General features: G+C 42.5%; 1 protein-coding gene and 1 long non-coding RNA gene across 2 annotated transcripts in view; both read right to left on the reverse strand.

The window, feature by feature from the left end:
• Positions 1–7665, reverse strand: part of LOC124005475 (zinc finger protein ZFPM2-like) — a 239896-nt gene extending 232231 nt beyond the window's left edge. The window contains exon 1 of the mRNA XM_046314776.1: positions 7364–7665. Coding sequence (XP_046170732.1) covers positions 7364–7403 — 40 coding nt within the window. The 5' untranslated portion in view covers positions 7404–7665. The remainder of the gene's footprint in view (positions 1–7363) is intronic.
• A 19153-nt stretch (positions 7666–26818) lies between these two features.
• On the reverse strand, positions 26819–60681 carry LOC124005244. Its single transcript, XR_006833592.1, has 3 exons — positions 60565–60681; positions 27668–27774; positions 26819–27177 (listed from the first exon to the last, which is right to left on the reverse strand). It is a non-coding gene; the product is annotated as an uncharacterized LOC124005244 (long non-coding RNA).
• Between the last annotated feature and the right edge of the window lie 9962 nt (positions 60682–70643).

The raw sequence follows: 70643 nt of genomic DNA on the forward strand, positions 1-70643 counted from the left end.
TGGAACCAGATCCGGCTCCTGATAGCTGTGATTAATTAATACACATATTGATCCGTACAAACTAGAGACAAGGCTATTAACTCAAACGGCTGAAAGTCAATTGTTACCTGGGGCTCAAAAGGCATCACTTGATATCAAATCTAAATAAACTGAGGAACAAATTATTAGGATTAGGTTGGGGCACAATTACCTATTCTTCTATTTTATTTACAACAGCATGTAAATGAAAAGGGACGAATAGAAAAATAGATAGAAATTCTTTGAAAGGGACTGAGCGGTCTACGTAGCCAGCAGAGTAGCACTAAAACTGAAAAATGATGTGATCAGATCCTGAAAAACAATCCCAGTACAACAATCCATGTTGAATAAATCCATTGACAACTATGAAGGAGCAGATAATGACTTGCAACAGTGAAGAGTCACTGGGATAATGGTGGTGGAATTACAGGAAAGAGGAAGACAAAGTGGAAACAGGAAATGACCTCCACCTTTTGAAACCAGCGACCCAGCGACCAATGCCCACATCTCACTGTGCTGTTCAAGCTGCACTGCAGCACCACTGTAACACACACACACACACTTACTCACACACTCACTCACTCACTCACTCACACACCAGCCATGCCAACTTCAGCTCAGCCTCCACTTCAGCTGGCAGTGTTTTCAACAAAGGAAACACACATCCATCCACACTCTACATTCCATTTCATAGTTGCTACGGTAATGTTATATCTGAAATATGGTCTGTATAACAGGGGCTTAACGTCAATGTAACATACAATCACAACAACAATACTTGAACGTATATAAATGTTAACTAAAATAGCCAGAAATCATGTGAAGACTGGAAACAGCCTGCTATTTGCATACATTGGTGGTGCAACATCAGTGCTTGAGAAAGAGAGTGAAGGCGAACCAGGATCCTTCCGCCGAGACGACGAGGCAGCAACACAACACAAGCTGTTATTGGCAGAGAGCAGATGTTTGAGGGAAAGTTGGCATTCAACAACCATTCTTCATATGACAGAAATCTATGAGGAGCACAAGAGAGGCAGCGTGATTGTCAGGCGAATGAAAAAGAAACCCTTAAATACGAGAGGCTGGCATCCGAACACAGATATGATGATTTCCCCCCGAAACATCAGACTGCTTGAGTTGGTTTACAAGTCGATTCAGCTGTGACAGAGGTCAAATAGAAGACAACACTTCTACTAGGCAGATTACCTTTCATGACAGAGCACAAGCCTAAAGTTGACCACAATCCCCAGTCTCACACACACTCACGTACGAACAAACACACACACACACACACACACATGTATACATTCACAGACAAGCAACCCCCCCCCACACACACACACAGAATGTTGGTCACCAATTCAGTAAACACTCCCCTTATCCCATACAAACCACTGTGAGTTGACTGTGACAAATACTGCTCAAAGATATACATGTATAGATGCCATCTGATAAACTGTATGCTGATATAAGATCAAGTCTTTCTGAGCAGTCAAAAAGATCTACACCCTTAAATATAATACAGTAGTTATCCTTCTAGAATGAACATATACATAATCACAGTGTAGTTTCATTTCTGCACAGTACAAGTTCTGCACCCCACTGAATGGTTTAACAGCAGAGAGGAGCAGTCCTGTATCTGGTTTAACAGCAGAGAGGAGCAGTCCTGTATCTGGTTTAACAGCAGAGAGGAGCAGTCCTGTATCTGGTTTAACAGCAGAGAGGAGCAGTCCTGTATCCAGCAGAGAGGAGCAGTCCTGTATCTGGTTTAACAGCAGAGAGGAGCAGTCCTGTATCTGGTTTAACAGCAGAGAGGAGCAGTCCTGTATCTGGTTTAACAGCAGAGAGGAGCAGTCCTGTATCTGGTTTAACAGCAGAGAGGAGCAGTCCTGTATCTGGTTTAACAGAGTCCTGTAGGAGCAGTCCTGTAGGAGCAGTCCTGTATCTGGTTTAACAGCAGAGAGGAGCCTGTATCTGGTTTAACCTGTATCCTGTGGTTTAACAGCAGAGAGGAGCAGTCCTGTATCTGGTTTAACAGCAGAGAGGAGCAGTCCTGTATCTGGTTTAACAGCAGAGAGGAGCAGTCCTGTATCTGGTTTAACAGCAGAGAGGAGCAGTCCTGTATCTGGTAAAGGACTAGTTAACGCTTACAACAGGAATTCATGAAGTCACAGGCAGCACCATGTACTGTAGTGAAGACAACAGTTAGTCCAGGGAAGAGTGCTAAGTCAATTTAATAAGCACATCTGACATTGGATGTCTCCATAAACAACACTGGGGGAAGAGGCTCCCTGCATCATCTCGGCTCATCTACACGCCAACAAACTTTGGGAGCAATTTTACAGAAAAATGACTCTGAGGGGAGGCGTTTTCCATTCAGCTCTGTTCATATCTCTGCCTTCCTATTAAGAATCAAAATGTACCCCTCAGTGGGAGAGGTATGGACACACCACACCATAACAATAGGAGCCACAGAGAGGTGGGAGGGGGAGGGAAGGAGGGAGCCTTGAAGGAATTCACATATTCTCCTCTAATCACAATCCGCTGAGCATCAGCCATATTTCCATCATTTCAGTCAAATTTAGCTGATCTACTTTGGAGCGGCTAGCTGGCAATCTGGGCAATTTATTGGCATATTGGCACGGGGTGATAAGGCTAGAAACAACAGCAGCTAGCAGCTGGCTCACAGAGATGGGCTGATAATATTGATATGTGCTCCCATACAAAACACCTCCACTATCTCCCCTTTCTATCAAACTCTTATTACAATAAAAGTGTATGGGTTTTTATCCCATTCTTGGGAGTGGAAGAGAGAAGAGGAGGGGGGATACAGGGACGACCCAGAAATATAGAGGGAAAAAATCAGATGTAACGTTTCAGAGGAAAAAAACAAGGGGGAAATACATAATTTATCACAGTATTATCGGGATATCCAGGCAGCCTAATCAAGGAGCACTGAGTGACTATTTTTTGCCTTATCATCCAAAGTGGTGGAAACGGAGAGGGAATTATCAGCCGGCTGCAGATTGCTGGGTTGGAATTTTAATGGTAATAATCGGGTTTCTGATGGTATATCTTCCCTGCTTATCTTTTCCATTATCTGTCCTTATCTCCCCAGTCATCGGAGCAAATTAATGGTGCTCTTTCAGCTTCGCCTTTTTATCACCGCTCAGAGAGCACCCAAGGGGAAAGAATAAGCAAAATATTAAAATACTGCATAAATCACAATTTTAGATAACGGCCCAATGTATGCAGGATGGGGGGGGGAAACTACGTCCAACAACCTTTTTGTCCTTTAGAATGACTGTCTGCGCTGACTTTCTGTGCATTGCCTGGTTCCTGATCCTCAGGCCTTTCCCTAGCTCCTAGTTCCTCATCCTTAGGCCTTTCCCTAGCTCCTATAGTTCCTGGTCCTCAGGTTTTCCCTAGATCCTAGTTCCTGGTCCTCAGGTTTTTCCCTAGATCCTAGTTCCTGGTCCTCAGGTTTTTCCCCAGCTCCTAGTTCCTGGTCCTCAGGTTTTTCCCCAGCTCCTAGTTCCTGGTCCTCAGGCCTTTCCCCAGCTCCTAGTTCCTGGTCCTCAGGCCTTTCCCTAGCTCCTAGTTCCTGGTCCTCAGGCCTTTCCCTAGCTCCTAGTTCCTGGTCCTCAGGCCTTTCCCTAGCTCCTAGTTCCTGGTCCTCAGGCCTTTCCCTAGCTCCTAGTTCCTGGTCCTCAGGCCTTTCCCTAGCTCCTAGTTCCTGGTCCTCAGGCCTTTCCCTAGCTCCTACTTCCTGTTCCTCAGGCCTTTCCCTAGCTCCTAGTTCCTGTTCCTCAGGCCTTTCCCTAGCTCCTAGTTCCTGGTCCTCAGGCCTTTCCCTAGCTCCTAGTCCCTGGTCCTCAGGCCTTTCCCTAGCTCCTAGTTCCTGGTCCTCAGGCCTTTCCCTAGCTCCTAGTTCCTGGTCCTCAGGCCTTTCTCTAGCTCCTAGTTCCTGGTCCTCAGGTTTTTCCCTAACTCCTAGTTCCTGGTCCTCAGGCCTTTCCCTAGCTCCTAGTTCCTGGTCCTCAGGTTTTTCCCTGGCTCCTAGTTCCTGGTCCTCAGGTTTTTCCCTGGCTCCTAGTTCCTGGTCCTCAGGCCTTTCCCTAGCTCCTAGTTCCTGGTCCTCAGGCCTTTCCCTAGCTCCAAGTCCCTGGGGTAGGACACATCGAGGCATCCTCTGACCTTTCTGTTTTTAACTAGGACTTTAGGTCTTTCAACACTGTGTCCTCACTCCTCACCTCTCATTAACAATATCTTACACACGACATAGTAAATCTGACACACCTGGTCACAGTGGATATGAGTTTGCTCATATCAAGGCAGTATTCTCTTTGCTTGACAACAAAATTCAGAGGCATCCTCCTTGTGATTGGTTCTTACGCAAGTAGATTTAGCACATCATGCTAGGCTATAGTACACAGGTTTGTGCGTATTCCTCATAGATCAGCAATGCTTTCTCTGCTCAAAATATTCCTGAATAGCAACACATGCATACCAATTACACCATAATTATACAGAACAGAATTATTTTTATTTTTTCTTCGTATTATTATTAAATTACAACAAACATAATTTCAATAGTTCCGTCTATATCAAAAGAGTCTTGGAGCGTTTGCATTTAATCTATAACCGGTAGGTTCATAATTCAGAACCATGATACCCACTTACAATAAGTAATCAGAACTAATTTTCAAAGTGTTCTTTGAAAATATATTCATAGGTATTGAAAATATATTTCCGACTATAAACTCCTTAACTTGCCTAAAATGCTAAAATGTCTGAACGTATGTTCAGTCTGTAAATTCCCTAAACAAGCTGTGACAGTGAGTGACAAGCGGATAAAGATCTTTTAGAAAATATAGACATTTGCAGTAATGTATTGCCATTTTGCTGATACTGCAAAATAAATACAACTGTTTCAAAATCTTCATTGAATATATAAATACATTTTGTTGACAGCCATATACAGTGCAATCAATTACTGACTAATCGTAACCACTATTAAGTCAATTCCTCGTGTAAAAACAGAATCATAATTTACACACACACAGACCCTGTATAAATAAAGTCTCTATTTCTTCATCTTGCTGTATCCACATTACCAATCACACTATTACTGGAATAAATATTTCATATATTGAAACAAAACATTATTTTAGATTTATCTAAAATAACTTGAGAGTGGACAGTACTCATTATTTTTTTCTCATCGTGTCTATAAGTCTGACAACAATGAGAAATCTCAAAGGAGTCTCCTCCTACCTGCTCTTCAAATAAACCCAAGTCGTAGGACAAGGGATTCCCAGTGAATCAGCCCGACACAAATGACAGGGTCAATATAGAATAACCACATAGACAGTCATACAGCTAAATGACAGGGTCAATATAGAATAACCACATAGACAGTCATACAGCTAAATGACAGGGTCATATAGAATAACCACATAGACAGTCATACAGCTAAATGACATGGTCAATATAGAATAACCACATAGACAGTCATACAGCTAAATGACATGGTCAATATAGAATAACCACATAGACAGTCATACAGCTAAATGATATGGTCAATATAGAATAACCACATAGACAGTCATACAGCTAAATGATATGGTCAATATAGAATAACCACATAGACAGTCATACAGCTAAATGACATGGTCAATATAGAATAACCACATAGACAGTCATACAGCTAAATGATATGGTCAATATAGAATAACCACATAGACAGTCATACAGCTAAATGATATGGTCAATATAGAATAACCACATAGACAGTCATACAGCTAAATGACAGGGTCAATATAGAATAACCACATAGGACTGTATTGTACAATAAGTGTATAGGTGGCTGTTGCAAATGCTCTTCAACACCACAATTCACTACACTGCTTATAACAAGAAAAGTATGATGAATACAATGAATCTTTGCCAATACAAAATGAAAAAAGGCACAATAAAAAGTCAGCGTTGTTTTCAAGTCTCTAAAAAGCAGACCTAAAATGCAACGTTGCTATGACCACTGTTAGTATGATACATTTCCACTGGGAAGCCTGCTTGGCGAGCCATTTCAATTCCACATTTGGAATTACATAAACACATTTCATAACTAGTTTAAAATCACAGGAAATAAAATCCATATAGATCAATTCTGTCTCATGTCACATGGTATTTCACTCAAAGCGTTGGTATTTGAAGTGATTGAAATAACGCAAAAATTATCAGAGATCCAGAGGCACATACTTTGCTGAAATGGGGATGAAACTAACAACAAGTACATGTAGTACTATTAAAAACACTGTCCACTGTACTTTACATATATATTTTAGTTATTATATTACCATGAACACTTTTCAGTATTTTTCAATGTATTTAACCTGTCCAGTTAGAAATATGTATAACCAAGTATATATTTAGACAGTGACACAATCACTACCTATTTTTTTTTTCACCTTTATTTAACCAGGTAGAACAAGTTCTCATTTACAATTGTGACCTGGCCAAGATAAAGCAAAGCATTGTGACACATACAACAACGCAGAGTTACACATAAATCTGCAGAATGATTAGGGTTCATGCTATTAATGTAAAAGTTTTCATTTAGGTTTAATTTATCAATACAGTGTGTGTGTGTGTGTGTGTGTGTGTGTGTGTGTGTGTGTGTGTGTGTGTGTGTGTGTGTGTGTGTGTGTGTGTGTGTGTGTGTGTGTGTGTGTGTGTGTGTGTGTGTGTGTGTGTGTGTGTGTGTGTGTGTGTGTGTGTGAAGGGGGACATTACCTATTTGGTGTAGGTTATTCAGTACATCTGACATGTTTCCTTCATTAGTATTACTACATGTTGATTTATTGCTTTAAGAGGTTTAAGATGTAATACTTCATTTGTTTAATTGGAAACAGAATTCCAAAAAGACAGTTTGCAAAGGATAAGCACTCTTTAGCTTATGGTGTGTAATGTCTGTAGAGCATATCAGCACATTATAATAAATCACAATAATAGAATCCTGATTTGCTTGACATAAATAATATGTCAAATATTATAAAGTAACCTATCCACTTTTTAGCAAACACCAAGCAAACTCCTACATCTGTAAAAACATCATTTGAAAAGTCAGAAGATGGAACGCCTTTCTCAGCAATAACTTATGACAGAATATGATTGATCAAAACCATAACTATTTTATCAATGAACGAATCTACATCAACAATATCAATTAAGTCTGGGATTGCCAATTGACATCGGTGCCGAAGTGACTAGTCCCTCACTAACCTAATTTAACTTCTCCAACAAGCTTTGGTAGATAACAGGACAGCGAGGCTGTAAAACTCACGTTTAATTTGCCTGGGGTTGCTCTGCTTCCTTCGGGACATGCCTGCTCGGAGCTGGTCAGGAGATCCAAGTGTAGCACTGACTGATCGATAGGTTTTGGTTCATCCAAGCACCAGTAGGGTTTGTGATGGAAATTGAGAAAGAAAGGGTGACGAATTATGGACACTTTTTTTCATAGAGTATGTCGCTCTGTCTCTTTCCTTTCTCTTCCTCTGATCTGCTCTATTTCTCTCTAGCTCGCTCTCTCTCTTTCACTCACTCTTTCTCAATGGCGTTCTCCGAGATGAGGCTGCACTGAGTTGCGATCCGCACGGACTGACTGGGGAGGTGAAAGCGTTTCGCGCTTTTGTTTGAAGATAAGGTTTGTGCCTCCACGGGTACCGTAGACACCGCTTCTTTAAACTTGACTTTTAGCGTGTGCTACCCGAATTGTGATATCATAATTGTTAATTACTAGTGGAATGTCACATTGTGTGGGGTTAGCCAAATAATACTCAAGACATTTTGAACCACCAATATTTGGCGCGGGGTTTGGATATGCGTTTCTGTCGGTTCATTCCAATTCCCACCATGTCAAACTTGACAAATGTCTGTTTTAGTTTTTAGATTAAAAAAAAAAGTTAGACACTACTATATTAGTATGCATTTTTTGTTATCTTAATGATATTGTATTTGTCCATTTATGAAACCAAACTGAACACAACTCAATGTTATAGGCCGACTGACAGCATTCACAGCTGTACCATTTTGCACACACAGACTCTTCTACAGACACGATAGCCTTGTAATTGCCAGACAAGCTCGCGAGATCAGGCGGCTTGCGAAGCTACACATGCACCCCTTACCGTGTTCTGGACTCTGGCCAATCCGAACTATCCAAATATAACACTATAAAAGCCTCAAATCATTGTGTTGTAGGAAAAGAGAAGCACATTTCATATATATGTTGGATTATTAAAATTGCTTTGTAGACCTACTTTACAATGCAAAATGTGTTGACCCTCCAGTAATACTGCTGCTGTAGCCTACCACCTTGAGGACGTTTTTACCCCCCCCCCCCCCCCACACACACACACACACACACACACACAAAAAACAGATGTTATTGTCATCACTGACTTTAAGTAGCATTTCTTAAACATTCACAGAAACTAGAAATGTATTTCTTCAATTAGCCAGTTGAACTGTCAAGTAAGGCAAGCAAGTCGCCTGTGAAATGACCCAATCCTAGACTTTGAAATTGGGGTCTGAGACTAGGCTATAATTGAAAGGGTTAGCTAGTCAACTATGCTTCATCCTAAAGGGATACTTCAGGATTTTGGCAATGAAGCCCTTTATATACATCCCCAGAGTCAGATGAACTTATGGATACCATTCCTATGTCTCTGCGTGCAGTTTGAAGGAAGTTGCTAACTAGCATTAGTGCAATGACTGTAAGTCTATGGTAACTGCTAGCATGCTTGAATATACCATAGACTTCCAGTCATTGCGCTAATGCTAGTTAGCATTGGCTTGCGAAACTACCTCAAACTTCCTGCATACTGGATGCAGAGACATACAAATGGTATCCATAAATTCATCTGACTCTGGGGATGTATATAAAGGGCTTCATTGCCAAAACCCAGAAGTATCCCTTTAAGGATGGAAGCATTTATCTGCTCTATTTCAGTTGGCCCCTGCCACTGCCTTCACTTTCCAAATCACAGTGACCAACAGTGGCAACCAAACACAAATCAACATCCCTAATTATCATTACATTTTAAATCAACCAGAGCTCGAAACCCTAGCCCTATCGTACTGTCTATTTTTAGTGTAATTCTAGGTTGAATTCAGACAATAGCTGTTGATGACTTTGAAAATGCTATATAGGCCTAATTAACATCATTGATGATGTTAGGCCTAATTAACATCATTGATGATGTTAGGCCTAATTAACATCATTGATGATGTTAGGCCTAATTAACATCATTGATGATCGATAAAGTATGGTCACATTTCATTTGCTCTCTTAAACCTACCGTTTGTTATGACTTCAATAGCAACAGTGAATCTACAGTATTTCATTTTTATGTGGAGATCTCTCAACAATTGTTCTCACAATAGCACATTGGCAATAGTCAGTGACAAATATCATAGGTAAGCAGGGCTGGGCTTGGTTAAAACCCTGGATGGGAGACTAAAGGGTAGCTGTAAATTGATCAATTCTCCAGTAGATGCTGCCAAGCCTAATTTTGTTTACGTTAGTGGATATTATGTTGAAAATCTGACATTGCTTTAAAGGTACAAAATCAACATATTTTATATTCTATTCTGAAATTTGGTTACCATGATGACATAATCCTGTGGTTGAAATTTCACCCTCAAAACAACATTGAAGACTTTGTTGAAATCCAATGTATTTTCCACATAGATTCCACGTCACAATACGTTTCCAAATTACATTGAAACAATGTTGATTTAACCAGTTTGTGCCCAGTGGGATGTGACTTATAGTGAGAGAAAAAGATTCCTGTTAACATGTCCTGCTACAAGCAGATAGCAAGTTATGGACGAAACAGAAATGTGACATACCTGTTTGATAATAACCCTGAATGATGCATGTGTCGTCTACAGTATCTTCTCAACATTTTGGCGAACCACTTTGGAACATTCTAATCTTTAAGGACATCTACAGTCATTTTTAAGACAGAACAGGTTAAATCAAAGTATTGTGAGATGGTTTACAGGACGGTGTACCCATGGCGATAGGGGAACAAGAGACAGACTAAGTGCAAGGGCAGGGCAGCCACCTAAACTGAAGGCAAACAGTGAATCTGAGAAAAATGTCTTGTTCTCCAGCCAAATCTGTTGTAGGTAGATACGTGATCATGTAATGAATTATTATCATAATGTTTTTGTTTTTCAATCACTTTTGCAAAATGTTCAGATGTAAGTGGTATATTTTCTAAACTCTAAGTACACAACTCTAAACTGATAACACGTATAATGACCCCTATCTTATGTTCAGATGTAAGTGGTATATTTTCTAAACTCTAAGTACACAACTCTAAACTGATAACACGTATAATGACCCCTATCTTATGTTCAGATGTAAGTGGTATATTTTCTAAACTCTAAGTACACAACTCTAAACTGATAACACGTATAATGACCCCTATCTTATGTTCAGATGTAAGTGGTATATTTTCTAAACTCTAAGTACACAACTCTAAACTGATAACACGTATAATGACCCCTATCTTATGTTCAGATGTAAGTGGTATATTTTCTAAACTCTAAGTACACAACTCTAAACTGATAACACGTATAATGACCCCTATCTTATGTTCAGATGTAAGTGGTATATTTTCTAAACTCTAAGTACACAACTCTAAACTGATAACACGTATAATGACCCCTATCTTATGTTCAGATGTAAGTGGTATATTTTCTAAACTCTAAGTACACAACTCTAAACTGATAACACGTATAATGACCCCTATCTTATGTTCAGATGTAAGTGGTATATTTTCTAAACTCTAAGTACACAACTCTAAACTGATAACACGTATAATGACCCCTATCTTATGTTCAGATGTAAGTGGTATATTTTCTAAACTCTAAGTACACAACTCTAAACTGATAACACGTATAATGACCCCTATCTTATGTTCAGATGTAAGTGGTATATTTTCTAAACTCTAAGTACACAACTCTAAACTGATAACACGTATAATGACCCCTATCTTATGTTCAGATGTAAGTGGTATATTTTCTAAACTCTAAGTACACAACTCTAAACTGATAACACGTATAATGACCCCTATCTTATGTTCAGAACCTTTGATTATGCATTCATTGTGGTTTCACACATCTGTCCCCAATGAGTCATTCATGCAAAATCAACATTTCCGTGAAATACCATGAGAACATTTAGTTTAGTCACCAATACATCAGATAATGACAGGCTCAGCATTGAGTCATTTTAACTACCATGTAATCCAATAGCAAAAAGTACAAGATACACATTTTAGAAATAGGGGTATTGTAAAGCAGTTGGCTACTGTAAAAATACAGAATGGTGTTGTTTTCCATTTCTGTCCCATGCAACATTGTGCAAGATCACTTTCTTTTTTTTACGTGACTTGTCAACTGTTACAGTATCGCCTGTCTCTCTGCTTGAAATGATGCAGCTTACAGTGTAAATTCAGACACTGAGTGGAATACACTGTTATATAAAACCCAGCTATTTCAGCAGTGCATTGTACACTACACTAGCATTTCAAATGGAAGCACATAGAGTGACTCTTTCCACTTTGACATTGTGAAGCACATTGGCTGATGGAGAATGATGATGAAGTATTTAAAGCCAAACACATTTATGATTTACCTTCCAACATAAATGGATGTCAAATTGATAGAAATGTACACTGTTCAGATACGTTAACTAGGGCACTACATAATTTTGGTACAGTAGTTATCAGTTTTCAGCAGTTTGATTAAGTGATAGTTAACTGTATTGGTAACAGAATACAAGAAAATCATATCAAAAGTAAAGTAAATATTGCATTTTGAAAAGCAGATACTTAGATTGAATATATATACAAATTGAAAGACTGATATGGTGCAGTGAACAAGTGACTGTTCATTTGTTTGTTGTACTCAGTCAATTTAAAATGTGCTTAGAGTTTTGAAACATGAGCAATTTAGATGATCTGTTTCGATATTTGTGCTGTTATGTACAACAACTGTATTATTATATTATTTTTAGATATTTACACTACCGTTCAAAAGTTTGGGGTAACTTAGAAATGTCCTAGTTTTTTAAAGAAAAGCAATTGTTTTGTCCATTAAAATAACATCAAATAGATCAGAAATGCAGTGTAGACATTGTTAATGTTGTAAATGACTATTGTAGCTGGACTATTGTAGCTGGAAACGGCCGATCTTCTCTGGAATATCTACATAGGCGTACAGAGGCCCATTATCAGCAACCATCACTCCTGTGTTCCAATGGCACGTTGTGTTAGCTAATCCAAGTTGATCATTTTAAAAGGCTAATTGATCATTAGAAAACCCTTTTTCAATTATGGTATTACAGCTGAAATCTGTTGTTCGGATTAGAGAAGCAATAAAACTGGCCTTTAGACTAGCTGAGTATCTGGAGCATCAGCATTTGTGGGTTTGATTACAGGCTCAGAATAACCAGAAACAAAGCACTTTCTTCTGAAACTCGTCAGTCTATTCTTGTTCTGAGAAGAGAAAGGCTATTCCATGCGAGAAATTGCCAAGAATCTGAAGATTTCGTACAACACTGTGTACTACTCCCTTCACAGAACAGGGCAAACTGGCTTTAGCCAGAATAGAAAGAGGAGTGGGAGGCCCCAATGCACAACTGAGCAAGAGGACAAGTACATTAGAGTGTCTAGTTTGAGAAACAGACACATCACAAGTCCTCAACTGGCAGCTTCATTAAATAGTACCCGCAAAACACCAGTCTTAACGTCAACAGTGAAGAGGCGACTCCGGGATGCTGGCCTTCTAGGCAGAAAAAAGTGCTTTTCTTTCAAAAACAAGGATATTTCTAAGTGACCCCAAACTTTTGAACGGTAGTGTATAAACCATGACCACTGATCCTGACCTACAATGACAGATATTTCACAGAGTTGGCTCGGGATTCAAACGAGAGACCTTTCAGTTACTGGCCCAACACTCTTAACCGCTAGGCTACCTGCCGCTATTATCGCATGAAAAATATATGAGATGATGATATAAGATCATTTAAAATAAAAACATTGAATGGCAAAGCTGTAAAACATTATCCTAAATATAAACCATCAACTTCGTGAATACCATTGGTGTTTAATATGAGGGTTTCAGAATCAAATATCCTTTTTTTAATTTTATTTTTACAAACGTACTACAATATGTATTTGTTGTCAATCTTTTGGGTGTCAAACTGGTGACAGTTGTGGAAAAAATCTATAGTTTAAAGAGTTACATAGAGTTGCATATGCCATTGTTGATTCAATGTTTTTCATCATTAATTAGTCTATTTTCTGTTGAACTATATAGTCTATCTACTAGGAACTCATGGACAATATGGACACAGATATAATAAATGAATACTATATATGAATAATTAGAAAATTATTCAAGCATAAATTACCAAAGTTACAATAGTTTGCCATATAGTTTCTCTTAATTACCAAACTTACTGAAGATTACAGTAACTTTGGTAAATTACCGGTAGATTTGCAACCCTAGTTTTGAAACAACTGCCATGTTGATGATCTGTTTAGTTTTGTACTAAGCGTTGTGGAAATGTACCACATACTTCTGAAAACCAAAGCGAGCGATTGTTATGTACAACACAACAATATAAAGTGATCATTTTGAACGTCAGGGTAAATGCAGCATGCCAGCGTGTTATTGTCTCATTTGACTGAAAACAACTTCATCTTCACTGAATACAATCAATTACATTTCACTGAAGGGAACACATACTGTGAAGAAATGAGTCTGTCTTTATAGAAACACCACAAATAAATATCCATGCAGCAAAAGGGTTCCCAGTGTGAACCAACCAAGCACCAAAATCCATAGTGATTTGTGGTATAGCAGGTGCGAGCAACAGTATTGTGAGAGACGGAGAGTCAAATTGCCAGCTGAAGATGAATCTGCACACAACTCCTAGATCCCCTGAGACTGAAGCTACAGTAGCGTTAGTGATCTCTGCTGCTCTGCTCTTCCTAAGCCCTGGTGACTTGTTTGAAGACAGAGGGTTGACTGACTGACAGCTACAAATCTGTGAGAGACAGGCAGAGGAAGCTTTTTCACTGTCTGGACCAGATGGTTGTGATAATTAACATGATAGTGTTTCCATCACTGGGGAAATCAATGACACAAGGTTGATCATATTAATAAGTGAAGGTATACAGTGTACAGACACAGTACAGTGAACTCATAATCTGATTACAGGGAGAGGGTTGATACGATCCAATGCTAAATCATTTGATTAGAACTATCCAGTCACATTTGAGTATTGTCATTCACAATCACAGCACAGAAGGGTGTGTGTCAGGTGAGTTGGTTGCTTGCGTTCTTGTTTTAACTGTGTCTGTATGGCTCAGTACTATGCCTGAAAAGAAAAATACAGTATGACATATCTTCTAGTGGCGGCTGCTGCGGCAGTTAGGGATTGGCCAGAGAAGGTGAGGTATGCATGGGAGTGTGTGCGTAGATGGGTACGTGTGCGCGTAGATGGGTACGTGTGTGTGAGTGTGAGTGTGTGTGTATACGTGTGTAGGTAGTGGAGACAGCTGGAGGGTTTCAGTGCCAACCACGCCTGTCCTTCTGGCCTCAAATAAGAACGCAAGGACTATTTTGGTGAAAATATTTGGTACGGTACCAATGTTCAGGAGGGTGTAGATGTTTTATATGAATGTTTTTTCACGAATCCAAAATGCCCTCTGAAATAAGAGCTTATCTATGTGGCCAGTTGTGGTACCAAATTTTGTCACATTATACATGAACATTTTCTTCATCTTGTCATAGGGCATATATCTTGGACACTGCATTCCGCTCTCAACAACAAGCACTGTTGTCATTTAAAACCACACAATGAGGTATATACCCTATCAATATGTCCATTTCTGCAAAAGTCCATTTTCAACCGAAGGTTAGGGTAGGTGATGGTGGTGGTTGTTGTGCCGGCTGAGTGCTCCCCCCAGCCAGAAGTCCCAGCAGCAGTGTGCAAACAGATGTCTGAGAGTGTGCCCACTCCACTGTCCCCACTGCCAACAGCACCTCGGGCCCTGGAGAAGTACACAACACAGCAGCCAGATCTGTCTCTCTCTCCCCAGAGATGCACCACTTCTTCCTTCCTCTGCTCTGCACCCACATCCAGATACTGTCTGTTTACTAGGGAAGACACTCAATGACGGGGTCTTGTGGTTATCATTGGGTTTGTGACAACAAAACACAACAACAGCATAAAAAATATGGACGAGAAAAATCTAAATGCCGCACATTTTAGATTAGGCTAAAATGGGGTTTAGGGAAGTGCTGAAAGAAAAGAGAGGGGGCAGATGAACGCACTATGCCTCTCCCATCGGGAGTGATGTGTAAACCTGGAAATAAAACTTTGTTGTTGTTAGAAAGGAGGAAGAGAGCAACATGGGACACTGTTGTCCCTTAGCATATTCTTATTGGTAATCTGGATGTCTTTTTAAATGGTCAAAAGTTGGAGATTGTGACATCATTTGGGATTTACATGACTTACATCCTTTTTAAGACTTTAATGTTTAAATGTAGAAATAATCACTAAAGTCTCTTGTAGACCTAATGTGTCTTTGCTTTGCAATAGTGATATTTTGGAGTAAAGAGAAGGTAATGTCATATGTTGTGTGGGGGAAATTGCAGAGTGTAAAATACATAATCAAAAGGGTTGAAATAACTAGTGCCTATGATCTCCTGTCATTAGTACCTTGTGACAGACCGGAAATGTTAATCGTAGTTGCTAGCTAAACTGTGATTTGGTCCTAGGCTATGAGATTATCCTGATTTTACCCTCTGGTACAATTAAACATGAGTTTACCTTGGTCAGTGTTATCACAATTACAGTGATTTCCCCATTTGCAGAGAGTTCAGAAAGTATTCACACCCCTTGACTTTTTCCACATTTTGTTGTGTTACAGCCTGCAATTAAATTGGATTAAATAGAGATTTTTTTGGTCACCGGCCTACACACGATATCCCTTAATGTCAAACTGGAATGATGTTTTTGGACATTTTGACCAATTAATTAAAAATGAAAAGCTGAAAAGTCTCAAGTCAATAAGTATTCAACCCCTTTGTTACGGCAAGCCTAGCGGTTTCCTTCCTCTCCGGCGTCCTTCCTAACTCAGTTGCCAGAGAGGAAGGAAACCGCTCAGGGATTTCACCATGAGGCTAAGTGTGACTTTAAAACAGTTACAGAGTGTAATGGTGGTGATAGGAGAAAACTGAGGATGGATCAACATCATTGTAGTTACTCCACAATACTAACCTAATTAACAGAGTGAAAAGAAGGAAGCCTGTACAGAATACAAATATTCCAAAACATGCATCCTGTTTGCAACAAGGCACTAAAGTAATACTGCAGAAAAATGTGGCAACCAATTAACTTTTTGTCCTGATAGTGTTATGTTTGGGACAAATTCAAGTACCACTGTCTATATATTCTAGCATAGTGGTACAGTGGCTGTATCATGTTATGGTTATGTTTGTAATCGATAAGGACTGGGGAGTTTTTCAGGACAAATATATTTATGGAATGGAGCTAAGCACAGGAAAACCTGATTCAGTCTGCTTTCCACCAGACACTGTGAGATGAATTCACCTTTCAGCAGCACAATAGCCTAAAACACAAGGTCAAATATACACGGAAGTTGCTTACCAAGGAAACCGTGAATGTTCCAGAGTGTTTTTCCAGTTTTGACTTAATCTACTTGAAAATCTATGGCAATACCTTAAAATGGCTGTCTAGCAATGATCAACTACCAACTTGACAGAGCTTGAAGAATTTTAAAAAGTATAATGTGCAAATATGGTTCAATCCAGGTGTGCAAAGCTCTTAGAGACACCCGGGAAGACTCACAGCTGTAATCACTGCCAAACGTGATTATATAATGTACAGTATTGACTCAGGGGTGTGAAGAGTTATGTAAATGAGATATTTATATATTTAACTTTCAATATATTTGCAAGAATTTCTAAAAACATGTTTTCACTTTTTCATTGTGGGGCATTGTGTGTAGATGGTGATACTATTTATTTATTACATCCATTTTGAATTCAGGCTGTAACACAACAACAATGTGGAATAAGTCAAGGTGTATGAATACTTTCTGAAGGCACTTTATTTCTTCACATATTTCTTAATAAGTACAAAAAGTATATACTTGCCCACTGCCTGTTTCCTTTAAAAGGGGGTAGGGTACATGTTTTTTTAATCAAAGTGTCATGCTGTTGTCTTGAAATAGTTTCGATGGCTTTACGTTGGAAGAGGTAACCATTTGGATTCCACCTCATTCCACAACTTAAAGAGTCACATTATAAAACCCTTAATTGTATCCGTGTTGGGCACACCACTATTCATTAGCTCATGTACACAACATTCAGAGGTTTGTTTCAGCAGTGTGTCTTCGTAGGAATCCTGTATGATCAGCATCATAGGGAAATACCATGCCAGGCTGCAATAGGGAAAACTATTGGCATAACATTTGGATGCTAAATGCATAGCTAATGTGGTGTCCCTACTCTCTATAATGTGGTGTCCCTACTCTCTATAATGTGGTGTCCCTACTCTATAATGTGGTGTCCCTACTCTCTATTATATTCTGTAATTCCCCAGAATTACAGCTGTATTAAATTGGGGCAACATCTTAACTGGAACTACTGCCAAGAAAATATACTGAAGATTGTAATGTAATACTCATAGATTAATCACTCAAAGTCAATGCTAAAGTTGGTTTTAGTCTATATTTTCAATAAGTACTGTAACTCCTACACATATTAAATTATTATTTCTAATAATATAAATCTTAAAATGTATTTATGTGCTTAATTTCGTTTTTGAAATCTGTGCAATGGCAATAACAGAGCTGCTTGTAAAAAGCAGTATGATACCGCTGTCAGTTGGTTGATTTTATAACAGTGTGTGTGCTAGTTTATTACATATGCAGAGGCACCAGTGCACAGCAAAATGGGAAAATGCATCAATATATTCAGGGAAAGGCAGAGCGTAGACAGCTCAGAAAATAAATCTACATCTGCCAGGCTCCATGCAAAATAGCTGCGCCATCCTTAATGGTGAAACCATCGATGAAAACAGATAAAAATATTAAATATTCAGACATTCCTTTCAGCCAGTATCAAAAGCCTCCAGATGTGTGGAAGCTGAAGTTGTTATCATCCAGCCAAACGACAGGCATTGAAAGAAATTCCTCTGAATTTTCAACCATTTAACAGTATTTTATAGGATGCAAATGAATGGAAATTTTTTACTATGGAGAAAGAAAAAAACATGCCAATAAACCCTATCATTTTAGGACTAAAACTCCACAAACAGGAGACACTTTCAATTGGTTTTGCCTGTCTTCATGCGTTAGATGCCTGCGATTGCCGCGAAATTAATCCATTTAACAATCTGTGGTTTAAATTTGAAGGATTTCCAGTTTTTTTATTGTTGAATATCAATAAGTTCCAATTGAAGAGAGGATTCTTTTGCAATTCAGGCATGTGCAGGCGATAACGGCAGAGTTGGCATGAAGAGAGGCAAAGATGGATTAATTATGCAGAGAACATGGAAATTCTGCTTATCATCGCTTAGCAAAGGAGCCCAGCTCACATAATCAGAATACCAGGATGAAAAAAAATAACAATGCAATGGTACCTTCCAGCCCATCATCTTACAAGTTAGATTTTTCCTGTAATTAAAAAGTAACATATGCAGACTATGAGTGGGTGTATATTAAATCATTGCATTGGGATATAAGGCTGGAGCTAAATAAAATAACATATAAAGAAAGAGAAAATGTATAAAAATCTGGTTTCACTGGGGTTTACAGTAGTTCCCCAGGGTTGGATTCAACTACTTACCAGCCAAAAAACTTAAATGATCTCTTCACAGCAAACAAAGACAAGGTTGAGGAGAGAATACAGAAACTATATTTACTTGTAGTATGAACTTTTTTTGCAATATGCTTGTGCACATTTAACAAATTAGAGTAGTATTGTCCATGGGCAGCCTTAGTATATCCCCTGGGAGAATATATGATACTGCCAGATATAAAACGTAGTATATCCCCTGGGAGAATATATGATACTGCCAGATATAAAACATAGTATATCCCCTGGGAGAATATATGATACTGCCAGATATACAACTTAGTATATCCTCTGGGAGAATATATGATACTGCCAGATATGCAACTTAGTATATCCCCTGGGAGAATATATGATACTGCCAGATATAAAACGTAGTATATCCCCTGGGAGAATATATGATACTGCCAGATATAAAACGTAGTATATCCCCTGGGAGAATATATGATACTGCCAGATATAAAACGTAGTATATCCCCTGGGAGAATATATGATACTGCCAGATATAAAACGTAGTATATCCCCTGGGAGAATATATGATACTGCCAGATATAAAACATAGTATATCCCCTGGGAGAATATATGATACTGCCAGATATAAAACTTAGTATATCCCCTGGGAGAATATATGATACTGCCAGATATAAAACGTAGTATATCCCCTGGGAGAATATATGATACTGTCAGATATACACTACAGCATTTTGTTTCCCCACTGAATTTAGCTTCAAATGTAACCATCAGAAAGACTAAAGGATATTTGAGTATATAGTACAGTTGCATTTTAACTGCCAGTTTTGTGAACCTTGCAACAGCCACTATTGCTTTGTTAATTCCCATTTTGCCTCCTTATGACATGTATGAAAAGTATATTCTGGTATAGTCATTTGTTTCAAAGGCCTCTTGAAGGGGGAAGATGTTGTTTTCCAGTTACTTTTTCCATGGTCCAAGAAATGACTCAATTAAATCAACTCAAACAGTAAAGTAAGATATTTTGGGGACATTGTCTGTGAGCCACTATGCACAATGCATCACAGGTACATTTCTCATGCTGAATGGCACACATATAGAGCCCTATAACCCTATCATAGAGCCCTACAGCTGTAGCCTTCAACAGTTCAATAGGCCATTTCCAATCCATCAGATCAACTGTGCAGTACATTTTTATTAGTAAGTAATGCATAGAAAACATCTAGAAAATAAATCCAATCATCATCAACAGGCTTCTTCTTAACAGAAATCACAATATTCTACACAACACAGAGATCACTTCCATACAACCAACCGTACTGTCCACATTCACAACAACATACCCCTCACTGCTTTCCCTGATCAAAGAAACAATACGACGAACAACGCTAAGCCAGAGGTTAACCTACTGTAAAATAACCTTACATTAGCACAAACACATAGATTTCAGAGAACAGCTAAATAAACAGGGAGTTTGTCATTCCTGGCTCATCTCAACCTTACGCCTGCCTGAGTCTCTACAGTCACACACAGAAGAAGTAGCCTACAGCCTTTGAAGAATGGTAGATTGTGTTATATTGTACTTTATTTCACCTCCCTGACCTGACCTTGATACTTCCTGTTGACCCTATGTCTGTTAATGCTCCCCTTCCTCCTGCAGCATCTCAGATCTGCTTTCTCTCGCCTGAAAAGCTTTCAGGTCCACTTGCAGATTCCAGCAGCAGCTTTTCAGAGAGTGCACCTGTTGCTTGGCTTTGGTCTTGATTTCGTTTTTTGATCAGGAGGCCCCTTTTCTTTGACAAAGAAGAAAAAGAAGAAGAGGACGAAGAAGAGGGAGAGAGAGAGAGAGAGAGAGAGGCGAGAAGAAAAGATCCTTATCGAAATGCTCTCCACCGGACAATGAATTTTCTCCAACCATTTAAATCTATCTTGCAGAATGCTTGAGTGATTCATTACAGCAGATTCTGAAGTGTGACAAAGGGCCTCAGAAATGAGGGATGGTATCTTCTTCCTGATGTCATTTCCCTGATCCTCCTTATCCCCTGGCCTGTGTACCTCTATTAATTAGAAAGCAGGGATTTCCACTCATCAACTGATGGGTTTCATGCTCTGCTCTGTCACAAATCTCCTGCCCGCACTATCTCCCTTACAAACCCATGGTCGCCTCAGCTCAGACCCTGGAATGTATTTAGGTGGAGCTTCCATTCTAGCTGCTGCAAGACGGTGGGTGGGGGTAGCTTTGGCGATTCATATATATTTATAAACCGATTAAGAAAGAAAAATAATTGTTATAAAACAGTGGTTGGTTAACCTTGAACAATGACGAAGGATCAGGTCCTCAGGAGGGGAAAGTATTTAAATGCATCAGCTCCCTCTTTACCACATTTGGCTGTTCGTCGCATATGCACCTGTTATATAAACGTTCTCCTCTCATTATGGAAGAGGTGAGAGAGAGTAACATGTTATTTTGGACAGATATTTACTCATGTTAAAACATGCAGCAGAGAGGAGCCGCGCTTGGTTCATTTGTTAGGTAGGCTGTTTTATTTTATAATGTAGTCTTATACTGTAAACATCTTGTAACATGACCTTTTATTTAAGATATTGTTGACTAGCCAAATACATTTGCACATCAGGCTTTAAATACAAGGAAAATCCTAATTTGAAGGAAAGGACAGTGTGCCGAGTTCACAACATGTCTTGGTATGGTTTTTGGGAGTTCTCCAAAAAACGGCTGTTTTAAAAGTGTCGTTATTTATTAACGCCACATCACTAAAACGACCAATTTCACTTGTTGTCTTTATGACTGGTAGTGTGCTGGAGGGCCAAGACCTGCAATTAGCAGTTTTATGTGGGCGGCCATTCTAGACAACATCAAGCCTTGTTAGTGCCATGACTGTACTAAGAGTGGAGACGAGAACCGCTAGCCTAATTATGCCACCCTGATTCACTAACTATGAAGACATTAACGTTGATTAGTCTTTCTAATTAAGTTATGCTTTTTGATACCATTTATGGTTTTGCTTACGGCATTTATGGACGTATATTGGGTTTTCTCTCTACTTCTTTTTACACGTGTTCAAAATGCTAAGTGTTTTCCTACACATCTACATCAACAACATGTCTTTTGTGACAATCTTGAAAATAAATTAGGTTTTATTTTCAATGGAAGTGATTTAGTAAATAATCATGGATAATTGTAAGAGATTTTGTCTTGACATACATAAGTAGCTACTACTGTACATGTACAGTGCCTTCAGAAAGTATTAACACCCCTTGACTTTCTCCACATTTTGTCGTAGAGGTGTGGACTCGAGTCCACAGAGGTGTGGACTACTGTGGACTCGAGTCCACAGAGGTGTGGACTACTGTGGACTTGAGTCCACAGAGGTGTGGACTTGCAACTCGACTTTGACTTTAACGCCAATGACTCGCGACTTGACCTTGAACCTTATGACTCGGCCTGACTTGATACCCTCCCAAAGCCCAAATATGTAAAATTATGCTGTTTAAAAAAGTGTGCAGCACATCAACTCTTCATTTAATGGATTACAGTTAGAATCGGACAGCAGCCAATCAAATTGTACCAGGTGAGAAAAGGTTGTGCGTGGCAGTGCAGAGAAACGTCGGCAAGTGAATTCACAACAATTTCTAACTTTGTTCGACAGTTGAAGTAGCACAAGAAACGGTAAGTCGTGGCTAATATAGCCGACGGCTATATATTTTATTACCTTACTAGTGTAGCATGTAGGCTAACGTAACGTTAAATCAATGAGCCTCCACACAGTCAGTCAGAGCAGGAATGTGATCATTGCAACCAAGATTGAGGTACAACTGGCTAGGCAGTTAGTAGCCTAAATCCTGCCTGATGTTACTGTTGTTCCTAAAACCATTGACATACGTTAGCCTACTGTAGCCACACAGAGAGAGTGTGTGTGGGTGTTAAGGTCGGGTGATTGTGTACAAGCCTACATCGCCCGATTGTGCCATAGCGATCATCAATAGTTGATCACCATCGGGGGGGGTGGGGGGGGTGTACCTAATGGCTACCCATGTAATTCCATGGAAATACAACATTTATTTGAAAGTAATAAATATATAGATTTTTTCTAAAGCATTCATGATTTGCGTAAATGTAGTATACTAACTATTACTCTTGTTAAAAATATGAAATGGTATTACATTTGATGAAGAGCACATTATGACTTGTTTGGGACTCGAAAGTCAAAGAACTTGAGACTTGAATTGAGACTTGACGGTCTTGACATGAGATTTCACTCGGACTTGCCTGTCTTGACTTGAGACTTGACTTGGGACTTGAGTGCTAAGACTTGAGACTTACTTGTGACTTGTGAAACAATGACTTGATCCCACCTCTGTTTTGTTGTGTTACAGCCTGAATTTATTGGCCTACACACAATAACCCATAATGTCAAAGTGTAATTATGTTTTTAGAAATGTGTACAAATGATTTACAAATGAAAAGCTTGAGTCTGTCACACCCTGATCTGTTTCATCTGTCTTTGTGCTTGTCACCACCCCTTTCCAGGTGGTGCCCATCTTCCCCATGATCCTCTATGTATTTATACCTGTCTTCTCTGTTTGTTGCCATTTTGTTTTGTCCGTGAAACCTACCAGTGTTTGTTCCCCTGCTCCTGTCTGTTCTTGCTCCTGTTTTCTAGTCCTTCCCGGCTTTGACCGTTCTGCCTGTCCTGACCGTGAGACTGCCTGCCAATCTATACCTTGCCCCACCTCACTGGATTACTGACCACTGCCTGCCCTGACCCTGACCCTGCCTGCCCTGACCCTGAGACTGCCCTGACTCTGAGACTGCCTGCCCTGACCCTGAGCCTGCCTGCCTTGACCCTGAGACTGCCTGCCCTGACCCTGAGACTGCCTACCCTGACCCTGAGACTGCCTGCCCTGACCCTGAGACTGCCTGCCCTGACCCTGAGACTGCCTGCCCTGACCCTGAGACTGCCTGCCCTGACCCTGAGACTGCCTGCCCTGACCCTGACCCTGAGACTGCCTGCCCTGACCCTGAGACTGCCTGCCCTGACTATGAGACTGCCTGCCCTGACTATGAGACTGCCTGCCCTGACCCTGAGACTGCCTGCCCTGACCCTGAGACTGCCTGCCCTGACCCTGAGACTGCCTGCCTTGACCCTGAGACTGCCTGCCCTGACCCTGAGACTGCCTGCCTTGACCCTGAGACTGCCTGCCCTGACCCTCAGACTGCCTGCCCTGACCCTCAGACTGCCTGCCCTGACCCTGAGACTGCCTGCCCTGACCCTGAGACTGCCTGCCCTGACCCTCAGACTGCCTGCCCTGACCCTGAGACTGCCTGCCCTGACCCTCAGACTGCCTGCCCTGACCCTCAGACTGCCTGCCCTGACTATGAGACTGCCTGCCCTGACCCTCAGACTGCCTGCCCTGACCCTGAGACTGCCTGCCCTGACCCTCAGACTGCCTGCCCTGACTATGAGACTGCCTGCCCTGACCCTGAGACTGCCTGCCCTGACCCTCAGACTGCCTGCCCTGACTATGAGACTGCCTGCCCTGACCCTGAGACTGCCTGCCCTGACCCTGAGACTGCCTGCCCTGACCCTCAGACTGCCTGCCCTGACCCTGAGACTGCCTGCCCTGACCCTGAGACTGCCTGCCCTGACCCTGAGACTGCCTGCCCTGACCCTCAGACTGCCTGCCCTGACCCTCAGACTGCCTGCCCTGACTATGAGACTGCCTGCCCTGACCCTGAGACTGCCTGCCCTGACCCTCAGACTGCCTGCCCTGACCCTCAGACTGCCTGCCCTGACCCTGAGACTGCCTGCCCTGACCCTCAGACTGCCTGCCCTGACCCTGAGACTGCCTGCCCTGACCCTCAGACTGCCTGCCCTGACTATGAGACTGCCTGCCCTGACCCTGAGACTGCCTGCCCTGACCCTGAGACTGCCTGCCCTGACCCTCAGACTGCCTGCCCTGACCCTCAGACTGCCTGCCCTGACCCTGAGACTGCCTGCCCTGACCCTCAGACTGCCTGCCTTTCTGGACCTTTTGCATCCTCTCTGGATTACAGACCTCTGCCTGACTTTGATTTGTCGTTTGCCTGCCCCTCCATTAGAAGTACACTTTTGTTTCTTCTACACTGTCTGCATCTGGGTCGTACCTGAAACCTGATAGAGTCAATAAGTATTCAACCACTTTGTTATGACAAGCCTAAATAAGTTCAGGAATAAAAACGTGCTAAACAAGTCACATAATAAGTTGCATGGATTCACTCTGTGTGTAATAATAGTGTTTAACATTATTTTTGAAAGACTACCTCATCTCTGTATCCTACACATACAATTATCTGTAAGGTCCCTCAGTTGAGCAGTGAATTTCAAACACAGATTTAAGCACAGAGAACAAGGATGTTTTCCAATGCCTCGCAAAGAAGGGCACCTATTGGTAGATGGGTACAAATAAAATAAAAAGCAGACAATGAATATCCCTTTGAGCATGGTGAAGTTATTAATTACACTTTGGATGGTGTATCAATACACCCAAATCACTACAAAGATATAGGCGTCCTTCCTAACTCAGTTGCCGGAGAGGAAGGAACCCGCTCAGGGATTTCACCATGAGTTACAGAGTTTAACGAATGTGATAGGAGAAAACTGAGGATGGATCAACAACATTGTAGTTACTCCACAATACTAACCTAATTGACAGAGTGAAAATAAGAAAGACTGTACATAAAAAATATATATTGCAAAACATGCATTAAAGGCACTAAAGTGCTACTGCAAAATAATGTATCAAAGCAATTTACTTTTTGTTCTGTGTACAAAATGTTATGTTTGGATCAAATCCAATACAACACATCACTGAATACCAATCTTCATATTTCCAAGCATAGTGGTGGCTGCATCATGGTATGGGTGTATTTGCAATCGTTAAGGACTGGGGAGTTTTTCAGGATAAAAAAAAAAACTAAATGAATCTAAGCACAGGCAAAAACCAGGAGAACCTGGTTCAGTCTGCTTTCCACCAGACACTGGGAGATGAATTCCCCTTTCATCAGGACAATAATGTAAAATACAAGACCTAATCTACACTGGAGTTGCTTACCAAAAAGACAGGGAATGTTCCTGGGGGGCCATGTTGCCATTTTAACTTTAATCTACTTGAAAATCTATGGCAAGACCTGAAAATGGTTGTCTTGCAATGATCAACTACCAATTTAACAGAGCTTGAATCATTTTAAAAGATAATAATGGTTAAATGTTGCACAATCCAGGTGTGGAAAGCTCTTACAGACTTACCCAGAAATCACTGGGTGTAATCACTGCCAAATGTACTTCTACAAAGTATTGACTTAGGGGTGTGAATAGTTACGTAAATGAGAGATTTCTGTATTTCATTTTCAATAAATGTGCAACATTTTCTGAAAACATGTTTTCACTTTGTCATTATGGGGTATTGTGTGTAGATGGGTAAGACATTTTCATTTAATCCATTTTGAATTCAGGCTGTAACACAACAACATGTGGAATAAGTCTGAATACTTTCTGAAGGCACTGTACATCCCCTCCACTGTCCTTGAACAACTACATGAAATTCTTGGAGTACTTGAAATACCTCAGCATGTGAAACAGTATTGTATTACCCTGAAACAAAACGAACAGTAAGTTGAGTTGTTCATGTATTCAATTTAAACAGGAATGAAACCACAGGACCCACTTAACCCAAGATGCTGTTTCGAATAACAGGCAGATCTGATATATCATCCCCTCCTTTGCAAATGCACACAAGGACATGACTGGGCAGAAAAAGGACTCCTCATCTGAAAGATTAGGTTTGGCAACTCAATCCCTTCTCTCCTCTCTCCACTCCCCGGCCGGCATGGTTGTCAGATCGGTTGGACTGAATTATATTGAGATCCTCTCAGAGATGACAGATGAAATCTGTCTCTTTGGGCTTGACGTTGAACTGCAGGTGATACATGATACGCGATAAGACAGGCGGGGGCCCACGGAGCCTTTGGGCCTGGCCTCTACAGCGGTGATGTCACGGCCGCAGGTGGCTTCCCCCCACCACATCCCTCCCTGCTCCTGCTACTTGTATAGAAACATGGCAGGCTGTGTGAGAGAGGCTCACAGAGAGAGACAACTGTTATCTCTCCTCATCTGTGTGGTCTCGGGCATGATGATCTTGGACTCCAGCCATCACAACCTTCATGCCATTTAAAGAAAAAAAGGAGGGGAGAGAGAAAGAGAGAGAACGAGACAGAGAGAGAGAGAGAGAGAGAGAGAGAGAGAGAGAGAAAGAGAGAGCGAGAGACAGAGAGAGAGACAGAGAGAGAGAGAGAGAGAGAGAGAGAGAGAGAGAGAGAGAGAGAGAGAGAGAGAGAGAGAGAGAGAGAGAGAGAGAGAGAGAGAGAGAGAGAGAGAGAGAGAGAGAGAGAGAGAGAGAGAGAGAGAAAGAGAGAGAAAGAGAGAAAGAGAGGGCAAGAGAGAAAGAATATGAGCTGTCTGTCTATATCCCTGCTTTAAAGTTTTATGCAAGCAACTGTTTTGTCATGGCTGAGCAGTCCTTATGCTTTTTGTTTTTAAACAAAATAAGTACCACAGCTTTGTCAAGCACAGAAAGCTCAACTAAGATTACTATTTCGATAACTATATGTGGAACAAACATGGAGACAGAAGAAATCCCTGTTACCTACCTTTACTATGGTATACCTATTCAGCCACGAGTTCCAGAAACAGGGTTCGCTAGATAGGACCATCTTCACATAGCTGACATTGAGTGCCGCATGAGGGACATACCACTCTGAAACAAGAGAGAGAGTATATGTTGGTTGTTAATAATTATAGAATAGTCTTGCTAGTGTAACCATGCAACCATGTGTCGTTTCAGACTGGGCTGTGCTTCAGAGATAGAGGCTGTCTGCAGTGTCTTGTGATATTTCAGCACAGTGCTCTTCTTTCATGTTATAAGCAACAGCATTCAATACATCAAATCACAGGTAGCCTAATGTGTGCTTGGAAATGCTACCTTTAATGTGCCACTCTTCTGCCTCTAACGGATTGGTAGTCTAAATTGATGCAATTCAGTGAATTGTTTGACTGGTTCAGTAAAAAGAGCCAACGGCAGAGCCATGTTAGGACAAAACATGGAAATAGCTTTGATCTACACAGAGTATTCATTCATTGAACTTGATTGAAAGTTGTTTTAATCCATTTCAGAATCCAAACAGTGAGAATCAGCTTCTGTAGGTTAATGTAAAAAAAAGAAGGAAATACTGTGTGTGTGTGTGTGTGTGTGTGTGTGTGTGTGTGTGTGTGTGTGTGTGTGTGTGTGTGTGTGTGTGTGTGTGTGTGTGTGTGTGTGTGTGTGTGTGTGTGTGTGTGTGTGTGTGTGTGTGTGTGTGTGTGTGTGTGTGTGTGTGTGCTGCTGTTTGCAATGCTACTGGTCTAGCTAGCCCTCTAATTAACCTCACCGTTGATAATGTGCTTAATTACTTTATGCTGTGATTGACTTATTTTCTAGAGGTTACACTTCTTCAGATGGAGGAAATAATCTCACATGACTCAAATGTGTTCAGTGAACAGTGTGATGCAGTGGTGAGACTAACAGGTCGGTGCAGAAACTAGCTAGTCGGCATCTGTGGAATGGATTGACTTTGTGATTACTTCTGCATTGATCAATAGAAAACATTTGACATCTGGCCCAGGGAGAAGGCATCAGACTGGAGCAACTTTGATTAAATGAAAAAAGAAAACTTCATGTAATTTTGCCCGGTCACCTTGTTGGCCCAGTCTCCTCTCCTATCAGACAGGGGAGCTCTCTCAACACCTGTACATTTCTCTGGGCTGAAAATGAAAAGATGAGACACGCGGTTGATAAAAACTGGTGCAACAACTGCGGTGAAACTCTGTTCCTCTGGCTTTGATATAGAGTCAATGAGCAACAATTTGCTCGCAGGACAATGTTCTGTTCTTTGAATTTGAATGCTGTGCATGACATGACACACAGGGAGATAGAGGGTCGTGTCCACAGAAGTGCAGAAAAGATGGGTGTACACTGAACTACACTGTTTCTGATGATGGCTGAAATATCATGATTTTTAATAGTGAGTGAGAGTCATGCCTTTTCTACCCTAATGTATGCTGAACCAACAATTGTTTTTATGTATGTTGGGGGGAGAATAAATTGGTACAGCCATTCAGGCAAGTCACACCCATCTTTCAATATATTAATGTATGTTTATGTGTGGAACAATAGACAACAAATCACCACAAAACTGAAAAGCTATATTTGTAATACACCTCTCAACCCCAACACACACAACACCCCCCCCCCCCGTCTTACATTTAGTGCATTTGTTTTTTGGTCACAGTGAGGATAACACCTGCCTATTCCCAGTTAATGGGCTTTTTAATCCATGGCTCAAACCCATTTATAGAGCCAACCCTTTCACAATTTACCTTAATTTCTGATGTCATTTCCCCACTATAATTACTGTTCTCTTCCTCATAGTTATCTGTCCAATGTACCTGCCATGAAAATATAAGACCTTGACTCCACTTTCGCGGTATCAGAACACTATTTCATTTGATGTCTTTGGCTGTCCAACAACATTGTTCGAGAGACGTAATTAGGAGAAATGTATCATTTTTATTTGGGGGATATTGCTAGGACATGTGGGACCTTTATGATAAGCAGGGTGGGGGGAACATTTGAACGCTGCTGCCCAGTATCTTGTGGTTATGTGAATGGGTTTCAATAAAATTAATGGCATAGGGAGATTGCAGTGTTGCCATGTTAAAACAGGAAACAGATGTGGTTCTAGGCATCCAGGTAAGGAAGCAGTTGTTTCCTAAACATAGCGCACACACACACACACACACACACACACACACACACACACACACACACACACACACACACACACACACACACACACACACACACACACACACACACACACACACACACACACACACACACACACACACACACACACACACACACACACCAAAATAGAAATATGAATCTATTTAACATTTTCCTTACTGTGAGCTCTCTCCTTTTCTCTCTCTCCCCTTAACCTACTCTTTTCTTTCCCAGAAATGGTCAAGAGTTCTTGACCTTACAGTACTTTACATTGGAGTGGGTCTTGTTTGTTTTTGAAAGTACACAGTTGATTAAATATTGCGGTATCTGTGTTGTTACCATGTAGAAAAGTATTCAATTCCATAACGGATTACAAAACATTCACCTGAACTGTCTGTATTGACAATAGTTTGAAATCGTTACAATGGTGTATCCATCATGTGAAATGTAGGCTAGACAACTGCTCCCCCATGGAGTGAGAAATTACTCTGAGAAAAACTGATTTTCATAGGCTGTTGTTCTTGTTCCGAGCAGTGACAGATTTTCTGTACACAACCTGCTATATGTTATGTTGTCAAAACTGAAGGTATCCCAGCAAAGAGAAATTAATTGCAGTGAGGCCGGAGAATTTGTTTTCATGTTTCAGTCAGTATTGTGTGCCAGAACGCAGGGGGACAGCTGTAGGGGATGGCTGGTCGACCCACAGCCTTCTGCCTCTACCATGCCTAGCTGCACAGAGCTTCACACAACCACTGACTGATTACACACACAGCCCTCAGGAAGACTGGTCACATATGCATAAACAGTCATCCAACAGAATAGAAATGACTTTCTGAGACTACCAAAGACAAAACAGCAAGACAGTTGACACTGTAGAATAACTTACATGAATAAGCATTAATAAGCACATGAATAAATACATATTTCATGATTTATAAACATGTATAAGCATCTATAATGGCTGAAAGTTGTGATAAAGAGTCACCAAAAATCGTCTTTGTTCAATGTATGACAGATGAGTTATACAGTACTGTAGTATCAAAGTACATACATTACAAATGTGGAATTTGAGAATCACACAGCAGGGAGAGACTGAACTCATAATAAACAAACATGTTTCTTTAGATGTTTTAACAACTTGCTACAAGAAATAAGGTCAAGCCTGTCGTAAGTGATTCCTCCTCTTCTCAATCTGCTCCAGTATGTTCTCTCACTGTACAAGGAACCAGACGAGGTTCAGTCAGGAGAGATGGAGTTAGATAGGGCAGTCGAGGTAGGACGTATTTTCACACTGCCACAATTACAGAAATTGTCATTACATTGCTCACTCCAACTCAAATACCGATAGAAGCCCAAAAATTATGCGAAGGCTCGGAGGAGAAAGTGGCTCACTTCTGTTTGCTAAATTAATCGCTTCCTAAATGGCTCCGGGCCAGGCAAAGTTAACATTTGCAGTTTCAAAGGTTTTCAGTGCTTGCAATGAGCCATGAAATTACTGCATGCCGTCGAAAATGGCAGCTGATGAAAAGCCCAAGGACTGCAGCGGGTCCCACCGGCAGAGAGAGAGAGAGAGAGAGACAGAGAGAGAGACAGAGAGAGAGACAGAGAGAGAGACAGAGAAGAGAGAGAGACAGAGAGAGACAGAGAGAGAGAGAGAGAGAGAGAGAGAGAGAGAGAGAGAGAGAGAGAGAGAGAGAGAGAGAGAGAGAGAGAGAGAGAGAGAGAGAGAGAGAGAGAGAGAGAGAGAGAGAGAGAGAGAGAGAGAGAGAGAGAGAGAGAGAGAGAGGCTTGGAAGGGAAATCTCAAACACAAAGTCTCAGTCATTTCTGATGTGCATCGTGGATTATGAAATTCACAACCAAAATTTTTAGAAAATTCCCCAACATGTAATGAGAAAGCTAGTGAGTTAGGCAGTGACAAGACAAGACAGATGACAAACAGCTGTTTCTGCTTCTCTCACCAGCTCCTCTGGCATCCAGCGTCCATTGTGGTTATGGTAGGGGGCAGGGGTGGGGCTTTAAGGACCATAATAATGATGTTGAGATGTTCACCTGGAGCCAAAATGGCTGACCGAAATGAGGTTCGTTTGATTACAAGGCAGGGGTGACACTGCATGTCTCAGATGTCGTTAACAACAAAGTGATTATGGTAGGAAGACATTTTGGCTCAGCGCTGAGCAGTCAAACAGAGCATATGTTGTGGTAATTCCCACTTCTGTCTTCATCCTTTTGAAGACAGAACAATGTTGATTTGATAAGGATGTATATATATATTTTTTTTACACCTAAATTGTTGTCTCTGAATTACATCAAATTCATCAGTCAATACTGCAAGTGGCTAGAATATTAAAGTGGCAGCAAATAGAGCCTGTTTGACATGAAGCTATGTGGATATGATCTGGACATGTACAGAATGGATATAGAATATGGTTTCACCGCCAGAGAAACATGTCTTTGATAGGTTAAAGCCAAACTGGAAAGGACCAAATCTAGCCAATATTCTGTTATCCCCCAGTAAAGGCCTGGTACTCTTAAAACTGGAACATCATCATAGAGAATGTCTTATCAAAATGTTAACATTGTGTATTTTGTAAATCATTTTCAGTAAAACCCTGAAATATTCTCCAGTACGTTGGATCGTTTGATATCCCATTCCTCTGAACATGGCTAACGCTCCTTGGAGATTACCCGTTCTCTAAAACTCCCACTGTGCTTTTGGCTGTCTGCTATTGCTCCTGTCTGGGTAACCCTGATAATTAACCATTACCCCCAAGATCAATCTGAGACTAATGTGGACTCTGGACTGCAAAGATGCTGACCCTCTTGAAAATGTTTAGAATGTTATGGAGTAGGACAGTATTGTGTGGTTTCTAACCTGGCTATATGAAAATCATACCTTAAGTTTATAGGACGTCCCACACTTGTTTGAGAGTTGTACATGATTGCCTTTCTAAGTCATTCTCAAATGAAGAAGTTCATGGCTAAAATGTGAAATGTTCTCTTTGATATACAAGCACTTCTGCACCAATTTAACTCAAATGTTACCATGACCATGCTGACCAAAATGTTAAATTAATGTGCAATTATTATTTGGTCTAAAATGGGGGAACCCTCTTTTTTTTATATACTGCTAATAGAATTTTAAAAATATGTTTATCTTGGTGTCCATGTAGTATTAATGACATTTAAATATGTTACGCCTCTAACATAAAACATGAATACCCTATTGTTAGGTCACATTTGGAGTGAGTGGGAAGTGTTGGATGTTTATAAATGAGAGCTTAATTAATTAAAGAATGCATTACATTTTAATGTGAATTGTTAGCACGTCGGTGTAGACTCATTAATATGCGCCCCATGGGGATTCCAACGCTATAATTTCACCAGTAACCTGCAGGCAGCTCACTCAGTGGCTCTGTGGCTATTTCATGGTCCCACAGATTGATGGATGACAAAGTCATTAATCCTATGGAGAAATGAACCATCTCTTTAGCCTGTGTGTGTAAGGAGGAAATGAAGAGTCAATACCCGGCCTTTGGAGTGTGTTAGATGAAGGGTGCGTAATATATAATTAATTTAGTTGAGAGGAGAGTGTATGTGCCCTCAAGACTATCAACGGTCATTCCTTCTGCTTCAGTCTTTAGGTCAGATGTGTTCTTTATACCATGTTGTTTCTTCAGAGGGATGTGATTTGATTGAGATACCCTTGCACTCAAGCTCTAACTCATCTGTTCCAGTGATTTGATTGAGATACCCTTGCACTCCATCTCTAACTCATCTGTTCCAGTGATTTGATTGAGATACCCTTGCACTCCATCTCTAACTCATCTGTTCCAGTGATTTTATTGAGATACCCTTGCACTCCATCTCTAACTCATCTGTTCCAGTGATTTTATTGAGATACCCTTGCACTCCATCTCTAACTCATCTGTTCCAGTGATTTGATTGAGATACCCTTGTACCCAAGCTCTAACTCATCTGTTCCAGTGATTTGATTGAGATACCCTTGTACCCAAGCTCTAACTCATCTGTTCCAGTGATTTTATTGAGATACCCTTGTACCCAAGCTCTAACTCATCTGTTCCAGTGATTTTATTGAGATACCCTTGTACCCAAGCTCTAACTCATCTGTTCCAGTGATTTTATTGAGATACCCTTGCACTCAAGCTCTAACTCATCTGTTCCAGTGATTTTATTGAGATACCCTTGTCTAACTCACTGTTCCAGTGATTTTATTGAGATACCCTTGCTCAAGCTCTAACTCATCTGTTCCAGTGATTTTATTGAGATACCCTTGCAACTCATCATCTGTTCCAGTGATTTTATTGAGATACCCTTGCACTATTTGATTGAGATACCCTTGCACTCCATCTCTAACTCTAACTCATCTGTTCCAGTGATTTTATTGAGATACCCTTGCACTCAAGCTCTAACTCATCTGTTCCAGTGATTTTATTGAGATACCCTTGTACCCAAGCTCTAACTCATCTGTTCCAGTGATTTTATTGAGATACCCTTGCACTCAAGCTCTAACTCATCTGTTCCAGTGATTTTATTGAGATACCCTTGCACTCAAGCTCTAACTCATCTGTTCCAGTGATTTTATTGAGATACCCTTGTACCCAAGCTCTAACTCATCTGTTCCAGTGATTTTATTGAGATACTCTAACTCATCTGTTCCAGTGATTTTATTGAGATACCCTTGTACCCAAGCTCTAACTCATCTGTTCCAGTGATTTTATTGAGATACCCTTGTACCCAAGCTCTAACTCATCTGTTCCAGTGATTTTATTGAGATACCCTTGCACTCAAGCTCTAACTCATCTGTTCCAGTGATTTTATTGAGATACCCTTGATACTCCTTCTGTTCCAGTGATTTTATTGAGATACCCAAGCTCTAACTCATCTGTTCCAGTGATTTTATTGAGATACCCTTGCACCCAAGCTCTAACTCATCTGTTCCAGTGATTTTATTGAGATACCCTTGTACCCAAGCTCTAACTCATCTGTTCCAGTGATTTTATTGAGATACCCAGTTTTTATTGTACCCAAGCTCTAACTCATCTGTTCCAGTGATTTTATTGAGATACCCTTGCACTCAAGCTCTAACTCATCTGTTCCAGTGATTTTATTGAGATACCCTTGCACTACTCCATCTGTTCCAGCTCTAACTCATCTGTTCCAGTGATTTTATTGAGATACCCTTGTACCCAAGCTCTAACTCATCTGTTCCAGTGATTTTATTGAGATACCCTTGTACCCAAGCTCTAACTCATCTGTTCCAGTGATTTTATTGAGATACCCTTGTACCCAAGCTCTAACTCATCTGTTCCAGTGATTTTATTGAGATACCCTTGTACCCAAGCTCTAACTCATCTGTTCCAGTGATTTTATTGAGATACCCTTGTACCCAAGCTCTAACTCGTCTGTTCCAGTGATTTTATTGAGATACCCTTGTACCCAAGCTCTAACTCGTCTGTTCCAGTGATTTTATTGAGATACCCTTGTACCCAAGCTCTAACTCGTCTGTTCCAGTGATTTTATTGAGATACCCTTGCACCCAAGCTCTAAATCGTCTGCTCCAGTGATTTTATTGAGATACCCTTGTACCCAAGCTCTAACTCGTCTGTTCCAGTGATTTTATTGAGATACCCTTGTACCCAAGCTCTAACTCGTCTGTTCCAGTGATTTTATTGAGATACCCTTGCACCCAAGCTCTAAATCGTCTGCTCCAGTGATTTTATTGAGATACCCTTGTACCCAAGCTCTAACTCGTCTGTTCCAGTGATTTTATTGAGATACCCTTGTACCCAAGCTCTAACTCGTCTGTTCCAGTGATTTTATTGAGATACCCTTGTACCCAAGCTCTAACTCGTCTGTTCCAGTGCTGTTATATTACATAAGAACAGTGATTTGTCACATACAAAAGAGAATATATGTTAGCATATTTTTCTCCCAGAAGTAGGGGAAAAGACATGTAATGTGAAAACACTAGCAGAGTGTAACAGTGGCATGTTGAGTGGCCAAAGGGCAACACAAGCGCCGGTACCACTCGGGTAGTGTTGTTTAAGACTTCACTGAACTCAGTGGCTCTGAAGCTGCCGTTCTCTCTCCTTTCTCCCCCTAATTACCATCGCCCCTCCACAACGTCCTGTCGCTCCATCTGTTGTCCCCTCAGACACAGTCATAGATAGTCTAATCACCTCTCATAACGTGTCTAGTACCATGGGAGATGGCTACACAGCCACAGCCATAGACACCACCGGGGCTCAGTAGCAGTAGTACAGCATGCCAAGCCTCACAGGAGGGTATCCACTTCCGTACCCTACTCTACAAACACTGTCCATGGGGCTGGGATAAGATATGATGTGTTGAAATAGAGCCATGTTTTAACGTTACAGATCTCTCACACTGAGCGACAACATTAATGTTAACGCCAAACCTGTGTTTGTGAACTGCATGGCACATGTATAGAGGCCAGGCCGTCTATCTGAAGTCCACTTCAATCCTTCACTGAGACCTTTAGACATAACAGCCCACTACAAATATGAAGCCACCAATGTCAGGGCATAAAACCCAGAAAAGTGAAGATGCCTTTCCTTGCATCACCAATAAATGTCGATGGCTGTCTACTAAGGAATTAGGGACCTTTGAATGAAGCATTGGGCCACACATGCTTTTTTCCAATTAAAATCTCCATTCAAACTTTCTGACTGGAGATATGTAGCTATGTGTAATTTGAACATTAGCACATAATCATTCAATATGTTTATTTTGCATAAAGGACTTACAAAATTGCAATTAAAAAATCAATTTCATACTCAAGACAGCTTTTGCCAGAAATTTCCAAAAGGCTTGTCGCATAGAGCATTTCCTCCAAGTATTCTAATCAAATATTTCTCTCTCATATCTCTTTCAGAAACATTGATTTATTTGCCTTCGATGTAGGTATTTGATTCCATGATTTTCACCTATAGAATATGGTACCTCCAGACTTCTTCATTTGGTTCATTCGTTCAAACAACTGTTATAGGTTCTGTGGCGGATCGCTGAGACAAAAGTTTTGCAAGACAACTTTTTTCCAGAAGTGCAACTTTTTGAGGCCGAAAGGCAGAACAGAAAGCTTGTCATCTTGGCTGCGAGGCGGCTGGGCTGAGGGGAACTCTCAGATGATGACAGCAGTCGGGAAAGGGCAGATAAACCCGTGTGGCTCTGCCGCTGAGTGTAATATTCATCTCATTCTGATCCGGCCGTCGATTCTAATCCCCTGTCTGTCTCACAGTCTTCCCTCTCCAAACAGTTGATCTTCTGCACGTTGAAATCGCCTTATAGATGATCCAGGAGTCGACGAGGGGAACGTGGCTGTTTGTCACAACACGTTGGGTCTGTTCTTGGCATAGAGAATGATGATTGTTTTGCACAGTATAACTGTAGATTCAGCGTGATATGACCAGCGCTCATTACTTATATGTAGCTTTTGAGTTTATAAAGGAAAACACTAAAGTCAGAAGAAAGTGTATTAGCATACAGTATAATTAGGTTGAGAATCAACCAAAGGTGCATTATAGACAAACACACTGCACCTGACTTCTTAAGGTAATTTCCACTTGAGTTGACACAACTCTTTGAACCATATGATGGCCAAAGTTATCCATATTGCATGTGTTTGCATTAAGACGTGTAGCACGAAATGACAATCTTTACATTCATTATTTTAGCCGCTCCAAATTCTTATTGAATAAAAGTTAACTATGCCTCTCCTGTATCTCTATCTGATCAATGACATTCAGTATTAGCAGACCATTTCCCTTTGAAACATAATAGCCTATAGGAAAAATGACAGGACAAGCGTCGTAGTAGCATCACTCATACACACACGACAGGGACACTCACCACCATGCTTATTAGAGTGTGTTCAGGGCCTATAGGCCATACATTCCCCTTCAGATAGCTTGACATTTCCAATAGCACTGTTTCTGTGGCAGAGAGACGTTCAGCTCAGAGCAGGGCTCTGTGTGGTGTCACGTCTATAGCCGCGTGGCAGGGTACTGTATGCCGAGCTGAATGCTCCCTGTGCTAAATGAGATGCCAAAGGGAGAAGACGAGACCTGAGGGGGCATTATCTCCACTAGCTAATGAACAATTGTATAATTTCTATCATAAGGCCTGCTCAGTCTTACCATATCTTCTCTAAATACTGTCATGATAAAGGAAGCGGTAAAAGGAGAAGAGGGTGGTTGTGGGGGGTGGAAGCTGTCAAGAGGGGTGCTACGGTCAGGGGTGTGGGGAAAGGAGTCTTTCCTCTTTATCTGCCATTTCCTGCTCTCCTTCCTGGCTACATTAAGTACAGACAATCACGCACGGCCATAAGAGATAAAACATGGATGACAAAATATCAACTTCCTGGCTACAAAACTCAAAGCCCTGTTTTTAGAATAACAGCAAAGACAGTAATTAATTTTAACTTTAATTACTTGTACTGTTCGTGTAGATTAGATCACAGGTCTGAGATTGGTTATTAAAACAACTGGGAAATGTTCAGTGTAAAAAAGAAAAATGAATATGTTAATTTCTCCAGCCCTCCATCTTAACCTGCTTGTTGAGTGATGCAATTACATTTCTGCAGTACAGACGGGGTGATATGGTGCAGATGAGAAAGACAGCGTATCGTTTTGTTGGAAGTGGAAAGGTTTCACTGCATGCAGAAAGCGGGACTGAGACAGGAATCTCATTGATGATATCGTTGGCTCATTGGGATACATTCCTTTTCCATTCCTTGTAATAATCCATGATACAGTATTAACAGTCATTGTTTTTAATTTGATTTAACCAGGTAAGTTGACCGAGAACACATTCTCATTACAGCAACAGCCTGGGGAATAGTTACAGGGGAGAGGACGGGGGATGAATGAGTATATTGGAAGCTGGGGATAATTAGGTGACCATGACAATATGAGGACCAGATTGGGAATATAGTCAGGACATCGGGGTTAACACCCCTACCCTTACAATAAGTGCCATGGGAACTTCAGTGACAACAGAGAGTCAGGAGACCTGTTTAACGTCTCAACCGACAGATGGCACCTTACACAGGGCAACGTCCCCTGGGGCATTCGTCCCCTGGGGCATTGGTATATTTTTGGGGGACCAGGGGAAAGAGTGACTCCTAGTGGCCCTCCAACACCACTTCCAGCAGCATCTGGTTTCCCATCCAGGGACTGACCAGGACCAACCCTGCTTAGCTTCAGAGGCAGTAAGATGTCAATACACACTCAATACACACTCAATTGGTGCTTTCTGCAGTATTCCACTGGCCAAGGCTGTATGGCAAGAAGACACTACAGCTTACTGATCACCATGTGCATGCAGAAACAAATAAGACAATCAGACTAATCGAAAACAAATTGTCAGAGTACTAGGCCTACAGCTGACATCTTATTGCTTGAGATGATACTTGTTTTACATGAATTCACATGCAGACTGATTCTGGGTATTAAAACATAACATTCAGTAACCAATCCCCATCTTTCACACTATGAAGTATGTGTACAGTATGAGGATGAGGAGGCCTTGATTCCTTGGCAGTAAATATACTCTAGCTAGAGCTGCATTCATTCAGCCATGTGCCTTAAAGCCCATGCAGCACACAGCACACACTGGGCCTAATAGGGCTGACAGGGCTAACAGGGATAATAGTCCTAAAAGGGCTAACAGGGTAAATAGTCCTAATAGGGCTAACAGGGCTAACAGGCCTAACAGGGATACTGGTCCTAATAGGGCTAACAGGGCTAAGAGGGATAATAGTCATAATAGGGCTAATAGGGCTAACAGGGCTAAGAGGGATAATAGTCATAATAGGGCTAACAGGCCTAACAGGGATAATCGTCCTAATAGGGCTAACAGGTCTAACAGGCCTAACAGGGATAATAGTTCTAATAGGGGTAACAGGGATAACAGGCCTAACAGGGATACTGGTCCTAATAGGTCTAACAGGGCTAACAGGCCTAACAGGGATAATAGTCCTAATAGGGCTAACAGGCCTAACAGGGATAATAGTCCTAATAGGGCTAACAGGCCTAACAGGGATAATAGTCCTAATAGGGCTAACAGGCCTAACAGGGATAATTGTCCTAATAGGGCTAACAGGTCTAACAGGCCTAACAGGGATAATAGTCCTAATAGGGCTAACAGGCCTAACAGGGATAATTGTCCTAATAGGGCTAACAGGTCTAACAGGCCTAACAGGGATAATAGTTCTAATAGGGCTAACAGGCCTAACAGGGATAATTGTCCTAATAGGGCTAACAGGTCTAACAGGCCTAACAGGGATAATAGTTCTAATAGGGCTAACAGGTCTAACAGGCCTAACAGGGATAATAGTTCTAATAGGGCTAACAGGTCTAACAGGCCTAACAGGGATAATAGTTCTAATAGGGCTAACAGGTCTAACAGGCCTAACAGGGATAATAGTCCTAATAGGGCTAACAGGCCTAACAGGGATAATTGTCCTAATAGGGCTAACAGGTCTAACAGGCCTAACAGGGATAATAGTTCTAATAGGGCTAACAGGCCTAACAGGGATAATCGTCCTAATAGGGCTAACAGGTCTAACAGGCCTAACAGGGATAATAGTTCTAATAGGGGTAACAGGGATAACAGGCCTAACAGGGATACTGGTCCTAATAGGTCTAACAGGGCTAACAGGCCTAACAGGGATAATAGTCCTAATAGGGCTAACAGGCCTAACAGGGATAATAGTCCTAATAGGGCTAACAGGCCTAACAGGGATAATTGTCCTAATATGGCTAACAGGCCTAACAGGGATAATAGTCCTAATAGGGCTAACAGGCCTAACAGGGATAATTGTCCTAATATGGCTAACAGGGCTAACAGGCTTAATAGGGATAATAGTCCTAATAGGGCTAACAGGCCTAACAGGGATAATAGTCCTAATAGGGCTAACAGGCCTAACAGGGATAATTGTCCTAATATGGCTAACAGGGCTAACAGGCTTAATAGGGATAATAGTCCTAATAGGGCTAACAGGCCTAACAGGGATAATAGTCCTAATAGGGCTAACAGGCCTAACAGGGATAATTGTCCTAATAGGTCTAACAGGGCTAACAGGCCTAACAGGGATAATAGTCCTACTAGGTCTAACAGGCCTAACAGGGATAATAGTACTAATGGGGCTAACAGGGTTAACAGGGATAATAGTCCTAACAGGGTTAATAGGACTAATACGGCTAACAGGGTTAATAGGGCTAACAGGGTTAATAGGGCTAACAGGGTTAATAGGGCTAATAGGGCTAACAGGGTTAATAGGACTAATAGGGCTAACAGGGTTAACAGGGATAATAGTCCTAACAGGGTTAATAGGACTAATAAGGCTAACAGGGTTACTAGGGCTAACAGGGTTAATAGGGCTAACAGGGTTAATAGGACTAATACGGCTAACATGGTTAACAGGATTAATAGGACTAATAGGGCTAACAGGGTTAATATGGCTAACAGGGATAATAGTCCTAATAGGGCTAACAGGGTTAATAGGGCTAACAGGGTTAATAGGACTAATAGGGCTAATAGGGTTAACAGGGTTAATAGGACTAATAGGACTAATAGGACTAATAGGGCTTGCAGGGTTAATAGGGCTAACAGGGTAAATAGGACTAATAGGGCTAACAGGGCTAACAGGGTTAATAGGGCTAACAGGGTTAATAGGACTAATAGGGCTAATAGGACTAATAGGGCTAGCAGGGTTAATAGGGCTAACAGGGTAAATAGGACTAATAGGGATAACAGGGTTAATAGTCCTAACAGGGTTAATAGGACTAATAGGGCTAACAGGGTTAATTGTCCTAACAGGGATACTGGTCCTAATAGGTCTAACAGGGCTAACAGGCCTAACAGGGATAATAGTCCTAATAGGTAACAGGCCTAACAGGGATAATAGTCCTAATAGGGCTAACAGGGCTAACAGGCTTAACAGGGTTAATAAGACTAATAGGGCTAACATGGTTAACAGGATTAATGGGACTAATAGGGCTAACAGGGTTAATAGGGCTAACAGGGATAATAGTCCTAATAGGGCTAACAGGGTTAACAGGGTTAATAGGACTAATAGGGCTAACAGGGTTAATAGGGCTAACAGGGTTAATATGACTAATAGGGCTAACAGGGTTAATAGGGCTAACGGGGTTAACAGGGTTAATAGTACTAATAGGGCTAACAAGGTTAATATGACTAATAGGACTAATAGGGCTAACAGGGTTAACATGGTTAATAGGGCTAACAGGGTTAATAGGACTAATAGGGCTAACAGGGTTAACAGGGTTAATAGGGCTAACAGGGTTAATAGGACTAATAGGGCTAACAGGGTTAATAGGACTAATAGGGCTAACAGGGATAACAGGGTTAATAGTCCTAACAGGGTTAATATGACTAACAGGGCTAACAGGGATAATAGTCCTAATAGGGCTAACAGGGTTAATAGGACTAATAGGGCTAATAGGGCTAACAGGGTTAATAGGGCTAACAGGGTTAATATGACTAATAGGGCTAACAGGCCTAACAGGGATAATAGTCCTAATAGGGCTAACAGGGATAACAGGGTTAATAGTCCTAATAGGGGTAACAGGGCTAACAGGGCTAACAGGGATGATAGTCCTAATAGGGTTAATAGGACCAATACGGCTAACAGGGCTAACAGGGTTAATAGGGCTAACAGGGTTAATAGGGCTAACAGGGTTAATGGGACTAATAGGGCTAACAGGGTTAACAGGGTTAATAGGACTAATAGGGCTAACAGGGTTAATAGGGCTAACAGGGATAATAGTCCTAATAGGGCTAACAGGGTTAATAGGACTAATAGGGCTAACAGGGTTAACAGGGTTAATAGGACTAATAGGGCTAACAGGGTTAATAGGGCTAACAGGGATAATAGTCCTAATAGGGCTAACAGGGTTAATAGGACCCCTTCTGATGACCAGGTGGCGAATCGCATCTCTGCATGTCTGGCAGACATATCAGTGTGGATGACGGATCACCACCTCAAGCTGAACCTCGGCAAGACGGAGCTGCTCTTCCTCCCGGGGAAGGACTGCCCGTTCCATGATCTCGCCATCACGGTTGACAACTCCATTGTGTCCTCCTCCCAGAGCGCCAAGAACCTTGGCGTGATCCTGGACAACACCCTGTCGTTCTCAACTAACATCAAGGCGGTGGCCCGTTCCTGTAGGTTCATGCTCTACAACATCCGCAGAGTACGACCCTGCCTCACACAGGAAGCGGCTCAGGTCCTAATCCAGGCACTTGTCATCTCCCGTCTGGATTACTGCAACTCGCTGTTGGCTGGGCTCCCTGCCTGTGCCATTAAACCCCTTCAACTCATCCAGAACGCCGCAGCCCGTCTGATGTTCAACCTTCCCAAGTTCTCTCACGTCACCCCGCTCCTCCGTTCTCTCCACTGGCTTCCAGTTGAAGCTCGCATCCGCTACAAGACCATGGTGCTTGCCTACGGAGCTGTGAGGGGAACGGCACCTCAGTACCTCCAGGCTCTGATCAGGCCCTACACCCAAACAAGGGCACTGCGTTCATCCACCTCTGGCCTGCTCGCCTCCCTACCACTGAGGAAGTACAGCTCCCGCTCAGCCCAGTCAAAACTGTTCGCTGCCCTGGCCCCCCAATGGTGGAACAAACTCCCTCACGACGCCAGGACAGCGGAGTCAATCACCACCTTCCGGAGACACCTGAAACCCCACCTCTTTAAGGAATACCTAGGATAGGTTAAGTAATCCCTCTCACCCCACCCCCCTAAGTTTTAGATGCACTATTGTTAAGTGACTGTCCCACTGGATGTCATAAGGTGAATGCACCAATTTGTAAGTCGCTCTGGATAAGAGCGTCTGCTAAATGACTTAAATGTAAATGTAAATGTAATAGGGCTAACAGGGTTAATAGGGCTAACAGGGTTAATAGGACTAATAGGGCTAACAGGGTTAATAGGACTAATATGACTAATAGGGCTAACAGGGTTAATAGGGCTAACAGGGTTAACATGGTTAATAGGGCTAACAGGGTTAATAGGGCTAATAGGGCTAACAGGGCTAACAGGCCTAACAGGGATGATAGTCGTAATAGGGTTAACAGGGATAATAGTCCTAACAGGGCTAACAGGGTTAATAGGGCTAATAAGGCTAACAGGGCTAACAGGGTTAATAGGGCTAATAAGGCTAACAGAGCTAACAGGGTTAATAGGGCTAACAAGGCTAACAGGGCTAACAGGGTTAATAGTCCTAACAGGGTTAATAGGGCTAACAGGGCTAACAGGGTTAATAGGGCTAACAGGGCTAACAGGGCTAACAGGGTTAATAGGGCTAACAGGGTTAATAGGGCTAATAAGGCTAACAGGGCTAACAGGGTTAATAGGGCTAATAAGGCTAACAGAGCTAACAGGGTTAATAGGGCTAATAAGGCTAACAGAGCTAACAGGGTTAATAGGGCTAACAAGGCTAACAGGGCTAACAGGGTTAATAGTCCTAACAGGGTTAATAGGGCTAACAGGGCTAACAGGGTTAATAGGGCTAACAGGGATAATAGTCATAATAGGGCTAACAGGGCTAACATGGATAATAGTCCTAATTGGGCTAACAGGGTTAATAGGCCTAACAGGGCTAATAGGCTAACAGGGCTAACAGAGCTAACAGGGTTAATAGGGCTAACAGGGTTAATAGGGCTAACAGGGCTAGTAGGCTAATAGGGTTAATAGGCTAACAGGCCTAACAGGGCTAACAGGGATAATATGCTTAATATGCTAATAGGCCTAATAGGGCTAACAGGGCTTATATGGTTAATAGGCTAATATGCCTAATAGGGCTAACAGGGCTAATAGGAGTATTATGCTAATAGGCCCAACAGGGCTTATAAGGCTAATATGGCTAATAGCCTTTTAAGGCTAATGGGCCAAATAAGGCTACTCTCAGTTGATTCAAGGCACACTTTTCTTTACAATCAAATAACATCAGACACCTACAGCGCATTCGGAAAGTATTCAGAGCCCTTGACTTTCCGAAATTCTGTTACGTTGCAGCCTTATTCTAAAATGGATTCAATTGTTTTTTTTCCTCATCAAACTACACACAATACCCCGTAATGACAAAGCAAAAACAGGTTTACATTTTTTTATAATAATAAATAATAAAATATCAAATGTACATAAGTATTCAGACCCTTTACTCAGTACTTTGTTGAAGCACCTTTGGCAGCTATTACAGCATTGATTCTTCTTGGGTATGACGCTATAAGCTTGACACACCTCTATTTGGTGAGTTTCTCCCATTCTTCTCTGCATATCCTCTGAAGCTCTGTCAGGTTGGATGAGGAGTGTCACAGCACAGCTATTTTCAGGTCTCTCCAGAGATGTTCGATCGGGTTCATATCCGGGCTCTGGCTGGGCCACTCAAGGACATTCAGAGGCTTCCCAAAGCCACTCCTGCGTTATCTTGGCTGTGTACTTAGGGTCCTTGTCCTGTTGGAAGGTGAAGCTTTACCCCAGTCTGAGGTCCGGAGTGCTCTAGAGCAGGTTTTCATCAAGGATCTCTCTGTACTTTGCTCCGTTCATCTTTCCCTCAATCCTGACTAGTCTCCCAGCCCCTGTTGCTGAAAAACATCCCCACAGCATGATGCTGCCACCACCATGCTTCACGGTAGGGTTAGTGCCAGGTTTCCTCCAGACGTGACGCTTGGCTTTCAGGCCAAAGAGTTCAATCTTGGTTTCATCAGACTAAATAATGTTGTTTCACATGGTCTGAGAGTCCTTTAGGTGCCTTTTGGCAAACTCCAAGCGGCCTGTCATGTGCCTTTTACTGAGGAGTGGCTTTCGTCTGGCCACTCTACCAGTAAGGCCTGATTGGTGAAGTGCTGCAGAGATGATTGTCCTTCTGGAAGGTTCTCCCATCGCCACAGAGGAACTCTGGAGCTCCCAGAGTCACCTCCCTGACCATGGTCCTTCTGCTCCGATTGCTCAATTAGGCCGGGCAGCCAGCTCTAAGAAGAATCTTGGTGGTTCCAAATGGCCATTGTGTTCTTGTGGACCTTCAATACTGCAGACATTTTTTAGTACCCTTCCCCAGATCTGTGCCTCGACACAATCCTGTCTTGGAGCTCCATGGACAATTCCTTCGACCTCATGGCTTGATTTTTGCTCTGACGTGCACTGTCAACTGTGGGACCTAATACAGACAGGTGTGTGCCTTTCCAAATCATGTCCAATCAATTGAAATTACAGCAGGTGGACTCCAATCAAGTTGTAGAAACATCTCACGGATGATCAATGGAAACAGGAGGCACCTGAGCTCAATTTCGAGTCTCATAGCAAAGGGTCTGAATACTTGTGTAAATAAGGTATTTCTGTTTTTTATTTTTAATAAATTAACAAACATTTCTAAAAACCTGTTTTCGCTTTGTCATTAGATTGATGATTGATGTAGATTGATGAGGAAAAACAATTATTTTATACATTTAAGAATACGGCTGTAAAGTCACAACATGTGGAAAAAGGGCTGGGGGGGTCTGAATACTTCCTGAATGCACTGTATATGCAAAGAATCTACTGGGATGATATACTATTATATGGGCAGCACACATGGTATTTTCCATGGGATTAGATATTAAATAAAAAATGCCAGATTAAATGCACCTGTTTTCGGGGTCCATCTTTCCACAGATAGCCTAATTAATTTACCTCAACTATAGATACATCTTTAGTTCCTTCCTAGCACTGCAGTGGCCTGCACACTGCAGTGCACCGGCGTGCAATGCAGCTGGATGGGAGCTAGCCTTCATTATAAAAGGGTGTTAGGAGTGTGTGGGAACAGCTAATCTTCGAACCCCTGCCACACAATAAACAGAGTGACAGAGAGGAAGGATGTATGAGATAAGTCCAGTAATGAAAGTGGATGCCAGTATGTAATGAAGAGAGAGCAGAGGGGAATGTTTAAAATTAGTTCAAGAACAGAGATAAAGCCAAAGATGATGTTATCGTCAGGATTGCAGAGAGCATTTCAGTAACAGAATGCTCCCAATCACTTAATCAGTACTACTCCACCCAGCCCAGACTCTGTCTTCCATCATATGCTTTTTCACCCGCTCTAAACAGTCCATTTTCAGTGTGTGATCGTGTTCGTGTGTGTGTGTGTGTGTGTGTGTGTGTGTGTGTGTGTGTGTGTGTGTGTGTGTGTGTGTGTGTGTGTGTGTGTGTGTGTGTGTGTGTGTGTGTGTGTGTGTGTGTGTGTGTGTGTGTGTGTGTGTGTGTGTGTGTGTGTGTGTGTGTGTGTGTGCATGTGTATGTGGATGTTTGCGTGAAAGCCAAAGATCATACAGATAATAGTTGAATTTGATGGCACTAAATTACTGAATCAACAGACCTCTGAAGTCACTTTCGCATTGGTTAATACAGAACTGTAGCTTTCCACCACAGCAACAGCCTATTCCATCTAAATACATCTCTGCTACTCCTAACAGTATCAACTGTTTAAAAATAGACAGAGGTTCAGTTTAATCTCAGTCTCCATCCATTACGCCTGAGCAACATCTCCATCACCCACAAGCTTATTTTCAAAAGCTGCAAATGCTGTGTTCAAAGACTCTCTATCCCGTCCCCACTGGCCCCAAAGGCAGCCAAACAGAATGAGGCCCCAGATCCACAGACAAAGACTGGCCTGCTGCTCTGTTGCCTTGGAAGGACCCCATATCCGTGCTCAGCAAACACCATCTCTGTGCTCATTTGTGAGGCCTTTAGTCGCTCATGAGTTTGTGATTAACAGTGTTTTGGTTCGATGGCAGCTCACCAGTTGTAGAAGTCGGAGCAGACAACGGACACCCTCTGAGAGAGGGGGAAGAATGGGGCACTAATGCATCGACCTCACATGTACCAAGAACCTGACTCTGGGCCCAATGCTGGTGTATGGACAGAGAGATAGTGAGAGAGAGGAGGGGAGAGAGATGGAAAGAGGGGAGAGATAATGGGAGAGAGATAGAGAGGGAAGGCAGAGAGGGAGATAAAAAGAAAGAAAAGGGTAAGAGAGAGACTGGGGAAAGGTGGGAGAGACTGGTAGATGTATACCTAGATAGGACTGGCAGAGAGAGAGAGAGAGAGGCAGATACAGACAGAGACACACAGCAAGCCTGTGGACTGTTGGCTGATGGGGTTAGTGGCAGGCAGAGGCAGCCTGCTGAAAAACAGTGTGAGGGAGACCAGAGCAGGGTATGGTGTGGTGTGCTGTTGGACTACTCCATAGAGCACTAAGCTCCTGGCACAACTTGGCAGGCTTGGAAGAAGCCTGGGAGAAGCATGGGAGAACCTGGAAGAAGCCTGGGAGAAGCCTAGGAGAAGCCTGGAAGAAGCCTGGGAGAAGCCTAGAAGAAGCCTGGGAGAAGCCTGGGAGAAGCCTAGAAGAAGCCTGGGAGAAGCCTATGAGAAGCCTGGAAAAGCCTGGGAGAAGCCTGAGAAAAGCCTGGAAGAAGACTAGGAGAAGCCTGGGAGAAGCCTAGAAGAAGCCTGGGAGAAGCCTAGGAGAAGCCTGGGAGAAGCCTGGAAGAAGACTAGGAGAAGCCCGGAGAAGCCTGGAGAAGCTTAGGAGAAGCCTGGAGAAGCCTGGGAGAAGCCTGGAGAAGCCTAGGAGAAGCCTGGAGAAGCCTGGGAGAAGCCTGGGAGAAGCCTAGGACAAGCCTGGAGAAGCCTGGGAGAAGGGGCACATGGAGACAACTACCAACCAGCCTGACTTTACTTCTGTCTATCTGTTCATCTGTCTGTTCGTCCAGCCGTCAGTCCTACTTTATATACAAAATATTGTGCTTGTTATACATATTGCAAGCACAAATTGCACCTCAATCCCTTAATTTTCCTTGTAATGTTGAGACAATATCCTTGCAGAAATACAACAGAATGGAGCCTCAATGTGTTCATGGGCTGGCAAAGTGTAATGTCTTTGCTCCTCTGTTTAAACAAAGGGTGAGATAAGATTTAAAGGAAATACTTGCGGTGAAGCCGGCTGGCTGCCCTCTACCAAGCTGCAGCAGCCATACAGCACACAGAGAGGGGTCCAACCTCCAAAACCATCCAGTTTTACATAGGAATAAAGATTTCTCTGGGCTGGCAAATAGTTGGAGATATACATTCATCCTCACATTCCCTCCCAGTTTATTCTCCTGAGATAAAGTCCCTAACCAAGGAAGCCTTAGAGAATATGGGACGTCTCTTTTTTGGTGTTTTGCACCTGTCTATTGTTTTCTGCATGGGCGTCTGCATGTACTGTACTGTACTGTGTATTGTACTGTACTATGTATTGTACTGTACTGTGTATTGGACTGTACTGTATTGTACTGTACTGTACTGTGTATTGTACTGTACTGTGTATTGTACTGTACTGTACTGTACTGTGTATTGTACTGTACTGTGTATTGTACTGTACTATGTATTGTACTGTACTGTGTATTGGACTGTACTGTATTGTACTGTACTGTACTGTGTATTGTACTGTACTGTACTGTACTGTGTATTGTACTGTACTGTATTGTGTATTGGACTGTACTGTATTGTACTGTACTGTGTATTGAACTGTAATGTGTATTGTACTGTATTGTACTGTACTGTGTATTGTACTGTACTATGTATTGTACTGTACTGTGTATTGGACTGTACTGTATTGTACTGTACTGTACTGTGTATTGTACTGTACTGTGTATTGTACTGTACTGTACTGTACTGTACTGTACTGTGTATTGTACTGTACTGTATTGTGTATTGGACTGTACTGTATTGTACTGTACTGTGCATTGGACTGTACTGTGTATTGGACTGTACTGTACTGTGTATTGGACTGTACTGTATTGTACTGTACTGTGCATTGGACTGCACTGTGTATTGGACTGTATTGTCTTGTACTGTACCGTGTATTGTACTGTACTGTGTATTGGACTGTACTGTGTATTGGACTGTACTGTATTGTACTGTACTCTGTATTGGACTGTACTGTGTATTGGACTATACTGTATTGTACTGTACTGTGTATTGGACTGTACTGTACTGTGTATTGGACTGTATTGTATTGGACTGTACTGTATTGTACTGTACTGTGTATTGGACTGTATTGTATTGTACTGTACTCTGTATTGGACTGTACTGTGTATTGTGCTGTACTGTGTATTGGACTGTATTGTGTATTGTACTGTACTGTGTATTGGACTGTATTGTCTTGTACTGTCCTGTGTATTGGACTGTACTGTGTATTGGACTGTGCTGTATTGGACTGTACTGTGTATTGGACTGTACTGTGTATTGGACTGTACTGTATTGTACTGTACTCTGTATTGGACTGTACTGTGTATTGGACTATACTGTATTGTACTGTACTGTGTATTTGACTGTACTGTGTATTGTGCTGTACTGTGTATTGTGCTGTACTGTGTATTGGACTGTATTGTGTATTGTACTGTACTGTGTATTGGACTGTATTGTCTTGTACTGTCCTGTGTATTGGACTGTACTGTACTGTGTATTGGACTGTATTGTGTATTGGACTGTACTGTACTGTGTATTGGACTGTACTGTACTGTGTATTGGACTGTACTGTATTGTACTGTACTGTGTATTGGACTGTACTGTGTATTGGATTGTACTGTGTATTGGACTGTGCTGTATCGGACTGTACTGTGTATTGGACTGTACTGTATTGTACTGTACTCTGTATTGGACTGTACTGTGTATTGGACTGTACTGTATTGTACTGTACTGTGTATTGTACTGTACTGTGTTGTGTACTGTACTGTACTGTGTATTGTACTGTACTGTGCATTGTACTGTACTGTGTGTTGTACTGTACTGTATTGTACCTTATACCCACACTAAAACCAATGCAATCACAGTTGCATTGTGTGTAACACGGAGGGTCAAAATATCTGCCATTGTCCCTTTCATTGGCTATTTATGATGTACATTTATATTAGCTTAAAGAATTAACTATTGACTTTAATTATTTACAGTGTGTCTATCTCAATACTGATGACATGTCTGGTGTATCTGAATTATTCTGTTGTCTTTATTTATTTCCCCCCTCTGTGCCATTTTAATTCCATGCAAAACTAACACTGAATAAAAATCTGTGAACTGTCAGAAAGCATTAAGAAAACAGAGCATGCTGCATATTAATGCATGATTACGTTACATCAAAAGAATGTTTAACATTTTGTCACATCAACATTGTAATTAATGCAAAACATATTTGCACGAACAACATTTTACAACGAAAATCATTATTCATATCACTTATACACGCAGTGTGGGACAATCCAGAGTAGTTGAGAGAGTGAAAAAATAATTTGCAGGAAGAAGCAGATTGGACTAATGAGACGACCATTTGACTAGGATCCTTTACTTGACCTGCAGTGTTTCCTCGACTCGGCCGTTCAGGAGAAAATACACATTTATAATTATACTCTGCAATGCACCATGAAATTGTTATTGTGGAATACCTTTTTCAAAAACGCTATCAAACAATTACTTAAAATGTTCCCTGCGGAAACCGTTGCATATATATAGTAAATGAAATGGGAAGTTGGAGCTGTCTGTGTATGTAGCCTGTCGCCTGGCCTGCCTGTCGACACAGCTGCTGCTGCTTCAAATGGTGCTGTTCTCTTCATGCAGATGAGCTCTGTCTGTTCAGAGGGGGGATGCTGTGGCAAATAAAATAATACTCGGATAAAACTGAAACATTTTATGACACAGTGATAATCATTGCAGGCATACGTGCCACTGATATGAGCTGTTGCAGTTGGGGGAAGAGAGAAAATAATCCTTTTTGTTGGGCTTTAAAAAATGAATCTCAGTTGAATCACATCAAAAAATAAAAAAAACTCAAAAGACAGTTGCAAGATGAGCCAACTCCACGAAAAAATGACCTCCTCGTTTTGGTGATAAAGTTCTAGCCAAAATGATATCAGGCTGGGACGTGACTCATTAGAAATGTGTGTATTGCGTGGAGGCAGCTCTCCCTATCTGGCTGTGCCTGGCTTGCCGACTGATAAGAGGCAAATGCAAATGTACTGATAAGAACTGAATGCAAATATTCATGATATGATATTCCCTGGGAATTATGTGTGGATAAAACAAAGTGTATTATTTCCCTGTATTCCCTTTCAGGTTTGCCAAAATGCTTCTTTTTTTTTGCTTTTGGAATTTGCATTTATTCAAAATTGATTGGGCCTGCATATTATGTTAAGCTATTTGTTTGCCTAGGATGGTAATTAGTTACTGTAATTACAGCGATGACAGTTGCTAAATTGTTTTTAAAGCATTACAGTACGTCTGTGCCAGAAGATTGCAGTACTTATTTTAGAATTTAAGCATTTGCTGGAAAAACTCCCACTCCAAGGCCAAAGTGGAATTTGTTTGAACTACAAAGCAGCCATTTTCTAAGCAAATAATTTCTTAAAAATGTCTGTTAATTTGCACTAATTGCTGGGTTGACTGTGTTTCGTAGTTTCTTCACCGATCAGGGACATGTTACTGATAGGATGTCTTGAGGGATCAAAACGGGCTTGAAATAGTTTGAAATACATATGTTTGTGAGCTTTGTGTGCTCATTTTAAGACCAACTTTTTGTTTTCTCTGTCAACCAAGAAACAAATTGCTGTTTAAGGCATATTTGTAATTATGGGTCTCAGTGTAGCCTATGCACTTTCAAGTTTAGTAAACATTAATTAGTGTGGACGCTGACAGTTGGTTAATTTAGAAAGAGCTTCATGTACTCTGACTAAAGTCAAAATCACATTGATCAGGAGTTGGAGAGCTGCTATGCTTATTTGTAATGCAGCGAAACAGAACATATCCATGTGAAATATCACTTAAACAACAGTCTGCCAAGTATTAGTGGCTCATAATGATTGCATTTGCACTGTTATTGAGGTTAGTTGTCAAATACAATGCCATACAGATAGTTTCGGGGCAGGTCATTGAAAACAGGTAAGTGTAAAAGGTGTGCCAATAACAATCCTTGATCATCCCTGAACATCCAATCTACTGATTGTAGTGTAGTATTTGTGAGTCTACCACTCCACAGTGGTAGACCCCATTGGCACCGGTCCTTGTTAGGTTCTCAGACATTACACTATAGCTAAATGCATAATTGGATTTATTATTAACATAACCAGACAACGTCCATGTTGACTATCATATTCCCTTCTGAAATGCATTTCTCTTCCAAAATGTTTAGGATGGGACCAAAGGTGCCACCGAGGTCACAAGAGCTCCTCTTGTATGTGTCTAATGAAGGCTTGAATGAACAGGAACAATATTACTCTGGGTGGATGATTATGTGCATGCATATGCATTTGATTGTCTACAAAATAGTTTGAAGGAAAGAGTTGCTTACAATGTTTGGTGGAATTAAGAGGGTGAGCAGTGTACAGTAATCTAGGGGACCAAGAATTTTAAGATCCCACTTTCCTATTGTGAGATGTTTACTTGTAACTGCTGTCCATTGTATTACACACCTACACGTCTTAACATGATTGATAAAGACATGTTTTGGTCTTGAAAATCTCAAATACAGCTATAAAAGAAAACATTAGTGAGGAATGAGGAATGTCTCCGATCAGCCCATAGTCCCCAGCCCCCTCCCCAATAACTGCTCCAACCCCTCCCCACTAGATGTTCCAGCCCCCTCCCCACAAACCACCCCAAACCCTCCCCACTAGATGTTCACACCCCTCCCCACTAGATGTTCCAACCCCTCTCCCCACTAGATATTCCAACCCCTCCCCACTAGATAATCCAACCCCTCCCCACTAGATATTCCAACCCCTCTCCACTAGATATTCCAACCCCTCTCCCCACTAGATATTCCAACCCCTCCCCACTAGATATTCCAACCCCTCCCCACTAGATATTCCAACCCCTCTCCACTAGATATTCCAACCCCTCTCCCCACTAGATATTCCAACCACTCCCCACTAGATATTCCAACCCCTCTCCCCACTAGATGTTCCAACCCCTTCCCACTAGATGTTCCAACCCCTTCCCACTAGATGTTCCAACCCCTTCCCACTAGATGTTCCAACCCTTCTCCCCACTAGATGCCCCAACCCCTCCCTACTAGACATTCCAACCCCTCCCCACTAGATTTTCCCAACCCCTCCACTAGATATTCCAACCCCTCCCCACTAGATGCTCCAACCACTCCCCACTAGATGTCCCAACCCCTCTCCACTAGATGCTCCAACCACCTCCCCACTAGATTCTCCCGCCCCATCCCCACTAGATGTTCCAGCCCCCTCCCCGCTAGATGTCCTAGCCCCCTCCCCACTAGATGTTCCAGCCCCCTCCCCACTAGAACCTCCAGCCCCCTCCCCACTAGATGATCCAGCCCCCTCCCCACTAGATTAAAACAGCCCTCTCCCCACTAGATTATCCAGCCCTCTCCCCACTAGATGTTCCAGCCCCCTCCCCACTAGATCCTCCAGCCCCCTCCCCACTAGATTCTCCAGCCCCCTCCCCACTAGATCCTCCAGCCCCCTCCCCACTAGATGTTCCAGCCCCCTCCCCACTAGATTCTTCAGCCCCCTCCCCACTAGATGGTCCATCCCCCTCCTGACTAGATGTTCCAGCCCCCTCCCCACTAGATTCTCCAGCCCCCTCCCCACTAGATTTTCCAGCTCCCTCCCCACTAGATTCTCCAGCCCCCTCCCCACTAGATGTTCCAGCCCCCTCCCCAATAGATTCTCCAGCTCCCTCCCCACTAGATTATCCAGCCCCATCCCCACTAGATTTTCCAGCCCCCTCCCCACTAGATGCTCCATCCAGCCTGCCCTTACCCTCCTTGTTAGATGCTCCCTCTAGTTACTGTCTTAATTAACACCTATAGTAGCTACTGCGGCTATAATAATAGAATCACTTTTCCTGTTTCTGGAAATCCCTTTGAAATTACACAGGATTAAGGAAAGTTGGTTGCCAAATTAGTATGTACATCAGTAATTTAATTGCATCTGAGGCTATTAATTAACAAGGTGCCTTCTTAATAGTTAATGTATAATTGCTATTAATTAACCAGCGGTCCCTGATAAAGTGTCACCAAAATCAAACAAAAACAATTAGCATCCGGAGGTAAGTGTCTTTTAAAAGGCTCATTATAAAGACTAGAGGTAGTATACAGTAGTAGTTAGAAAGATAACAAACCCAGTGTAGATGGTCATTTGGTGGGAGAAATAATAAACAGTTGACATCCATAAGGGAATTAACATTCATTAATTAGGGGGCTAAGCCCATTGTAACATAATAAATATTGTTGAAGATCTGTCCCCTCCAGCAAAGCTGTTCCAGTTCTATTAGAAGTGGATTTCTAGCTGGATATAGAATTTCAACGGTTGAAACTTTTGATTATATCATTGTTGTATTTGATTGTATTACAGATGATATCCATTGAATTGGATCCTATGATATTCTATTGGATTCTAGATAATTCCTACTATGAAGAAATAACATCACTCCATAAGTCATATTGTTTATTAATGAATTATAAATAAGTATACTTAACTGGCTATAAACTCTTTACCCATAGGGTTGAAAAGGGTACCTTAATGTAAAGTGTTGCGGGATCTTGTATAATGTTAAGGAATGAAGTGTATAAGGGTACCTTATTGTAGAGTGGTATGGAATCTAATGAGTGTTTTTGTCAGACATGGTTGCATGGGCAGGCTCCCTGGGCAGGCTTACAGGCTTGCTCTTCTCTTCTCTTCCCCTCGTGTAGTAGACTACATTCCTAGACAAATGTAATCATCTCAAAACCTCATGTTTGAGGAGTCTCCATTTGCAGTGTCACATGGTATAAATACAACAGGTCATAACTTAGACCTCAGTGAACAGCCATGACTAATATTTAAATGCACTGTGCGGAAACTAGCAGCTTTCATGTTTGAGTTAATGCCTCCCTAAAGCCTATTCAAGGGAAATAAAACCAACACTATTTAGTTGTTAATCTTATCTGGTATAAATCTGTGAGCTAGTTGGGTTTTTGCTCTACAGATCTACGTATGAAGCCGTGTTCATAAAAAATGAACGAGGTGGAAGGTTGAGAAATTACATGCATCTTGAACATGAAACTTTAAACAAGCCAGACTGTTATTTGCAGAGCAATATTGCCGTGAATACAAATGACACCACAACCTCAATTTTGTGCTCTGTGAGAGGAGTGGTGCAAACCACCAGTTAAGTGTTATTCTACAGCAAGTGCGTGTTTGGTCTCAGTTTCAGTCGTATCACAATGTCAACAGTCATGCTGTTTAGTGTTGGAGGGGTAAAATAATATTTGGTCTACCATCCAGGAGAAAAATAATGTAGAGAAAAACCTTTATTCAATGAATGATGTTTTAGAAATGTTCACCACAAGCAGCTGTTGCCTTACTTTACATGAAGTACATCAGGAACAATAGTGTAGGCTACAGTACAGTACAGTAAGCAGACACTTGCTCCCTATCAACCCTCTAATAAAACTAGACTGGTACGCCAGACTGAATGCCAAGTGGAACAATGGTGAGCATAGCATTCAGTTTAACGAGGCTAAAATTAAACATCCCACTGAAAACTATTAAAGTGTACCATTCATTCAGCACAGCCTTTCAGGTAAAAAGAACCACTCCATTCAGTCTTAATTCCCTTAATTCCCAGTTTCCCAGTTTCCCCTGTAGCCTCCTACCTTCTTTCCACAGAGAGACAGGAAGGAAGGGATGTGTTATGTTATGGTACCTCGGGGAGCACTGGGGTATTTTACTCAGGCAGTGACTGAGGCCTGTTGGGAATACAGTAGAATCTGTGTGAGTATGTAACTCATTAGTTCAGTTATGTAATTTGGTAGCAGTGATAATCCTTGAGGACCGGCAAGTTAACGCACCTCAGCAACAAGAGACATAGTCATCAACAAGCAGCAAAGTAGCGACAGTACAGCACAAGCTGTTAATTGCTCATTCCCATATACTGTATGTTAATACCATGACTGTTCCTCTATGGCATTTAGAGAAAGGATGTCACGCCCCCTGGCCTTAGTTATTTTTGTTTTCTTTATTATTTTGTTTAGGCCAGGGTGTGATATGGGTGATTTGAGTTTAGTCTTGTCTAGGGGTTTTTGTAGATTTTTGGGGTTGTGTTCAGTTTAGGTGTCTAGATAAGTCTATGGTTGCCTAGATTGGTTCTCAATCAGAGGCAGGTGTTTATTGTTGTCTCTGATTGGGAACCATATTTAGGCAGCCATATTCTTTGGGCATTTTGTGGGTGATTGTTTCCTGTCTTTGTGTTTTATGCACCAGTTAGGACTGTTTCAGTTTTCACGTTTATTGTTTTGTATCCTGTTCATGTTTGAGTTACCTTATTAAATTAACATGAACTCTAACCATGCTGTGTTTTGGTCCAACACTCCTTCACAGGAAGAAAGCTGTGACAGAATCACCCACCACAACAGGACCAAGCGGTGTGGTGACAGGCAGCGCCAGCAGGAGCAGCGCAATCAGGACTTCTGGACTTGGGAAGTAATCCTTGATGGGAGAGGACCCTGGGCAAAGCCAGGGGAGTGTCGCCTCCCCAAGGTGCAGCAGGAGAAGCGGCAGCAGGAGCAGCGCAAGGAGGAATGGACATGGAGGATTATCGCCGCCCCAAGGAAGAGCTGGAGACAGCGAAGGCGGAGAGGCGCTGGTATGAGAAGGCAGCACGGCGGCGTGGATGGAAGCCCGAGAGTCAACCCCAAAAAATTATTGGGGGGGCACACAGGAAGTGTGGCGAAGCCAGGTAAGAGACCTGCGCCAACTTCCTGTGCTTACCGGAGGGCGAGAGAGACCGGGCAGGCACAGTGTTATGCTGTGGAGCGCACGGTGTCCCCAGAGCGGGTGCATAGCCCGGTGCGGTACATACCAGCTCCTCGTATCGGTCGGGCTAGAGTGGGCATCGAGTCAGGTGCCATGAAGCCGGCTCTACGCATCTGGTCTCCAGTGCGTCTCCTTGGGCCAGCGTACATGGCACCAGCCTTACGCATGGTGTCCCCGGTTCGCCTGCACAGCCCAGTGCGGGCTATTTCACCTCGCCGCACTGGCAGGGCGACCGGGAGCATTCAACCAGGTAAGGTTGGGCAGGCTCAGTGCTCAAGAGCTCCAGTGCGCCTGCACGGTCCGGTCTATCCAGTACCACCTCCACGCATCAGCCCTCCGGTGGCAGCTCCCCCCACTCGCCCTGAGGTGCGTGTCCTCGGCCCAGTACCACCAGTGCCAGTAACACGCACCAGGCCTACAGTGCACGTCGCCTGTCCAGCGCTGCCAGAGCCTTCCTCCTTTCCAGCGCAGCCGGAGTCTCCCGCCTGTCCGGCGCTGCCAGAGCTTCCACCCCTCAGTCCAGAGGCGCCAGAGCTCCTCTGTCCAGCGCTGCCAGAGTCTTCCTCCTCTCCAGCGTTGCCGGAGCTGCCCGTCTGTCCAGAGCCACCAGCGTCTCCCATCTGTCCAGAGCCGCCAGAGTCTCCAGTCTGTCCAGAACCGCCAGAGTCTCCCGTCTGTCCAGAGCCGCCAGAGTCTCCCGTCTGTCCAGAGCCACCAGAGTCTCCCGTCTGTCCAGAGCCGCCATAGTCTCCCGTCTGTCCAGAGCCGCCAGAGTCTCCCGTCTGTCCAGAGCCGCCAGAGTCTCCCGTCTGTCCAGAGCCGCCAGAGTCTCCCGTCTGTCCAGAGCCGCCAGAGTCTCCCGTCTGTCCAGAGCCGCCAGAGTCTCCCATCTGTCCAGAGCCACCAGAGTCTCCCATCTGTCCAGAGCCACCAGAGTCTCCAGTCTGTCCAGAACCGCCAGAATCTCCAGTCTGTCCAGAACCGCCAGAATCTCCCGTCTGTCCAGAGCCGCCAGAGTCTCCCGTCTGTCCAGAGCCGCCAGAGTCTCCCGTCTGTCATGAGCCGCCAGAGTCTCCCGTCTGTCCAGAGCCGCCAGAGTCTCCCGTCTGTCCAGAGCCGCCAGAGTCTCCCGTCTGTCCAGAGCCGCCAGAGTCTCCCGTCTGTCCAGAGCCGCCAGAGTCTCCCGTCTGTCCAGAGCCGCCAGAGTCTCCCGTCTGTCCAGAGCCGCCAGAGTCTCCCGTCTGTCCAGAGCCGCCAGAGTCTCCCGTCTGTCCAGAGCCGCCAGAGTCTCCCATCTGTCCAGAGCCACCAGAGTCTCCCATCTGTCCAGAGCCGCCAGAGTCTCCAGTCTGTCATGAGCCGCCAGAGTCTCCCGTCTGTCATGAGCCGCCAGAGTCTCCCGTCTGTCATGAGCCGCCAGAGCCGCCAGTCAGCATGGAGCCGCCAGAGCCGCCAGTCAGCATGGAGCCGCCAGAGCCGCCAGTCAGCCAGGATCCTCCAGTCAGCCAGGATCCGCCAGAGCCACCGGTCAGCCAGGATCCGCAGAGCTGCCGGTCAGCCAGGATCCGCCAGAGCCGCCATTCAGCCAGGATCCGCCAGAGCCGCCAGTCAGCCAGGATCCGCCAGTCAGCCAGGATCCGCCAGAGCTGCCAGTCAGCCAGGATCCGCCAGAGCCGCCAGTCAGCCAGGATCCGCCAGAGCCGCCAGTCAGCCAGGTTCCGCCAGAGCCGCCAGTCAGCCAGGATCCGCCAGATCCTCCATTCAGCCAGGATCTGCCAGAGCCGCCATTCAGCCAGGATCCGCCAGAACTGCCAGTCAGCCAGGATCCGCCAGAGCCGCCAGTCAGCCAGGATCCGCTAGAGCCGCCAGTCAGCCAGGATCTTCCAGAGCCGCCATTCAGCCAGGATCCGCCAGAGCCGCCAGTCAGCCAGGATCCACCAGTCAGCCAGGATCCGCCAGAGTCGTCAATCTGCCTGAGCTACCTCTTAGTCCTGAGCTACCCCTCGGTCCTGAGCTACCCCTCGGTCCTGAGCTTCCCCAGTAATGAGGCACCCCTCAGTCCAGGTGGGCCCTTTGTTAGGGTTACTAGGCCAAGGTCGGCGGCGAGGGTCGCCACTCAAAGGACGCTAAAAAAGCGGACTAAGACTATGGTGGAGTGGGGTCCACGTACCGTGCCAGAGCCAGAGCCGTGGACAGACGCCCACCCAAACCCTCCCCTATGGGTTTAGGTGTGCGGCCGGGAGTCCGCACCTTTGGTGGGGGGGTACTGTCACGCCCTGGCCTTAGTTATCTTTGCTTTCTTTATTATTTTGGTTAGGTCAGGGTGTGATATGGGTGATTTGAGTTTAGTCTTGTCTAGGGGTTTTTGTAGATTTATGGGGTTGTGTTCAGTTTAGGTGTCTAGATAAGTCTATGGTTGCCTAGATTGGTTCTCAATCAGAGGCAGGTGTTTATTGTTGTCTCTGATTGGGAACCATATTTAGGCAGCCATATTCTTTGGGTATTTTGTGGGTGATTGTTTCCTGTCTTTGTGTTTTATGCACCAGTTAGGACTGTTTCGGTTTTCACGTTTATTGTTTTGTATCCTGTTCCTGTTTGTGTTACCTTATTAAATTAACATGAACTCTAACCATGCTGCGTTTTGGTCCGCCTCTCCTTCACAGGAAGAAAGCCGTGACAGAGGAGCGTACTATATTTCACAAAATACTGTAGCATCCACTTTGGTCAGCGGCAATAGATGTTGATGATGTAATTAATAGCTTGATTGATATTTTAGTTAAACAATAAAGACAAGGATACATTCCACTGTAGCCCTACCAACCTGAATTCATGAGCTGAAGCTATGAGGAATCACATTAGGGTCTTGGGGATGGTGACTGGCTCAGAAGGTGACAGGTTCAACCCTTCCACACTTGACCCTCGTCTATGGCCCTCCTCCACTTCAGCCCAACCTGCAGCAGTAAACAGGAAGAGGAGAAAGGGTGTCAGTATCATTCACCGTGACACACGTAGTCCAATAACAATGTACAACATAACAGCAGTTAACCTTTACAACACACTTATTGATCTGTCCTGTGGTTATCAGGCTGCGATCAGAGCTCGTGGCTCAGCTTAGCTCTGCTTCAGGCTCTTTGAATTCACTCAGCAGCAATATCTCAGAGACAATGACATCCAGACGCTCTACCAGTTATTCGTTTTCCACGTACGTTCTCCCAAGCTTTTAGTGGAACAATGGAATGATATCTATATCTCTTTCTGGGTTCCATGAGACGGCTAGATGTACAATGAGATATCATCTGAACACAAGAGAGCGAATTGATTAAGAACCTGTATGATTTTCACTGATGAGATGAAAGAGTCTCTCCACACATTGAAAACATGTAGAAAGGATTCTCTGATGTATTAAAGAAAAACAGTAAGACATCATTTAACAATTAATTGAATTAGATTTAGTTTCGTCTCTGTTAACCTATGCCCTAAATAAATACAGTAGAGCATGTTAATGACTGTGTTCGTGTGTGTGTGCGTGTGTGTGTGTGCGTGTGTGCGCGTGCGTGTGTGTGTGCGCGTGTGTGTGCGTGTGTGTGTGTGTGTTAAAAAGCACTGTAATGTAGATGTTATGTGTAATGTGGAGGTTGGAGTTGTCCCTCCCTGAAACCACACAGGAAGTGTAGGATACTCAGTGGACGTGGAACTTGACATTGTAGCTCAGGCTCACATACAGTATGACATATAGTCAACCTATCAGGCCAGTTTAGACAGTAAGATGACAATAATGATGATGGTGATGATGACTATGATGATGAAGATGAGGATTGGGTTTGGGGGATTGTGGGGGGCAGAGGGGAAAGAGACTTCATATTTTTGTCTTGCGAGTATACATTTTTTATATCAATATCAAATTATTTCTGGGTAACAATGAAGTACCTTACTGTAATAGATTTCCATTCAAATGGGCAAACATGGCTTTTTAAAGAAAAAAAACTATTTGTCAAGCAAGAATTTTGCTAGGACTGTGTGGAAATGGTCTAAGTGTAGAGGGGAAAAACTGAAACTAGGTGTTATTGGAACTCCTATTGGTCAATTAATCAAACTTCCGCATGGTGATGTTACCATGGAAAGGCAAAACTCCCACCCATTAAAACCTGCTGATTAGAAATTCCTTAGTAGATTGTATTTTCAACCAGCAACTATCAAAAAAATACATTATTACAGTGTTAGCGTCATCATCTGCTGGTTGGCATGGCCCTTCCCTCGTGCTTCTTGGCTGAGTGACTCATTGCAAGCTTACAGAACAGGGCTGCATACAGAACAAGGCTGCATACAGAACAGGGCTGCATACAGAACAGGGCTGATTACAGAACAGGGCTGCATACAGAACAGGGCTGATTACAGAACATGGCTGCATACAGAACAGGGCTGCTTACAGAACAGGGCTGCTTACAGAACAGGGCTGATTACAGAACAGGGCTGCATACAGAACAGGGCTGATTACAGAACAGGGCTGCTTACAGAACAGGGCTGAGGGCAACTAAGCTAAAATTCTGGAGGTTCTATCATCCTTCCAGTCCCTCCTCTCTACCTTCTCTTCCTCTGTATCTGCTGCTAAAGCCACTTCTATCACTCTACATTTCAAGCTTCTGCCTCTAACCCTAGGAAACTATTTTCCAGCTCTCTACCCTCCTTAATCCTCCACCCCCTCCCCCTTTAGCCTCCCTCTCTGAAGACGACTTTGTCAACCCCTTTGAAAAGAACGTTGACGACATCCGCTCGTCATTCACTCAGCCTATTGAGCCCACTCACACCGACCTACTTGTACCTGTACCACTGAGGAACTGTGGCGAGCAGGCCAGAGGTGGATGAACGCAGTGCCCTTGTTTGGGTGTAGGGCCTGATCAGAGCCTGGAGGTACTGAGGTGCCGTTCCCCTCACAGCTCCGTAGGCAAGCACCATGGTCTTGAGCCAAGTGACTTGGTGTATAGCGAGAATAGCAGAGGGCCTAGAACAGAGCCCTGGGGGACACCAGTGGTGAGAGCGCGTGGTGAGGAGACAGATTCTCGCCACGCCACCTGGTAGGAGCGACCTGTCAGGTAGGACGCAATCCAAGCGTGGGCATCACGGTTGACAACTCCACGATGTCGCCAAGTGCAGAGTGCAAAGAACGTTGGCGAGATCCTGGACAACACCCTGTCGTTCGCTGCAGACATCAAAGCAGTGACTCGCTCCTGCAGGTTCATGCTCTACAACATCTGTAGAGTACGACTCAACCTCACACAGGAAGCGGCGCAGGTCCTAATCCAGACAATTTTCATCTCCCGTCTACTGCAACTCTCTGTTGGCTGGGCTCCCTCCTTGTGCCATCAAACACCTGTAACTTATCCAGAATGCTGCAGCCCGCCTGGTGTTCAACTCTCCCAAGTTCTCCCATGTCACCCTGCTCCTCAGCACACTCCACTGGCTTCCAGTCGAAGCTCGCATCCACTACAAGACCATGGTACTTGTCTACGAAGCAGCAAGAGGAACTGCCCCTCACTACATTCAGACTATGTTCAAACCCTACACCCAACCTGAGCACTCCGTTCTGCCACCTCTGGTCTCTTGTCACTCCCACCCCTATGGGAGGAGAGCTCCCACTCAGCCCAGTCCAAGCTTCCCCCTGAAGCTAGGACAGCAGAGTCCCTGTCACATCTGAGTCCCCGTCACAAACATCTGAAACCCTACCTTAAATAATCCCCCCACACCACCCTTTGTGAACTACTGTAACCCTCGGACTTGACATTTTCCCCTTTACTAGCTCTGACTTTGCTACTTTAGGACAAACGTACCTACTATGACTGTATGTGGTTGTCCCACCTAGCTATCTTAAGGTGAATGCACTAACAAAGTAGCTCTGGATAGGAGTGGCTGCTAAATGACTAAAATGTCAATGTAAATTATAGTAAAAGGGGGAATGAAACCCAGGATGGCTCATTACAGTGTAACAATGATAGAAGCAAAAACCAGAGTTATCAAATGTGCTGTGGCCTACATGCTGATAATAGATATGTGTGTAGTGTCTAGGGAAATACCATTTCAATATAACTTTTAACTGGATATCTCAAAGCTGAAATTAAACATCCATTCTAATTGAATACCTGGTCCAAATTGCACCCACACCCACACCATTATAAATCATCAGGAATCACTTGTACAATACTGCCTCTCTCCTAACCTGCATTACAAACACAGTGGAAGGCTTTTTAAACCTTTGATAAACGTTAATAAATTACCTGGATTTCTAAATTAATGGCCGGCAGCCTGCTTGACGGAGATATCATTGTGCTTCATGAATATTTAGATTTTGTGATTAGATCAAAATGCTGTGAATTCCTAAACAGCGCCATGCCCAAGCTCTCACTGATCATAAACTCTTCTCTTTAAAAAAATATAAACACTTTCTATTTCTTGCAAATCTGCTGATATGGAATAATTAGAAATGCGTTTGCCAGTATTTTTCCCTCCTGTAACATTTGCATGACTTTAGATCTCAACCCAGTGATCTCCAAGCAGACGGAAAATAAAATATATGTTTTGTGCAATAACGACTACCCAAAATGTACCTTGCTGAGTTAGATAATGGATTATATTGTGATGTTAAAGAGGCTTGTATGTGCAAAAAGAAACAAAGGCGAGCGGCTCGGTATCCAGTCCTGGGAGACATTGATTAGACACTTCCTGTCAGTCCTATTCAGCTGCTGTGTCGCTGGCATCCCAGCTCATCTGCTTCTAGACATGATAGGGATCAAATAGTTGCTACTATGCTCATTGTCATAGCATTAAGTTGTGTGAAATATTAGTGAGGGGACAGACTACAATAGACAAACTTTGACTTAATAACACAGTCTTGCCATGGCTACATTCCTTCACACTTTACAATGAATTTCTCTCTCTCACACAAAAATAGGCCTACGAAACACACACGTGCAAACACATGCAGACACACAAACACAGGTGCACACCAATATACACAAACACAGTTGCACACCAATATACACAAACACAGGTGCACACAATACACACAAACACAGGTGCACACCATTACACACAAACACAGGTGCACACCAATATACACAAACACAGGTGCACACCAATACACACAAACACAGGTGCACACCAATACACACAAACACAGGTGCACACCAATACACACAAACACAGGTGCACACCAATACACACAAACACAGGTGCACACCATTACACACAAACACAGGTGCACACCATTACACACAAACACAGGTGCACACCAATACACACAAACACAGGTGCACACCAATATACACAAACACAGGTGCACACCAATATACACAAACACAGGTGCACACCATTACACACAAACACAGGTGCACACCAATACACACAAACACAGGTGCACACCAATATACACAAACACAGGTGCACACCAATATACACAAACACAGAAGGTATGTTAAATCATTTAAGTCTCAGTGGAACTCTCATAACATTTTGTGCCGTCCTTTACACCACCATGGGGTTTTGTGCAATGCATTCACTTTTAGTTTAGATTCATGTGTGACTTCAAATATAAGTTAGCTACAGTACTCTTTCATACACGGCAGGAAAGTCGTATCGTCAGTGTGTGTGTGTGTGTGTGTGTGTGTGTGTGTGTGTGTGTGTGTGTGTGTGTGTGTGTGTGTGTGTGTGTGTGTGTGTGTGTGTGTGTGTGTGTGTGTGTGTGTGTGTGTGTGTGTGTGTGTGTGTGTGTGTGTGTGTGTGTGTGCGTGTGTGTGTGTGCGTGTGTGTTCCCAGCAGCTGCACTGGGCCCATGGGACAGGCCTGTGTAGATTGGGTCTCTTCAACCAGTAGCTCATTAGTGGGAGTGAAAAGAATCCACACAGATGGCTGTCAACGTTCTAAACAGTCAGCTGTATGAGACATGTCAATTCAGGTTTAACTTCCTTCTGCTTGTTCTTATGACATTGCAGTATTCAAGCGGTATTTGTTTATTCCCCACCAAAACTACAAAAACATGGGAGCTCTGTGACTTCTGAAAATGTGTTGTCTAATGAGCGCTCAGAGTACTGAGCAGGAGTCTGTACTTGGTACTTGTCATTCAGCACCACAAATTACTCGCTCTAACTTGACATGTTTTCAGTGGTACAGATGATGTGCTCGTCTGTTCAGGAAACACTGGGAATAGGACCGCATTTAACTGGAAATAATGACAAGCAGTCCAGCAAGGCACCAGTGGGAATCAATTAGATTGTTTACCTGTCCGAGTTGAGATGGAGGCCGTGGTACTTTAACAGTGGCTCATCACACAATTACACTAACCTGTACTCTCCATTACTTAATGAACACGTCTACATCTGTTACAGTAATTATGTCATGGACATTTGCTCAACCTCTTGAGGCTCTGACCTGTAAAAGGTTTGTGTGCTCAATGGTAACAAACAGTCATGATGATCTGTGATTTGACTATAATATGACTGTACAAATATACATTATTTTCAAGAGCAACCCCAGTGATATAGGATAGAGGGAGGTTGTAATTTCCTAACAAAATGAGGTGGTTAGGGGATAGCAATAATGTATACTGAATGTGCTTTGGTTAATGTACATCAATGTTGATCGGTTTAATGTTGTACATTTCCTTTTCATCAGTAACTATAGTAGTCCTGACCTATTGGTATTGTACTTGACACAGTAAAAGGCTGGGGAGTGTACAGTACTGTAGAGTACGGTAGGGCTCTCCAACCCTGTTCATGGAGAGCTACCTCTTCTGTAGGTTTTCGTTCCAGCCTCAGCTGTAACTGACCTGATTCAGCTTATCAACCAGCTAATAATTAGACCAGGTGTGCTAGATTAGGGTTTAGGAGAGAAGACCTACAGAACAGTAGCTCTGTAGGACAGAGTCTGGGTGAAGAGTTGGACAAGTCAGAGATGCTGTGATACTAGCACACCGACTCACCGACACGTAGACCATTATAACTGACCTAGTTGTGAAGCTGGCAACTTTTCTCTCCTCCAGCCAAGTCTAAAAACAACCCACCGGCCAGTTTTAGACCCGTCTCCACTGCAGCTCTGTCACTTAGAGAGAGTGACAATGACAAGACCCTGTTGAAGTCTGTCCTCCATAAACACTGTGTACTGTAAGCACCGTTGGTTTCCCGGCCTTGTCTGCCGTTTCACTCATCCTTTCCCTAAAATTACTAACTAATCGTCCTTCAACTGTTAATATTCCTTTTTTATAAGTCTAATTTAACATACAAAGTATATTCTGTTAGCTATAACAGCCAATGTATCCCAGATGTTTTGTTGTTGACAAAGCTAGCACGGTCTTGTATAAGAAAATAACAGGTAAGTACAGCTAGCTAGTATCAGCATGTAAACCAATAGCTCTCAAAAACCTTATTATCCATAGGGTTTTCAATCCCGATGCTGTGTTTTAATGTTTAGAAAAGTAAATTATCATTGCGTGCAAATTTTCTCCAGGGTTGCTGTACTACTCTGGCTGACCTTGTAAAACAACACATTTCACTGCACCTATCCGGTGTATGTGACAATAATGTTTATTTATGTTTTTTTTTTTTTTATTCCAAAGGTACTGTATGCAGAATCAAACATGATCGTCTTCCAAAACTTCCTGTTTACTGAGGTCACATGACAGGTCAAGCTCACAAAAGAAAGAAACTGCATATAGAAAATGCCATCAGAGTTATGGTAAATGAATACTGGTAAATGAATACTGGTAAATGAATACTGGTTAATGAATACTGGTAAATGCATACTGGTTAATGAATACTGGTAAATGAATACTGGTAAATTAACACTGGTTAATGAATACTGGTAAATGAATACTGGTTAATGAATACTGGTAAATGAATACTGGTTAAATGAATACTGGTAAATGAATACTGGTAAATGAATACTGGTAAATGAATACTGGTAAATGAATACTGGTAAATTAATACTGGTAAATTAATACTGGTTAATGAATACTGGTAAATGCATACTGGTAAATGCATACTGGTAAATGGTAAATGCATACTGGTAAATGAATACTGGTAAATGAATACTGGTAAATGAATACTGGTAAATGAATACTGGTAAATGAATACTGGTAAATGAATACTGGTTAATGAATACTGGTAAATTAATACTGGTAAATTAATACTGGTTAATGAATACTGGTAAATGCATACTGGTAAATGCATACTGGTAAATGAATACTGGTAAATGCATACTGGTAAATGAATACTGGTAAATGAATACTGGTAAATGAATACTGGTAAATGAATACTGGTAAATGAATACTCATGTAACAGAACATCACTGTTTTGCCATTTTGAAGTGGACACAATATACTGTACAACTGCTTAGTTTCAAAATAAACCAAAATATACCATAGCCTATGATACACTATAAATAAACAATGTACCAAGCTTACCAAATTCCACTGATCTCACTATCTAGCAAATTAAGGAGGTGTCCTACAATGTTAAGAAGAAGCACGATCTTACTGTACATTTCCTCTTCTGGTTCCACTGAGTTAGTAAGCTGTGCACAGAAAATCTGTGTGAAGTAGCTCTCGTTTAATCAATTACAGCAAATGACAGTCAATGATTCTGTTGAAACACACTGGGATTCATGTCCAGGCAAAACAGAAATCATATGGGGTTTTTGTGTTCTCGTTTTTCTTTTTAGTCGTTGTATGGCTCTTTCTCTTGCTGCACACATCGCTCCTTAAGATGATTTGGAATTAGTGGGCTTTTCATTGCGCTGTATATTATGTAGCTTGGTGGGGCTCCGTTAGCTTGTATCAAAGAAGACTGCAGCCTGCGTGGAGCAGTACAACACTGGGTTACAGGCTGTGTTTCAGCAAATTAACACCAAATCCTCCCGCCTGCCCGGCCACTTACAGAACCAGCAGCCAATGCAAACCACCTAATTAAAAGATGAATGGAGGATATCCTCCTAGCCTAGTGGTTTGTGTTGACGGTTTGTGAATTGTAAGTAAGTGACATTCGAGGGGGATTTTTTATTTATTTTTTAGATGAGCCTCGTCTGTTGACCATCACCTCACACAGTATTGATTTGACTTGAAGATGTCGTACAGCGCAGAGGGGACAAGATCTAGTGTGGGGGAGTGGAAAGGGGTTACACTGTTGTCCCATGGAAGAGGAACCGAGGGCCCTCCCCTTCCCCCTTCTACCATCAGTAGTCCAGCTCTCCTCCCAGAGAGCATCATGGGAGTACGGAGATCAGACTCTAGGATTAGTCAAGGATCAATTTTGAGATGCAGATAATGCTCTGTTACCTAGACCCCCCCTGTAATGTTCTGTACTAGAACTCCCCCAACCCTATCCTCCATAGGCTTCAGTCTCTATGCACTCGCTCCACCACTTCATTATAAAAAGACAGCTACCAAAAATGTATATTTTGTATTTCATCAAACTTTTGTTGTTGTTGTTTGTGGTGGTTAGATTTCTTCTATTCTATCCGTTGAGGATAACTAGGTCAAGACAAATCTGCAGCAGCTCCTACTGTCTGACTGTCTGTGGCTCGCTGCTCTGCGGTCGGTCTGACAGTAACATGGAACCGCCACAGGGCTGTTTGAATATGCCCCCTGGCCATTCCCTCTCACGCTGTTTAAATGACTTAAGTGGGTGATAGTGCCACGAGTTCCCCTGGTCTACTCAAAACTGCACATGCTTCTGGCCTTGTACTGCAATCGTGTGAAATTGCTGTGCAGTATTTTGTTATTCTGAAATAAGTGAAGTTGCAATGAATTTGAATTTTGTTTCACCTGCATAACTTTCTCTCTGTAATAATCAAAGGGGAAATAAGCTCCTCCTTGGCATGCTGCATACATCTTGTTCTGGTCGTGGTTCATGTGATAAAGAGTGTGTGTGTATGTGTGTGTGTGTGTGTGTGTGTGTCTCACCTGCCTGTCATTTTGACTGACAGAACAGAGGAAAACATGTGCAGAAGTCTAGCAGCTGGATTTGCACCTGCAGGCTCCAACACTCACAGCTCCACGTTTCTGTCCCTCAATACTTCCACAAGTTAACCCACAATAGAGTTATTCATTAGTGGGTACCATTTATAACAGTATTTTTTCTGTTGTTAGCACATTATTTGCGACCTACATTTATAGATTACCATCAACACAAATAGTGAGATAAAACCAATGACAAAACAACATAATTTCACTATTACATTGACTCCAGTCCTTGTAGTGTTGTAGGATTCTAGCCTGTTCATACTCCACTTAGTAACCTCACTCTTTGCTCTTACAACACTGTCATTTACAGATACTCGTCCAATTTGATTGGCTATAATTCTTCATGAAACAATTAAATGTCTCTGTATGATGGTCAAGTTGGGTTGCATAGGGCTCCAGCTACACCCAAGCAAAACAAGGCCTGAGGAAATTTAATTTGGAGACTTTTTCTAATTTCTTCCATATACTAGATATTTAAGACACTGAAGTAACTGTTCGGCTCTGAGCATGTAAAAGCACCCATTATCAAAGCATTAAGATATGATTCAACTGACATTTTCTTAAAACCCCCAAAAGTAGAAGAAAATAAAAGAAGCTCTCTGAAAGTCAAACACTACATACTCCAGATGTTATCAGTACATACTGATGTTTGAAGCAGCTTATTACAGGGTGAGCTAAGAAGACAAGTTCACTGGTGTAGCTACAGATCAGAGGAATGAAAGTCAAATACACCTGCTAGATCTCACTATCGCTCTCCGTGTGTCAGTCAGTCAGCGTTCGCTGAGGCCCAGTCTGTCGGTGCAGGGGACAACAACCTGCTGATTCTAATAGCCTGCAGACCAGGCAGAAAAGCACCCTTTACTTGGCTGTCTCTCATCGTTTATATGGACACGATA

The sequence above is a fragment of the Oncorhynchus gorbuscha genome, linkage group LG19 (assembly GCF_021184085.1).
Source record: "Oncorhynchus gorbuscha isolate QuinsamMale2020 ecotype Even-year linkage group LG19, OgorEven_v1.0, whole genome shotgun sequence".
Taxonomy (NCBI): domain Eukaryota; kingdom Metazoa; phylum Chordata; class Actinopteri; order Salmoniformes; family Salmonidae; genus Oncorhynchus; species Oncorhynchus gorbuscha.